The 71,831-nt window shown below is 45.7% G+C and overlaps 1 protein-coding gene across 2 annotated transcripts; it reads right to left on the bottom strand.

Moving 5' to 3' along the window:
* Positions 1-1,303: 1,303 nt before the first annotated feature.
* Tmc3 (transmembrane channel like 3) lies at positions 1,304-35,306 on the bottom strand. Of its 2 annotated transcripts, XM_057756539.1 has the most exons (23): positions 35,218-35,306; positions 33,981-34,127; positions 30,500-30,575; positions 28,183-28,264; positions 27,322-27,428; positions 26,626-26,724; positions 26,383-26,525; positions 24,932-25,079; positions 23,909-23,952; positions 21,389-21,536; positions 20,011-20,120; positions 17,276-17,354; positions 15,865-16,113; positions 15,213-15,341; positions 14,508-14,575; positions 12,560-12,688; positions 9,688-9,798; positions 8,338-8,463; positions 7,419-7,497; positions 5,681-5,723; positions 5,236-5,307; positions 3,900-4,155; positions 1,304-2,147 (listed from the first exon to the last, which is right to left on the bottom strand). In XM_057756539.1, exons 1-23 carry the CDS (start codon positions 35,304-35,306, stop codon positions 1,304-1,306), a joined length of 3,378 nt encoding a protein of 1,125 aa, XP_057612522.1. The 2 variants fall into 2 exon arrangements, with proteins under 2 accessions (XP_057612522.1, XP_057612524.1); XM_057756541.1 differs by lacking the exon at positions 5,236-5,307.
* Between the last annotated feature and the right edge of the window lie 36,525 nt (positions 35,307-71,831).

Here is a 71,831-nt window from a genome sequence, read left to right on the forward strand (position 1 = left end):
CCTCTGACCTTGGGCTAGTGCCGCCCTTGTTGTTGATCTTAGTGACGTGGAGAGGTGCCTGAAACAGCTTAGGTAAGCTTCATTTGCTTGTGAAACCTTTGCTCCTGACTGTGTCTGTGCTCACGGTTTACAGTGCTATGGGGTTATCAATGCGATGCTCTCTGTTTTCAGAGAAATTCAATCTGTGGAGAGTTCCCCTTGTTAATCTGATAGAAAGCAGTGCTAGAAAACATGCGTGGTTTCTATCGTGTGCCAGTGACTGGGAATGTCGAACCATGGTGCCATTTTTGTTCCAAAGCTACTCAGAGTATAGTAGAGGAGACAGGAATGTTAGAAGTCGGAGTGCCTAAAAGGAGATATGGGAATAGGAGTCCAGGCACCCAGTTGGCTATTATGGGATGGAGCACACACAGCTCCAAAGCCCTGCACAAGGTCAGTCAGAGGATCCGGGGAACAACTCCTTGAGGGCAGACCCCTCAGGAAGTAGATAACATCAGCTGGGCTCTTTCCCTTGGGCTTGTTGGGTGAAGGCTAGAAGCTTGGCATCTCCGTGGCTATGAATTCTTCACCTCCTACCAGAAGGAAGTCTGTTGGCAGTGGGGGAAAACAAGGTCAGAAAACACAGAGAGTCAAGAGGTGAGAAGTCAGGCGTTCTCAGGGATGTTGGAGCCCTACTTCTAGCTGCGCACATTGAGTCTCCATCCCCATCCTTCTCAGTGAAGTGAACCAGGGAGCCCCAGGTGTAAATCTGGACTCCTGTCTGATCTATATCCCGATTAGCTAAATGCAGAGTTAAAGACTGCACTGGCTACCATTAAACTGATTGTCCTCATAAACTAAATGCCGTGAACACGTCAAGGGTGGCCGCTTGAGGTTGCTCACTATAGAGTGTCGATACTTGTATGTTGGAAGAGCCCAGGGCCAAAGAAAACACTCACTCATGTCACGGAAGATAAACAGAATGTCACGGTTGGTTTTCGCAGTCCTGGTGAGATGTCTAGCTTGCTGGTGAGCATGGTCAGCCACTCTGAATGGAATCAAAGGCCTGATGTTTCCTTGAAGGGACAGCCCAATGTGGTGATGTGTGCTAGCCATAAGGAAGCGCCAGGAGTGGCCACTCACACAACATTGAATAGGAAGTGTCAGCCCCAGGGTCTCAGACAGTAGCGGCACCTAAAGAAGCTCCACAGATCTCTAACGTCCCCAGAGAGGTTCTCTCTTCCAGAAAGGGTATGAGTGTGACTGTGTGCTCCCAATACTTTTCAAAGAGACCCAATCTTTAGGAAGGGACATTAAAAGAAGCCTAGACATTCGAACAAATTAGGTCATTTAGATCCGTGGGCAGTGCCTGCCTGGACTTGGCCTTCCTCCTGCCCAGCTGGCTGGCAGACCTTGGGAATCTGCTTTGGCTGGACATGACCTGCAGGTACTGGTCATTGTTGCTGTTCTGCTGGTCACTGCTGGATGCCGCTGACACGGAATCAGATTCTGTTAAGGATGGTTCGAACTTGGCTTTGACTCTGGGCGTCAGAGGATGCTGTGGGTAATGGACATTCCTGAGTCGTGGCTTTTTGTGTACAAGTGTGGGCCCCTCAAGCTGCCCCTCAAAACTAGTATCCCCATATCGGTAGTACATCCTTCGCTGGTACTCGGGGTCTCTGGCCCCACTTTCTGGTCTGTCGCCAGTGTAAAAACGAGAAGCCTGAGGAAGGTCTGTCAGGGAGCCGTGGGGGATCGACCATTGGACCAAATCTGCCCTCAGCATCTCCTCCTCTTCTTCACTCAGCTGTGGTGAGCAAGGCTGGTGGGGGGCCCAGGACATGTACTGCTGCACGTTCCTGGGGTGCAGCTCCACAATGTCACCTAAGGCATCTATCTTGAAATGCCTTTCTGGCCAGAAAGTTGGGTGGGTCTTTCTGTGACAGTCACGTTCATTTACAACATAGTATCTGGGAGTACGGGGTCTGTGGCCATGTGTCATCAAGGCAGAGACTCCAGGCCCACAGAAACGAGGTCTGATTGGCTGAAAGTCTTTCCGGGAAAGAGGCTCTGAACGGACATCCTTGAGGGGCTGTGTCTGTATCACGGATGTGTAGGATCTGTTCTTGTGGAGGTTGCCTGTGCTGGCACATGGCCCATGTGGGTACCTGTAAGACAGAAGTGGTTAAGTAGCTATGGCCTCCCTCTCCCTCCTTCCAAAGCATCTGCTGGTGATACACTCATGGACCACACTGGACATCTCAGAGCCCTTATACACCAAGGGATGCCAGTTGCCATGGAGATGCATGGCACGTACGTGCCTGTGATATCCTATCACAGAGCACTGGTTCTGTTAGGAGCATTTCATGGGACCAAAGTTTGTGGAGTGCATTTTAGGAATACTGCTCTAGCGGCCAAATTGCCCTCCAGGTTCTCAGCCACTCCCTTAAATGTTCACATGGGGAAGATATACTTGTTCCAAGGACTAGTGACTGGTTTGACACCCCGGGCCCCCCATGACTCCCCCAAGAAGGACTTAGGTCCCTTGCTACTTGCCTAGGTACTACAAGATATGAAGAAACTTGCTTAAGACAAAAATCTTGGTTTCTATGATAACTTGCAGAAAGGAAAAAAATGTATTTATCTCTATGATATCTGCTGTTCTACAAATGATGAATATAACTGCTATGACTTTGGGCCAACATAACTCTGTCCCCTCACTCATCTGGGTGCTGTACAAATACTCGAGGCAGCTGGGTTCTCCTACTTTCTGAAAGAGGAGTCTGAAACAGTTGAATCATATAATAATGCGTTGAAGATTTTCCCAATAACTCGGTCAGTCTCATCCAAAGCAGAGAGCGTTTACCATTAATACAGCCATTCTAAGAATGAAGATGTAATGAGGTTGGATAGAAAGATGGGGAAGCTATGGGACTTGGGGAGAAAGGAAGGAGCTCAGGACCCCAGGGTGTAATTGGAGTCTCTCACCAGCCGAGAAGCAGGAACCCAGCACACTCGACACTGGCTGTGAGGGTTGGGACATGGGGTTCATATCCCTCTCCTACACAGATACTTTATGTGTTGTAAGGAGCCAGGATTAAGACCTGAATGTCTATGACTTGGGAAGAGCCATTCCTTTCCCCCCTTTCCCCAGGGAACCTCAAACAAGACTGCTCACTGGTTTCCAGTGACCATATTTTGACTTCCTGTGTCCCCGAGAACGGTATATTTTCATCTTATAAATTGCAATCCTGCCAGGTGTTCCGAAGGAATCTCCTCTAAATTTCCTAATAGCCCTCTGCATATAATAACTTCAACCCCTATCGCAACAAACACAGCAACAAAGCAAAAACAAAGGAGTCCACGCCTTTGCTCTCCAGTACTTCCTACTTTCCCTTCATGCACCTCTCTGTCACTTCGCCCTCCTGCTTCAGCCTGTATCGAAATGACTTTTCTAACCTCAGCTCCACTTCATAAACTGGCTAGTCCTGAAATTCTTCCCAAGGGGGAAGCCGCAGATCACAGTTTGGCCTGCATCAGGTCCTTAAAACTCTTGGGGGAACTCCTGAGGCTACTGAGGGCGATGGTGCGGAGCTGTGACTTCTGTTTCTGCACCCACAAATCCTGTCTGGAGACACGAACTGTTAAAAAGCCATCTTAATTTCATAGGCTACAGAAATATGTATACGGGGTGGCAAGAAAGATTTTCTTACAGATTCTGGGGTAATGTAAGGTTTGAAAAATCTGGACCTCCCCTCTCACTTCCCACATCCTCAGGGTCCCAGCGGTCCCTGCCTTCTGACTCCTTCTGTTAGATCTGGAGTTCAAGGCCCCCCAGCCTCTTGATGGCTTGTCTGGTCCTGCCACCGGTATCGCATTTAAGAAGTCGACTTTCTTTCTGTGTCAGAGGTCACCCTCACCTGCTGGAGTCCTGCTCTGGCTTTGATCTGGATCCACCTGGAAGAGGAGAGCAGGGGCCCCTGGACCCTTGCCCAGGACTCTGGGGCAGGGACCTTGTGACCGTCTCCATCCTGAGGCTCTTGCTACTCAGAGAGTCAAAGTTGACCATGGTGCCATTGTTTTGGGGCATTGCCAAGTATGCTGAGGACAGCTGGCTGATGAGGTCACCTTCCTTTAGAAGCCTCTTGGTGCTTTCTTCATGAGTCTGGATTCGAGCTGCGGGCAAAGGCAGGAGCAGATGACATGCCCAGCTTTACTATGCTTTGACCCTTAAGTCCCTCACAAGGCCCGTATGCTAAGACCTGGTTCCTAAGCTGGTACTCTTGGGGCAGGGGAAGGTGTCACCTTTAAGACTAGGGCCTGGTGGTGAGTACTCTGGTCGTAGGGGTCATATGCTCTGAGGGGATTGTGAGAACCTGTTCTGCTTCAGACTGTGGGGTGAACAGACTTGCTTGGCACACACTGGCAGTGCTGTGTACTCCCTTCCTGAACAATGGGGCCAATGGAGCAGATTGGCACCTGGAACTGTGAGCCAAGATACACGTTACTGTTTCTATAAGAAAGTGATGCCAGGTGTTTGTTATCCCGACAGAAAGCTGGCTGACACAAAGCTGATTCAGCTGCAGGACTTCCATAACAACGCAGTCTATAGGTGTCAGCAGCACCCACAAACACAGTGAACCCATAAGGTATCCAGGGAGCTTAAGTGAGAACTCGAGGAACCCAGGGCACCCCAAGACTACAGGATATAATCTCCTACTCCTAAAGCAAGGCAGGATGATTGAGAAAGTTTCTGTGGATCCTGCTTTGGGGGAGGCTCTGCCTAGATTAAACAATGATTCTTGATTGGCGAGTGATCTCTAACAGATACAGTGGGTTTTAAAGCACAAGCCAGTCACCTTGGGGTGTGATGCTTAGGCCTGAGTCTCCTAGAGGAGATGAGCTCTCTTCCAGATAGCTCACCTTAAAACAGTCACAGGGACTGGCTCATGACAACTTTTGAGCCCCATTCTCTTTCACGCCGTGGCAGGTAGTGTGAGCTGTGCGCCAGCCTGGTGGTACCAACTGAGCATCCTGGTGCTCAGTGCACTCTACTGGTGGCCTTAAGAAGCAGAGTCACTGCCTCTGTTTTGAGCTGTACCTGCCCACCTCCCAACGCTTGAATCTGGCCTTCTAGCTACATCAGATCTTGCTCCCCACACTTTTCCTCTTCTCTGGGCCTTAGTTTTCTCTTCATGATGGGTTTGAGTTTAGAGAACTGGAGGAAAGATGGTATGGCCTTGGAGAATCTATGACTTTGGAGCTTTTCTCTGGAATCTGCTTCAGCAGCCAGGCCTGCCTGCCAGGCATCACTAGGTGAAGGTAGTATGTACGGAGAAGACCCGGGTAGAGGCCTGGGATGTGGGCTCATGTGGGAAGAGATGGGTGCCTGAGAGGACACATACCACGTGACCATCCATGCAGATTCTTGAGCATTTTCCATCCTACCACACTGAGTTTTCGCTCCTGTTTCAAAGCCCCTTTCTGATGACAGAGGTCCAGGGCTTAGTTACAGGCCTGGGCATGATTAAGCCAAGGGCCCAGAGCTGTGGATGGCCCTGGTTTTTCTTTAGTGTGCCCACTGACTTGTGAAAACCCCGCAGTGGTTATGAGGCATTTTCACAAGTGGTAGGCCTTCTGCCCTTTCTCAAAATGCCCATCAACTTAGAGAGTAGACATTTGTATTTGAAGATTCACTTACCCTCTACCATCTGGGCAACTTTTTTCTTGTCTTCAGATCTTGCCTGAAATATGAACAACAATCAGTTTGCTTGAGGCTTGAGAGGAGGCAGTTAACATTTTACTTTGGGGAGAGAGAAGACTTAGGTGCTATCATTCCGACCTTGGGCATGATAGCACCAATGAGAACAGAATGCTCAGGTCATAGAGACGGTGATGTGGGAATTCCCTCTGTATGCTGTGTTTACCGTTGATAAATAAAGAAACTGCTTTGGACCTATAGCAGGGCAGAACTTAGTTTGGTGGGGAAAACTAAGCTGAATGCTGGGAGAAAAGGGCGGAGTCAGGGAGAAGCCATGGAACAGACGTGCTGAAACTTTTCTGGTCAGCCACGACCTCGTGGTGATGCACAGATTAATGGAGGTGGGTTAAATTAAGATGTAAGAGTTAGCCAAAAAGAAGCTAGAGCTAATGGGCCAAGCAGTGATTTAATTAATACAGTTTCTGTGTGGTTATTTTGGTTCTGGGCAGCCAGGACAAACAAGCGGCCTCCTCCAAGACTGGACCTGCTACTTGAGTGAATCAGTACCAAGATGGGAGAGCCAAGGCTTCGCACCTGATGGGTTTCCTGTAAGGACAACTAATTCATGACTGTGTGACATTCTGCCAAGTCAGGCAGAATATCCTGTATCTGAAGGAGTTGGGACCTGTAGTTTTCATATTCATATTCTGGTTATCTTAGCGCTTTCTCTTCACCTGTACTGATTACATGCGGCCTGGAGACGATTTTATAGAATACTACTTTTGATAATTTTGGGCACAAAACATTTTCATGGTGTAGAATTTTCCACTCGTGGCCTCATGGTGACAGCCAGAGACTTTCAGGTCTTGAAGCACTTCAGATCTTTAGATTTGGGAGGCTCAGCCTGATGTGACTTCAGTCTCAAAGAAAATACAGATCAGCCACTAGGGAAATATCCACGGGCAAAATGCTCTGCAGCTGGAAGGGGATTTCTAACTTGACATTTCACAAAGCTAGCTTGTTAGCCCTTTACAGAAATTTGAATTTATAGGAGCATTTGTTTTTCTTTCCTTAATGAAAAGAGTGCAGGGAGCTGATCTTCAATGATGGTAAAGACAAAGAAGGTGACCAGGATGCCACACTTAAGGAAGTATGATTCTCAGTGTTAGGAAAGGCAGGGTAGACCGGACCCAGAGAAAGTCTCCTTGAATTTGGTACCCTGGATGCTTCCCTGTCCTTCTCCAGATCCTAAGGGAGGGGATACAGAGGAGTAGTTGTGGAAGGGCTGGAAGTATCTGCCGCAATCTGGTTACTTTAGGAGAGGATGTGAACCGCAGGTAGAAAGGAGTTCACACTGGCCATATCTAAAGGATAAGAAAGAGGACAAGGGGAGGGAGCTTAGGGTGCAAACAGACCTAGGGGCTCAAGGGTTAAAGTCGACCCAGGTTAGGTTAGCGTGGCTCCTCACCAGTCTATTAAAGTCTGCAGAGGTACCTGGCACCTTGAGACTACTCAAGTGAGCAGGCTTGCTCCCAGGAAATGTCAGCAACCCACGGGGTATTCTTAGAAATCACTTGAGGGGACTTCATGGGTAGCCACTTTGTACCATAGTACGTGGCCAAGTAATGCTAGAACCTGAGGGTCTGTGTTCCTTTGCACTCTCCTGCTGGAGAGGGTACAGGCATATGACCAGGGTTGACGTCGTCAGGGATGAGAGCAGAGTTCAGATGATGCTTACGTTTTGGATCTGCATCCTGAGCTGCTGGCTGCTGAGTTTCAGGGACCTGGCGATGCTCTGAAGGTAGTAGATGAGCATGCTGGAAGGGACATGGAACAGTGAGTGGGCTGGAAGGGACATGGAACAGTGAGAGGGCTTCAGGTGGCTCCTTAGCGTTCAAGTCCTACTCAGGCGGCAGAGGAAGTGAGCACTCCCTGGTCAGATATGGGCTGCCCACTGACTCCTGAACCCCGGACAAATATGTATCTGCCTTCCCTCCTTCCCTTCCATTGCCTTCAATTTCTGCACCCTGACAGTAAAAATGAGGTACCAAGATCAGCAGGCTCTTTGCAGCCAATCCAGCAGGAGGTAGGAGTAGGTGCTTCTTTTACTTCTCCCTGAAAGTACTCCTAAACATAAGCGACTCAGCAGAATGATGACATTTCAAACTTATCTACATTGCTGCAGAGTACAATACTGGTACTAATAGTATCCCGTCCCATTATAGTGGCCACAGTAATCCACCAGATGCTGTGGTTGAATCAGTAGCTATGCAGATGTCTCTCTGTAGCATGGTGGCTTGTGCCACTCTAAAGTGTGGCTCGGATCATCAACTCCTGTAAGTGATGTCTGGATGGATTAATGTCATTTCATTATTGGACAGCAGTGTGATCATGTGGTCACACACACACACACACATACACACACACACACACACACACAGCTGTCCTTGAAGGGTGACGGGTTTGGCATCCTCTGGAGACTGAGAGGGGCTGATGTCCCTTCAAGGTTGAGAGTTATGACAGAGTGTGGAGGCTGGGAGATGTGGTATCCCCTGGAGGCCGGGAGGTATGATGGCCTCTGGAGACTGGGAAGTGTAGTGCCCCCTGGAGGTTGGGAGGAGTGATGCCCCCTGGAGGCTGGAAGGTGTAGCACTCACAATAGAAGCAGTACTGCCGGGAGTATCACCACGGGGCTGCTGATGTGTCCCACCACAATGTGAAACCATGCAGGGAAGTCATTCTCTATCGTCTCTGACACGATGTCATAGATCTTCTCTTGCCCACTGTGAGAAAGGAAAAGATAATTCCGGATGTGACTGCTTTTGGCTATGGAATGATTCAAGACCTATCAAAAAACGTTTGGGTGTCTAGAGGTGGAGCTCCCAAACCAGCTACAAAAGCTGGAGGCAAATCTCCAGATGGCAAAAATGCCTAACATTTCCAGAAGTTCTGTGAAGTAGTCATTTAGTTACCCAGTAGAACTGGAGGTGGGCAATTGATCACAGTGCAAGTACACTGACTTTTTAATGAGCAAATGAAGATACCTCCAAGGGTTTGGGTGTCAAAATTAAGTTGGCTTTAGGCATCAATGAAGACCGCAGTTGAGATTTCTGTACAGTGAGATACTATAGACATCAGCCATATAGATTTGTATATAGCCAGCTGTTCCTTTCCTTTTTTCCTTCCTTCCTTCCTTTTTCTTTTTTCTTTTAAGATTATAGTATAATTACATCATTTTATCCTTTTATTTTTTCCCACCAAACCCATTATAGATCCCTTCCTTGCTCTCTTTAAAACACATGGTGTCTTATTGTATTAATTGTTATCATATGCATATATGTATATACATATATTCCTAAATACATAAATACAACCTGCCTGGTCTGTATATTTTTTGTAAGAACATTTTCAGTTTTGAGGCAGAGTCTTACTCTGTGTAATGGTCTGTCCTGTCCCTTTAAGAGACAAGCTACCCCCTTTGTCATACCCCCCCCCCCCCCCCCGTCCACTGAGGCAGGCAGATCCTCCTTCCTGCGGCAGCCCTAGTCTCTTCTTTCTCTCTCTCTCTAGGGCAGCTTCTGCCTTGCTCCCTTCTCCCCATTTCTCCCCTTCCCCCTTCTTTCTCTCTGCCTCTCTCCATGCTCTTCCCCCTTCTCCCCTTTTCCCTTCTCTTCCATAACCCACTAAATAAATATCCAACCTCATTCTGCATGGCGTGTGCCTATCCATGCCTCTGTCTCTCACCCACAGTGTGGATCCCTGCCTGGGACTTACTGCCCGCCATGACCCGTGGGCCCCTTGGGGAATGGCGCCGTTTTATTTTTACCATAACACTCAGGATGTCAGGCTGGCCTTAAACTATTGACAATCCTCCTGCCTCAGTCTCCCAAATATTAGGATTTAGAGGTGTGATGAACCATGCTAGGCTTCATTTTTCCCTCTTACTTAAAAATATTATATTATATTCATTGATCTATTTACTTATTTTCTTTTCCTGTGCGTGTTACCTGAAGGGGCCACAGTTGAGAGACGGTTTGTAGTGGACAATGGCAAAGATAGTTGGCAGCATGCAGAGGAAGAGCATGAACAGGAGCATGGCCAGGTAGAAGTTGTTGGATCTGCAGAAAGACCAGTTTCATACAGCATTCACTCTGGAGCCTGGGTGAACACATCCTATTAACCCATCCAGAGGCAGGCAGCACCTCTGGAGATGGAACCGGTCCCTAATCAGGGGCCAGGATGGCTCAGTTGGCAAAGTGCTTGCTGTACAAGCAAGAGGACCTGAGTGAGTTTAATCTGTAATAATTCTAGAAATTCCAGCACTCAAGAGGCAGAGACAGGAGAGTCCCTGGGGCTCACTGTCCAGTCAGGCTGGCCAGACTGGCAAACCATAAGGTGGAGAGTAACTGAGAAAAATCAAACTCTGCCTTGCATACATACATAAACCAATATGTGCTTGAGTGAGGATGTGCATGCTTGAGCGCTCACGCACGCGCACACAGCAGCGTAGAAACCTGGAAATCAGCTTTCAGCAAAAGGCTTCCAGCCCAGCAAATTCACTTCACAAACAGTGACTGGGCACTTGTAAGTTGTAAGCTAAGAAGGCGGTGGCAGTGGCCCCACCTCTGTGTGCCCGGCTTCTACCCAGTTAGTGCTACAGGCGGCAATCTTAGAACTGCTGCCCACACACCTGGGGCCCTACCTAATTGTCGTGGAATATTAACAGGGCCATTGCACCTGGCATTTCCTCTGGAGGGATGGCCACTTAGGCCTTGGAATTATCTCTTGTAAATATCAGTGATTGTTATCTGAGATTTATGGGGTCGCTCTATCTTGGAGATTTCAGAATCTCAGTTATGAGACCTTCCGGGCACACCTGGACTTCTTATAATGACTGTGTTTGCTTAGGTAATGGTTCTGTAGGACAACCCCGAGTTCAGATAAGAGAATCAGATAAGTGAATTTGGGAATCCACTCATTAAATGATCTTTCGTGTATCAATAAAAAGATCTCTTACAGAACTCCTGGTCAGTCAGTCCACAAGACTGGCTCCCTTGCTGCTTTTGCTGAGCCTGAATTCATTTTGCACTTGCTCTCTATCTTTGACCGACCAGTGTAACTTAGAACACTGATGTCTGGTGCCTTCCTTTCCTGCTGCTGCCTGGAACTTGCCTCTTGGGTCTCAGGAAGAGACCCTCAACCATCTGCCTTGGATGACATTTTTCTCTCTGCCCCTTACTGCTCAGAGTAAATAGTCCCAGGCTGGTATCAGGGCCTTCAAGGGCCTGGCTTCCCCAACAGTGACTCAGACCAATTTGATATATGAGGCCCTGTGTATAGTTTATTGGTCTAGTGATGTTCAACTACCCTGTCTGTTGGTTTCCCCATCTTCCCCATTCTCTGACAAAAAGGGCTTAACCAGAAGTCCTGCATGGAATGCGTTAAGTAGGTGCTAATGTTTGTACCCTCTGCAGTCCATGCTGATGCGTGGTTGCCTTTGTGGGGTCTTTGGGAGGTGTAGATTAAATTAACTACATGTAAATATATAAAACCACATATATCTAAACATAAGCATAAATGTATACTGGTCACCAGGTAAAATATAAATAGATTGCTTTCCAGGTCATGTTAAAACATTTGATAGCCACTGACAGAGCTAAAGATAATTAATTATTGTGATAATTAATTTGTCAGATAGTTATGTGACAAAACACTGTAACTGAGGTCTAATCAGGAGACTCAAAATGTGTTATGAATTCAGTCACTTGGCTGAGATGAATGCGGGAAAGAGTAAGCAGCGTCAGGATTGCAGAACAATTGAAACTTTTCACCAGCTGTGAAAACTAATGTGTCCGGCCCTAACCCTCAGCCTGCCACCCTGTGGTATGCGCCTGACAAAGGAACACGGTCAAGGGTGTTGGGCGTTACGGTCAGCAGCTGGGAGCAGCCACAGTACAGATAAAGAAATGTGATGGCCAGTTTTGTGTGTTTCCTCAGCAACACGAGGAAGAAAAACCAAACGTTGAGTGAAGAAAAAACAAACAGCCCTGAACACAAAGGAACACATTCTGTGTGTGTCACGTTTAACACAAACAGCAACACCAGGCAAACCCAGCTAGTTCTGGAGAAATCAGGGTGACAGGAAGAAGAAGTGATGTGTTCTGGGAATCACTCACGTTCTGGCTCATATGTGGATGCTGGTTGTACCTTTGTGTTTAGCCTGTGAACGTCCAAGCCTGGTAATTTCTAACCTGTGCTCTTTTTCCAAGTCGTCCCTGGACGTTAGTAAAAACTTAAGAACAGACGTGCCAAGAGCTTTAAAGGGATGTGTTAGCATTCAGGCATTCTGCTGGCCTGCGTACCCTCACTTGTCAGGATGTGCTTGTCAGTGCTCAGGCAAATACATAGCCGCTCTCAATCTGCTTGCGTGTGCTGCGTGGCTGCTGTACGCATGCGCCAAGGCCCCTTTAAAAACAACCTCCACAGGTTTCCCTCCACTAATTCCCGCTGCTCCTCCTCCAAAGAGGCAGGCAGGACTTTCTGCACCCCCACACCCAATAAACTCTCAACAGGAACTCTGTAACACCTCTCTCTCTCTCTCTCTCTCTCTCTCTCTCTCTCTCTCTCTCTCTCTCTCTCTCTCTCTCTCTCTCTCTCTCCGACTGTCTCTATCTCTCCTCCCCGCCATTTTTTAAAAAATTGTAACGGGATTATGACTGATTCCGAGGGGGAGGCATAGGCAGTGACTTCCCAGTGGTAACTGAGTAGAAAAACAGCAGGGTTTTGATAGGCACTGTGCTAGGAGCCCCCTTGTCGGAAGAGACATGCTCAGAGGATATATATGGTCTCAGCCGAAGGCAGACACTACCGCTAACCAACCTGGAGGCTCGAAACACTTGCTGGTGGGGGACATTGCAGGTCAGCACTGCCCAGCTCCTCAGGTACATCAGCCCGATGAGCTTGAGGACATTGAAGGCTGGTAGACACGGAGAGAAGAAGGCCCCCATCCTGCAATGGCAGAAGGTCAAGTCAGCCTGTGTGTGTCCACATTCAGGGCTGCATTCCAGAGCCCATGGCAGAGCAAGGGCCCGAGACATGATATTTACAGAAACCTCTGGAGAGCTGAGACACGGTCTCCACATCCCAGAGGTACGACTGGTCCCTGCAAGTGGGCAAATGGGTAATGTGTTTGTCCCTCTCCTAGTTTAGCAAAGGGAAAGGCCTTCTCTGGAGAGTAGCAGACACTGGAGAACTAGATCCTGGTCTAAACTTTAGACTTTGCAGTTCTGGGGCAAGAATTAAGTGAATAAGTTACTGAGTTTCAGACTGAATCAATACAGGTTAAACACCACACACAACTTTTGTTGTCTGTTGTTCTCAGCAACCTTGTACATGTTAGCTTATTTATGCTTCTGAAATTGTGAAAAGGAGAGATCAGAGGGCAAATCTAGGAAAATTCATCAATTTGATCGAAGACATGATGCCAATAAAGTGACCCTAGGTCTAGATGTGGACTCTTTTAAGAGCAAAGAAAGTGAGCGGAGAGTCACTGCTCAGCCACTCCAGGGACACTGGGGCGTCGAGCCAAGGTGCAAATGTCAAACACAAAACAAAACCCAGGGCCTCTGCTTTGGTTCAAAATCAATTTGTATTGGATTTGCAATTGAACTGATCCCTGTGGAATTCAGAGTTAGTGGCCGGAAAATTAAGTGTTTAATAAGTAAGAATGTTTTAAGAACAAATGTTTGCTTTCTTCGGGCAGGCATGCCTCCTCGTGCCTCTGCCGCCTCCTTTCTCACTGCATTCCAGGACTGCAGTGACTTGATGGGGTTGCAGTAAAGATTAACTCAGTGTGCCGGGGACCTAGCACACATTAAATAAATAGTGCGAATGACTTCAAACACCAGATTTACACTATGGGGTTCCCTGTGTGTTATGTGATTGACGGAGGAGGTTATATTTTCTGAATGTAAGGAATATCCAAGCTTCCTCTTTTTGTTTGACTGATGGTACTTGAGTGTCATTTGTGGTCCCATAGGTAGAGCTGGAGCTCTCTCTCTCTCTCTCTCTCTCTCTCTCTCTCTCTCTCTCTCTCCCTCTTCCTCTCTCTCTCTCTCTCTCTCTCTCTCTCTCTCTCCCTCTCTCTTTCTCCCTCTCTCTCTCTCTTTCTCCCTCTCTCTCTCCCTCTCCATACTGACTTCCCAGGTCTGTGCACACCCCTCTAATAAACTCCTAAGCAGGTTTGTGGAGTGTTCTGTTTCCTTCTCACTCACACACTACTGAGAAGAGAATGACAAGAAGACCCTTGCTAGCGCCCTGATGCCCCTAGGAACGGAATCTACTTGGTTGGAGGTGCCCCAGGCAAAGAGGTTTGCCAGGGCCTTGGTCACCTGCTAGGATGTGCCAGCTATCCAGAAAAATAGCCCTCCATCTGGCCCCCATGTCTACATGAAAGAAATGATGGGAAATGCCCAACATGGGACTTGGCTCTGAGTGTCCCACACAGTCCCTGACACCTTCCTGGCAAAAAGTCCCTCTTCCTGGGTTACTCCCCTCCCAGCTGAGGTACTCCACCACTTCCTATGCAGACATTTTGGGGGGCTGCAACCAGAAATGGTTTAAAAAGGAACCACCCTCTCTGCCATTCTTTCCTGTAAACCCTCAGAAAGTCACTGATAAAATGACGGCACCTGAGAAATAGTCCCCTTCTCAATATTCTTTCCTGATGGTGATTGTGGCTGTGTGGGTTCACAGGTCCACCTGGGCTCATTGAAACCTTAGCCCAGATAATGGACATAAGTGAAGCTGAAGCAGCTTTGAGACCTACCAAATCATGCCTTGATTGTAGACTAGGTGCAGCACATTCTCCGCGATCTTGAATTCCCCATATTCAGGCTGGTAGAGAAAAACAGTGGCATTAAAAACAAAGCTATTAAGTCCTCTGTACACAGCGGCTCTATGTGGCCACTTGGACAGACTTCTTTGCAATTATAGATACTTAGAGCAAATGGTGAAATGTAAAGCAGGGGCAAGAGCTAGCCTTGCATGGTCACTCCTCTTCCCTCGTGACTCCCTTTGAGGTAACTCTGCCCACTGGGGCCATGCTCGTATGTAGCAGTTTCCTTCCTGGAAGGAGGAAGGTCAGGGGACTTAGGAAAGCCAAGACTTCGAGGCTCAGGAAATGTCCGTGGCTCAGGAGGCCCTCCTGTAGCTTATACAAGCAGTTACCAAGGAGACCAAAGACTGTCATCACCCGTGCTGGCATGGGAATTTTGGTGAAGTAGCTGCCTGAATCACCCATGGGCCTCTAAGTAACCCTTCACCCACGCCCTTGCAAGTAACCCCAAGAAGCTCATAGGTTCACTAAGCTAGACTTGAATGGACTCCCTTCTAGTGTCTATTTGAGATGAACAGAAGCAGACTCCCCAGAAAACATCATGCAACACAAGCCTGACTAATTCTTAAGCAGGCCAACAGCCAGAAGGCAGATTCAGTTCTAGAACTGTCCCCAAGCACACAGTATTCCACTTACAAACTTGCTTTCCAGGTCCCAACACCAATAGTCGCTTAGGTAGCGCACGAAAAGTCCTCGGAAGAAGTCTATGAGGAGGATGCTGGCCACCGTAAAGAGCATGTCAATGACCGACAGCTTCAGCATCTCCTGCAACACAGTGGGTCCTGCTGCTACCATGCCCCGCCCCCCATAGTCCTCCCCGTATCTGTCTTCTCCACAATCCCCCCTGGTCCACCCTGTCTCTGTCCCTTCCCTGGAGCAGAGCCAGAGGCCATCTGATTTATTCCCTTCGTATCATTATACAGCACAGGGGCACATCTGTTAGGAGGGTATCTGTTACTTTGACTTTGGGTCACAAGGCAAAGCCCGTACTATCCACACAAAACTTGGGAAGACCCTGAGGTCTGAGGTTTGAAACACAAGTTCTTAACCATGTGTGCCTCAGTTTCCCCATCTGTGCCTATGAGGCTGAGGTCAGCATCTTACAAGGACTTTGCTTAGTTACTACTCCCCAGCAACTTTGCTCTGATTATTATGATTAATTTTGAGACTTGGAACCCAAGACAATAAAACTTCACCGGATGGTTTTCTATGAAAAAGGAACAGTGATGTGCCCGAGAGTTGTCAGGTGAGGTGTCGAAGGGACTTCCCGAGGGGCAGAGGCAAACACCTGGCCAACGTATGTCTCCCAGCACTGTCCTTGGGGGCTCTGCACGTAGGGCACCGTCTTGTTGGCCTTTGTGTGGGGCATGATGGTAGTCAGAATGCTTGTCTCTTCCAAGACCCACGTGCTGGCGTTTCTTCTGAGCTCTACTCCTTCCCCAGGTGTGGGCCACTGTGCTTCTTCAGGCACCGTTCTGGTGGCATAAAAGGTGGAAGGATCTGCCCAATGGCTTGTGATGTTTTTGGTAGCCGCTTCCTGTTGAGAGGGGAAGGAGAGAAGGAAGGAAGGAATAAAGGATGTTTTCACGTTTGTAAGCAAGAATTCATCTTGGAGTGACTATTCTCTTTTCCTCCATCTCTCCTTCTCCTTCTTCCCCCATCTCTTTCTCCACCTCTAGTCTCTTTTTCTCTCACCCCTTGTTCCTCTCTTCTTTCTTTCCTTCCCTTTTACTATTTGACTGGAAGTGACCACAGCTACAAGACACCAGCTGAAACAGACAGTGTCCACTGTTCCCTAATGAGTATCAGAAATGGTTCTAGGTGATACATTCCTCCCTTCTTCACCTCAAGGGGATTTTAGATCAAGTCTATAAGGATTCAGGGAGACTAATGGTCCAGACAGAATGCTAATAAGTGGCAGGTAAGGACCAAGGTCTATGTGACTTCAAATCCCTGGCTCTCCGTAGTCTCTTTGGTCCATATTTCCTGAAATTTATGATGTATTTTGTGTGAATGACCCTAGGAAACTTCTCCCTGTCTCTCCTCCCATTTCCCTCCTGCTCAGGGTGTTGTGGAAGGCTGAGCGGGTTGAAATAAACAGTAAAGCCGCTCTGTGTGGCTGGACCTGGAGCATACTCTGAGCTGTTTGCTGTGGCGTCCACTTTCCATGTGCCTGTGGCCTGCATATCTTCCTGGGGGTATCTGAAAGAGCTGCTGACAGTCTTTCCTGATGGAGGCATAAAAATAAGATAGCACAGCCCAGGGAAACATGGTGTCAACAGCCCAGGCTCTCATAACAGCACTGATAATTTTTTTTTAATCTGGAAAGTGGGTCTTAAATTTTTCTCCACGTCTTAAAAGGACCACAGTGGCATGGTTTGAAATATGCCATACGAGACACAAATGTAAGCCGTAAAGAGGACAAAGATGACGAAGATGCTGACATGGGGTGCTGAGGGGGAGAGATGACAAGAGGCTGTCCAGTGTAGACAGTGATGGGTGGGGGACCCTTCAGTCTAGGCCTTGATGGTGGGTGAACATTCAGTGTAGGCCATGGTAGCAGGTGACTGTGTAGTCTGGGCAGCAGGGGGAGGAGGCTATGCAGTCTGAGCAGTGATGGCAGGTACTGTACAGTCTAGGCAGCTATGGCAGGTCCCACCCAGAAGTGACAGTAGGCGTTGTCCCATCCGGACCCTCACCTCAATGTTCATGCTGTTCACTTTGTCCAGAAGGGCTATGATCAAGCTGTAGAGATTGCCTAGATACAGAACCAGGACCCTGAAAAATCACAAGACATCTTAGAACCAAGATGATCGCACACAGGACCAGCAGTCTGGGGCTTCCAGAGAGTTCCAAGTCATCACGTGCATGATAATACAGCAGTGGTTGCGGCATGTGGCTTTCCTTCAGTTATCTGGGTGTCATTGAAAAACCACAGATTATAGGGCAGGCGTGATTGCTCAGTGGGTACAGGCTCTTGTGGCCATGCCTGACCTCTGACTTTGGTCTCCGAGAGCCACACAGTATAAAGAGAAGACTGACTCTCACGAGTTGTCCTCTGGGATCCACACACATTACTTGAATCACACACGCACACACGCTCACACGTGTACACACACCCTCACATGATAATGTAAAAAACAAAACAAATCACAGACTACAAAAATCACCCAGCTTCAGCAGGTGTGGATGGGGTTTGGAGTCTGCATCCTCCCCAGGTGATCCCACAGTAGCCATCCTTGGACCAGCCCGTTAGAAACCCTAGTGAGGCAGAAAGAACGCGGGTTCTGTGGGGGGTGATAGAACATCTGGCCCATGCTTTTTGGTCTGTAGGTTTATTGCCTGGCGTCATTCCACACAAGTCTGTGTTCCACTCTCCAGAAAGGTGGATCACAGAGAGTTGTTTCAGCCTCCATGAGGCTGGAAGGGCCAGCCTGGCACGTGTAGATCTCAGCACCCACCCTTGGACAGATAGGTGGGGCTTCACGGCAGCAGGAAGGGGCAGTATTCCAGTCACACCACGCAAGCAGCTGCCAGAGAGTGGAATCTGCTTGGTGAAGTCTATACCAATCATATCGACACGATGTCTGTTCTCCCAGAGTGGACTATTTGGAAAACACATCTTGGAATTGCCCACAATGGAACCTTGGGGCTTATGGGAAGTCTGTCTAAAGAACTAAGATGGACAAGGAAAGCAGCCTCTGCAGATCCTTCGCTGGGTCAGTGATGTATAAACGTGGAAGCGAATCCAGTGACAGGGAAACAGCTTTATCTGAAGGAGATTATTTCCACATGGAAGCAATGACCCACACATCCGCACCGCCTCTTTCATCCGTATGGGGTTCAGGTGACGCCATGTGTAGGTAGACAGCTTCTCGAGGAGACACCCTTGCTGTTGCTTTTCCTCGGAAGCTATGAAGGGACTCCCTTATACATCACCCCAGGATGACCTCAGCATTTACCTTGGCCTGTGTGGGATACAGCCCCGCCCACGGCACATGAGTGCGGATGGAAAAAGAGCCTGCTGACTTTTTGGCAGAGCTGGGGCTTTTGCTAGGGCTCTCACTGCATCTTGGATGAAAGGTATCATGGTCTTCGGTGAGTTAATGGGACTGAAATAATATATCTTGCTTTTATTACCAAAACGATGTCTCGTTTGTCCGGGGTTATGTCTCTCTGTGGCTCTGTTTCTCTGGTTTTGAGTATGAATAACGAGGCCAATCTGTGTAATAGGATTGCTGTTACACCAAATGCAATAATGGAATTGATTGTCCCCAGTGCCCGTGGGCAAGGAAGGAACTGAGGAAGGTACTTCTTATCCAGGCTGGAGAGGTACAGAGTGGAACAGAACACGGGAGGGTGAGGGGGCCCGAAGCTTTGATCTATTCTGTGCTGTGGGTTTTTGGTCAACTCCTTGACTTTCTGGTGACGGCATTCTGTCTTTATGGCAGTAGGATTTCAGGAGTTGGGGAACTGGAGGCTTCAAGCCAAAAAATACTTTCACCTATTTTAGTAAATAAAGTGCTGTCAGACAGCTGAGCCCTTGGTTTGCCCTATCAGCCGTGGTCATTTTCATGCTTCTTTCTCCCTTAGTACTTGTAGTTGGGATGGAGATGGATGCATAGATGGCAGAGTCTAAAATATTGGCTGCTATGTCTTTTTCAGAAGGTATTTACTGACTCCTGAATGGAAGCAGTCCTTCTCAGGGTTTTCTGAGGTTTGGGGGAGTGTCACGAATTGTTGCAGGAGATGGCATGGGGAAGCCAGCGTGGATAGGGATCTCCTATACCATATTCTCTGCTTACCAATACATCACTCAAGTGGAGGAGAAAGAACTCCAGGGAAGAAAAGCAGATTTTTTTTTTCAGAAAGCCAGCCCTTGCTAGACACAGATGTGGCTCTAACTCTCGAGGAGGCAGTCTTGGAATTTTTGCGTGCACACCCAGTCTGCTGCAGCTCAAACAACATCTGCTTTCAACATCTGCCTAGCGGCCACTGGCTATCTTGGTACCGTGCATCGCATTGTACAACTTTTTGCTTGGGTAGTGAATAGCAGGGCACGTCTGGCAAACAGTGAGGGTCTATTCTGCCACCCAGAGTCCAACCACAGAGGGAATTCAATAATGAGGAAACCCAGACACACATTCCATCATCTTGCTGCTCTTTTGTGTCTGCTTTTCCTGCCATGTCCCCCCTCTTCCCCTCTGTCCCTCCTCTTCTCTCTCAGCTTCCTTTTCTTCATTACCCATATTTCCAGCTGCGTTACCCACATCATTCTGTTCGCTCCTTCTCTGACTCCTTTTCTTTCATTCCCATTGTCCCCCTGCTAAGTGCACAAGAAAAGAAGCATGCCGTAACTCTGCAGGAATCCAGTTCCTTTGGGGGTTGATGATGGCTGAGCCACCTTGGGGCTCTTCTGGCCAGGATGCTATACCTTGCTAACTGGAAACGCAGCGTCGTCCGGGGGTGGTACATCTCCAAGGCAGCAATAAGGTCAAAGGCAGATGGTGCTATCATGGTGACAAGGGAGACCACCACACTCACCTGTAGAGAGAGCATATGTTTCTCAAGCCCCACTTCCCGCAACCACAGCTGGTTTTCTATGGGGCCACCTACAGCTGGTTTTCTATGGGACACCGAGCTCCTGTTTAGAAACCTCCCCAAGTCGGAGTTTGTTCCTTTCTGGAACGCTCCTTTAAGGTCATGAGGATGCTTCCGCATGCTGCCTGGACTTCGGTAGCATTTCTGTCACAAGTACCAATCACTAATTCACTGTATTTATACCTCCCTGACCTTGGATGGAGGATGGAAATAATTGCGACCATTATGATCAGAAAGGGGAAGGCAGAGACGTAATTGAATATCCCTCTGTACACGGGGGATTAATTATCTGGAGAACCATGCCTGGCTCTTGTTTGTCTGGGCTGATGGCAAAAGAAAGGCGAATTTAAGCTGGTTCACAAGACGTTTGAGCTAACTTAAGAAGTAATTTCTGAACGGATGTTTTAAAATTTGCCACTTTATAAATGTGCAAATAGGTACAAATTTACTTAATCCATATAACTGGTATAAAACACAAGGAGGCATGGGAAAGGCTACCTGGTGTAATCTCAGGTTCCAAGAAATGATTGCACACGGGTGAACACACACAGAACACACACAGGACAGATGTATGCCATCTAACTGCTTTTAGAGTGGATGCTAGTTATTATTATTATTATTTTTTATCAGAGTAACCAAAATATAGTTTGAAGTTATTTTTGTTTTTCAAATCTTGGTGGTAAATTGGGCCAAATGTTCCAGACAACAGTCACAACAAATACTAGAAATTCTGAAATTCTCCCTAACCTCCTGCTTGGTAGTTGTTTTCTTATGGAGATATTCACACAATTGGGGGTGGGTTGCTCAATGCCCAAAAACAGTTTGTGTGGCTGGTTCTGGAAACTACTCAAGTGTCAAATGAGACAGCTAGAGGGATTTGAGGCACACACTGCGTGTCAGTGTGGACCAGAGCCCACGCCTAGAGTGTGGACGCACAGGAATAAAAGTGAGCAGGGCAAAGCCGAACCATGGGGGTCAGTATGAGTACCCGGGGGAGTTCCTAAATGAAGATCTTCCTAGTTATTCAACTAGGACTTGACGCTGCTGGAGCTGAAGGCCCTGGTCCGAACTCTAGAACTAGCAGGCTACCGTCATTTCTAGAGATATTTCTGTCTGATTCACTAATGAAGCAGAGAGGAGGAGGAATTTTGTCATACCCTCCCTCCCCCTTGAAGTGCAACCTGCTAATAAAATTGCTGGTCACTGGGTACCTCGTTCTTTTCCCAAAGTGTCAGCTCCTTCTTCGACTGTTCCAGCTTCTGGGACCGGTCCACCACAAAGTAGATGAGATAGATGCTCCCAGCCAGCGAGAGGAGCACCAGGATGTTGGCAATGATCCTCAGGCAGACAGTCACTGCCCTGAAGGGAAAAGGAGGCAGATGGTAGGACTTTAGGATGGGAGTCTTTCCCCCTGCTTCCCCAAGCTGCTTCTCTGCTTCCTCTACCTCCGGTTTTCTGCGAGATCAACAGAGCTATGGCAAGCTTTTGGAACTTTTAAGAAACCATCAAACATTTGTTTTAGGATCCGAGTATGTGGGTTTTGGTTTGAGGTTTGTCACTTATAATAGGGTCCTTCAGGGATGGGGAGGTGACTCCGCTATAAAGTGCCCAGCAGGCAAGCATGAGGACCTGAGTTCAGATTCTGAGAGTCAGGCAGATCCCGGAAGCTCATTGGTCAGCAAGCCTGTGCAAATGAGCTTCCGGCCTCAAACATAAAGGTAGATTGGACTGAGGAAAGACACATGCTACGTGCTTCTGGCATTCACGCATACACATGTGTATTCATACCTGCTCTAGCCTATATATACACACACACCCCACTCACATAACACATTAGAGTTCTGCGTTACAGACAGGAGAGGAATGGCAGTGGGGGGAGAGACTGGCCTCCTGTCTTTCAGATGATGGTTGGTGGACCTGCCCGTCATCCCACACCATGAGTCTGGCATCTGCCATATATTTACTTGGTGACTAGTTATCTTTCCCCCGAGTTGTGTTAGAGCTCAGAATCTTGTATCTTTTTCATCCCTGTGTCCACAGCTCTCAGAATAGCCCCCAATCCCAGCTCATCTAAGAACTTCAGCCATATTTGTCAGACGAACCGGCAACTCTGTCACCACGAGATGGGATTTGGTAACATCTCCTCTCTTGTTTGGTGGCATTTCCTCTGATTGTGTGAGAACATTGATAAATCATTAGTGATTCTGTAATTTACATAGAAGAGCCCCTCCTTTGTAAGTTCTGGGCAACCGACTGGTCAGTCTTTTCCCAAAGCATTTTCTTCTGCCCATTTTGGGGTCGGTCTTAGCCTGGTTTCCCTGAAATGAGAGCTCCAGGCAGGGGCTTGTCTGCAAGGAGTTGACTTGGGAAATAACTCCAGCAAGCAGGAGTGAGGCTGGGGAAGTAGAGGTGAGATGAGCCATCACCATGAGGCTGAGTGGTAGAGGCTGCCACACCTGGAGGCTCGCTCAGGACAATGGGATGCTCCCAGCGTACCCAGCATACGAGAGAGAAGCGTTCATTCCGTTTTCTATGGCGTTGCCAGCGTCATACTATACACTGGGCACTAGCTAGGAGGAACGTGACGGGGATACAATGACTGGCTCCCCGTGGCCACGCTCCTGGTGCCCTTCCTGGCGATCCCACCAGTCAAGGCATTGCTGAGCCTGGAGCCCAGTGGATAAATGGTAATGCCCTCTTTCTCTGCTTCTGTCCTGGTCCCCAAGTACCTACTGCATCTCTGCCTTCCCCTGAACAAACGGATGAGGACCAGGGCTTGAGAAAGCTGGTCCCTCCGTGGCTCCCCAGGAGTGAATTGTTGAGTAAGAACTCTTGGACCTAGAATGAACTTAAAGGTGGATGTCATTTTCAAATCCAGGGGTCATTTAAACCACTGGATTGGATGTAATGAAGACATAGACCCCACATCCCATTGACAGGGATGCTAATCCAAACTGAGGTCTACTCTTTCAGAGACTGTAGGTTACTCTGGTGGGCTTGTTCTCTGGCCTCTGAGAGGCCTGATTGGGGATCATCCTGCTGTTTTACTGGAGAGGAAGCGTAGGTTCCAAAGGTTGTGGGTCAGCCTCTGGGTCACTGGAGTTTATGCCAGGAAGGGCTAGAAGTCACCTTTCCCAGCTCCTTCTGGCACCCCTGTTCCCATCATTCTCAGTAGCCAGCAGCTACACATGTACCCGAACAGAAGGACTATGCAATCAGTGAGGACACGAGGCAGGTGCTCACATCTGTCCTAATGAGGACAGGGCCATCACCCCTTCACGGCAGCACCCTTCTGTTCCGCTGGGTCTTGGGACAAACCTGGCCTCCAGGAGGCCATCTTGGAATGCTATGGTTGTGAACGGGCTGCTCCTTGTATCTTAGGAACTCAGAAAATTGTTTCTAAATAAAATTAATCCTAACAGTATTCACGTGTCTTTCTTCATTTGGCAGACTAGAAACTGTCACTAAAAATAACCGTTTTGTTATGTGAGTGAAAGAACAGGAAACTGATCAGTGTCAGACTCCATCCAGGCACAGCGGGTGTAGAAGGAGAAGCACTCTTAAAGACTACTATGAGAAAGGAAGGAGCTTCCCACAGGTCCCGTTACTAAGGAGACTGATGATAAGAGGAAGGAGGAGCCTAACAATTATGAAAATAAGATACCAATAACTTGATAACTTTTTGAACCAAATGAGGCAAAAAATTAATGAATGGGTTTATTAATACTTACATGTTTTTGTGTTTTTTCTTTTCTTGTTCTTCCAATATGGCCTCCTGGAAGGAAAAACATACACGGCATTGGAAACTTAGCCTCATAACCAATTACAACCACTAGAAATAATGTATCTAACTGGGCACACCCTGTAATCCCAGTCCATAGGAGGATCCACTTCAGGTGCCTGGCCACACGGTAATGTGAAGCCAGCCTGGGTCCAAAAGCAAAAAGAAAAACGAAAACCACATCAACAAAACCAACTCACCCCCAAACACTGATCTATTATCTTAATTCTTATTTTCAATGTCTAAGACTTTGGTCTATAAGTTTCTATTGACAGCAACGAATTAAATATCAATTATCTAATAATCAATAAACCAAAAAAGGAGATTAGGAAGGAAGAATGGAGAGAAAAGGCTGTGATACGTTGGATTATGGAAATATTTTCCACTCAGAACGAGGTTTCCTTTGGTTGTCTATGACATTCAGCCGACCCAAATCTCTGACTGATTCCAATCACACTGACTTCTAAATTAAAGATAAAATCTTACATACATAATGTAGACGTATTTATTCATTTATAGAATCCATCGTGTAAGCTGGGCCGTGGTGGCACACACCTTTAATCTTAGCACTTGGGAGGCAGAGGCAGGCGGATCTCTGTGGGTTTGAGGCCAGCCTGGTCTATAGGAGCTAGTTTCAAGACAGGCTCCAAAACTATAGTAAAACCCTGTCTTGAAAGAAGAAGAAGAAGAAGAAGAAGAAGAAGAAGAAGAAGAAGAAGAAGAAGAAGAAGAAGAAGAAGAAGCCATCATGTAAAATTATAAAAAATACACAAATCAAAATTTTAAGACAAAACATTATATATAGAAATATTAAGAGTCATTTTGAGCTTTCCTTCTTACATCCTATAGGTGCTTGTGGTGCATTTCCAGGTCATGTTGACCTCCCTGGATCTGCTGCCCTGGGCTGGGAGGAAAGGGAGCAGCTGGTTTGGCCAGCAGGGGGCGCAGACTGTCTTGCAGTCTTTCCACTCACCCTAATGCTGTTCACAATGGCGGCTGTTTTGCTCTCTGCAGCCTCTGGGTTCCCAATGAGGTAATCCCAGGCACAAAATACCCTCCAGCAGAAGGTGTAGTTTTCATTGGAAGCACTGGCCAGGCTTGTGCGTGAGTTCTTAGCCATTCTGCAAGAGAGGCCCCAGTCAGTCACAGGAGTGGGTCTCACACACTCTCTCCAGGGTGCCACAACCCGACATGGGGCAAAACGGTCCTCTGACACAGGTCCTCAATCCCTGCTTGATGAGCAGAGCACTGGCTGCATTTTAACCACACTTGGGCCCTCAGCCCATCCTTTCCCCAGTATGAAATAGCATGGGTAACTATCCGATAGGCTGTCCCACCGGCACAGTGGTGGCCAGCAGCCACTGATGTACACTTGTCCCTGGACTCCTCATGTCTGCAGCTGTGATGGTAAAGTTGTCATCATCCCTCTGAGATCAAGCCGTGTTCCTGTGGCTTCTGCTTATGGTAACTCCTCCCCGTGGGATCCCTAAGAACTGCTGAGTCCCTCCTGCCCAGGGCATTCCTTAGATATCGAAGACAGGAGGCCCCTTTGCCTTTTAGGCCATTTCTCTAGTAATAAGCATTGGCTTCCTTCCCTAGCTACTTTCTTGCTCTCACATCATTTCTGAGTTGCCTTTAATGAGTAATACCTAGTAAAGGATTGAAATTGTTCTGGTGAGAGCTTCAGGCCACCAGGAGATAAATTGAGAACCTTCAGTCCTTTGAAATGCCCTTGCATATCTCTCTGTCTCTGTCTCTCTCTCTGTCTCTGTCTGTCTCTCTCTGTCTCTCTGTCTCTCTGTCTCTCTGTCTCTCTCTCTCTCTCAGCTCTACACAGGATGCTAACCTGGAAGGGAGCCTGGTAACCTGGTACTTTTCCGAGCCAATGCATGCAAAGAGGAAAACTGAGTTGCCACAGGGCTCTGGGTGAAGCTGGTGGAGCTCACGGTGGGCACTGCAGGAGTCTTAACTCTAGCCAGTTTGTTAGAGGTCCCTTTATATGGTGACCTCCTCTCAATGATGACTAGGAGGCACCAATGGCATGATCCATCACCTGGTCACAGGTAAACATACAATCAAAGAGAGCTATTTGCTTTCTGTCGCCTCTAGCCACCTGGATGTCATTGATCATATCTTTAGCCTCCTGGATGTCATTGATTGCATCTTATTAGCACAGCTACGGCATTTTCTAAAATCACACATAGCACATAAATTGCTAAGCTAAACCTTTCACAGAGCCTTGAAAAAAGTAGTCAGTGTACAATAAGTGCTGGTTAAAATTAGAACAACTCTCAAGCCTTGCTCTCTTCCTCTATAAAATGGCTAGGGACTCATAACTTTAATAGGGTTATTGACAGGATGGAGTGAGATCACACATTCTCTAGCCGGACTCCAGACATGGTTTTGAGAAATCGACAGTCATACTTTTTTAAGAGGATGATGAAGCTGTAGGCAAACACTGCCATCCCCACCAGGAAATATGCCAAGGGCAGGCGGTAGCCGGCTCTCCCGATCCTCCTCTCTCTTCCATAGTACCCGTAGAACAGGACGGAGTACTGAAGGTAGCCCTGCAAAGAGAGCCAAGAGTTGTCTCTGATTCCCAGATCCCAGAACTGTGACCCTTTCAGCTCTCCTGCAAGGCCTGGGTATAGCCAACGTTAGCCTTACCCCCAGGGACCAGACAGTGTCCAAATCCTGTGCAGACATGACCTGCTCCTGGGGGATGGTCTTGCTGGCTGTGCTTCCAAAGGGCTGGCCTGCGATTAACTGGTAAAAGAGGAAGAGTTCAGATGCTCCTCTGGGCTAGGGGACTAGAAGAAAGAATTGGCGCATCCCCATGTGTCTGTGCAGATGCCATGATTAGGGTTTGCTGTGTTGTTATTATGTAAACCCATATGAAAGAACTAGAAGTGGCTTCTGTGGCTAGATCGTTGAGGACCCCAGACCTCTTATGCCCCGAGGAAACCAACTGTTCTATATATAAAGAAGGAGTTTAGATGGAATACCAGGCAGGCAAACCAGCATCCAGGCCAACTATAGTCCATCACCTCTTCTTGTATGATCAGAAAGATATGGCTATGAATGGTTTTTTACAACATTAAGTGGTTGGGGAAAATAATCAAAAGGAAAACAACATGATATGAAATTCAGATTTCAGCCACCCTCCTTGGTCTCTGCTACGCTCTTTTGTGATACATGGTAGATATAAAGGGCAGTGACAAAGTCCAATGAATTCACCATGTTCTCTGGCAGAAAGCTTGCCATGTCCTTCCTAGGCTTCTATGATGACAGCAAGGGCAGCAGGCTGGAGCACCTGCCTCTCTTTCACGCCTTGCACCTCCCAGCTCCCGGGACAACTCTTACCTCGGGAATGACAACGAAAGCACCTGTCATCACTGTGAGCACTATGTTAATTCCAAATAACCACCTCAGGAAGATGAAGTAGGAGGCCACACCAGATCCGAAGTGACCTGTGGGAAGGCAACATGAGAGTGGCTCTGTTCAACCCTCCCAGCACAGAAAGCCTGCGTCCAGCATCTTCCTTCACTTTCACCGGCAGCAGCACACACAGCAAGAGTGGGGTTACATTGCATTTTATGACCATGTGATCAAGATGCTGAGCAACACAACAAGCAGATTTGTGGAATTGCATTAGACTTGGGAACTGGTTTTTGGGAATGTCTACAACTTTAAATGAATGCTCCCTTGTCTCTTCAAAAGAATATCATCAGCTTGGCTCCAGCTTCATGCTCATCGTCACTTTGGGACATTTTAAAGTTTGTTGATTCCTCTAGGCATGTGGGCCAGGAGGAGAAGGAGATGATGAAGGAGGAGATTGGGGTATGATTTATTTATTTTTAGCATGGATTTCCTAGACGCTTACAGTATTCTATAAAAACATGTATTTTCATGTTTCTATCTGGGAGTTACCATCTTCTCTCAGAGTTTTTCACTGATCCTTCAGAGTTTGCTGTCTAACTGAACAAACTAGGAATGAACATGCGGCCATGCCTGAGCGTGGAAACGTAGCCTGTGTCCTTTTCCATCCTGGGAGGTGGTGAAGGTACCCGGTCTCCAACTCTGAGTCTCACTTGAGCTGGGCCTCTAACTGTTCAAGTGCCCTGGTTAACTCTACGCCATAAGGGCCAAGACCCACCAGATGTCTTGGGCTGTGTGCTGGCCACAGCTGCACATCCCCCCTCCACGCCTCCAGCAGATACTCACTCTCAATTTTCTTTATCCTCATTTCCCAGGGGATGAAGATGACCACAAAGTTGCAGGCCAAACGGGCGAATTTCCGCCAGAGCTACACAGGAGAGGCCATGATTAGGAATCTTCTCATTCTTTACCTTGGTAATGGGGTTTGGGTAGAGGAGAGGATCCCATACATACCCACAAAAACCTTAATTATGGCTTCTCAGGTCATTAGCATCTCCAAGACCAAAGTGGCCCTTTATTTTCCCTGTGTCCTGACCAGACAGTATATAACAGTTTGCCCTCTGTGCTATGGGTTCTGCATTCCTTTTTGGAGACAGACTCTCATGAATCCCAGGTTGGCTTCAAATTCACAATACACCTAAGTATAATCTTGAACTTTGATCCTTCTGTCTCTACCTCACGTGTGAGGCCCTCACCACATCTAGTTAGTGTAATGCTAATTGAGATCAGGGCTTTTCACAGGCTAGGCAGCCACGCTATTAACTGAGCTACACCCCAGCCCTATGATCTATACTCTTTTGGGTCAAAGTCTGCCTTATTCGTGGGTTGAGGATGAGGAAAGGGGAAATCATGTGAAGAATGTAATCTCAAGATATCCATTTGACCCAGCTGTAGACCCCTAGGAGCTCTGGGAGTGGAGCCTATAAATCTGTTTGATTCCAGCTCCCCAGATGATTCTATCTGTACTCTGGCTAAATACCAAAAGTCTAGAATCTTCCCTGAAAATGAGCTCCACCCCAGATTCATTTTGCATCCTACAAGCTAGTTTCTGGCCTTTGTCCTGGCCAAAGCTGCCAAGAACAAGCTTGGGAATTTTGTCTTGTGGACTTATACAATTGCCAAGAGTATGAAATCATTACGTTCTCAAAAGAGAACAAAGAAGAATGTGGCCTATGCCGGCTCTGCTCTCCAGCAAAATTGACAGGTTGTGCATTCTAACACACAAACAGTCCGGGCTTGTGTTGGAAGCAAATGATATCATTGCACAAGGAAGAGCCACAAATGTAATTACTGCATTCCCAACTGTAAGACAGCACACGGTCCTAACACAGACTCACAGGATAATGTCATTCTGGATGCATCTGCTAAGGCCAGACAACTGCGTGTACATGGAAATCTGAGTTTTATCAGAAGTTGGAATTGTCTTTAGCTCACGATTTGAGAGCCAAGTCAAAGACAGACACTGCTCCCACGAGTGGTCACACAGGCTGCATGTGAGGAAGGGGTAGCCCTGTCTCTGGATTTTGCTTATTAGGGTCACTGGTCTTGCAATTTTCTTATGTCTGCCTGACATCATCTGCGTTTTGCATACCTGCCTCATATCCAGAGCCCAGAAATACACCAAACTTTCTCACCCCTCCTGCCCCTATGGTCTCCAGAGGCAGGGCTGCTCAACCATCCTTCAGCCAAGGCCTGGACTTATTAAACATCCGGTATCTGCACTGGTTTAAAGTCCTAACGCCAAAGAAGCACAGGGCAGGAGCCAGAGGTCTGGCTCTAGTTCTCATTGTACATCAGTCTTGCCATGAGCTCCGGGAAGTTCCTTTCTTTCCTTGGGCAGCCATTGGCTCATCTGTACTGGGAGCAGTAGAGGTCAGTGAGTGGCACCCAGTCCTTTTCCTTTATAACTGTCTGAAGATTTCAATTATATAAGGTATAGCAAATACAGAGAAGAAGCAAGAGTGACTTACATGTATGGAGTTGAGTCAGGTAGGGTCATAGATAGTTCTTACAAAAACAAACCAGGCTTACCCATATTATACAACTGATAACTGGTGGTACCCAAGGCTAAGATCCAGGCTTGGCAGAATTCACACTTGCAGCCTTGTCCTCTATTCTGCAGTTATTAATGCTGGGTGCTCCTAGCCTATGTGTGATGACTGGGACAACAGTGCTTCTTGCTGTGGGATAATGCTTTTGTATACTGTAAAGATTTGTCACTCATATTAGCTCAATTAAATGCTGATTGGCCAGTAGCCAGGCAGGAAGTATAGGTGGGGCAACCAGACCAGGAGAATTCTGGGAAGAGGAAAGACAGAGAATCAGTCACAAGCAAGGTGCAGAGGAAGCAAGATGAGAATGCCTTACTGAGAAAAAGTACCAAGCAATGTGGCTAAACTTAGACATGACTTATGGGTTAATTTAAGTTGTAGGAGCTAGTTAATAATAAGCCTGAGCTAATAGGCCAAACAGTTTGGAATTAATATAAGTCTGTGTGTGTTTCTTTGGGACTGAACAGCTGCAGAACCAGGTGGGACAGAAACTTCTGGGTTCTAGAGACAGTAGCAAATGAGGCCAGCTGTGCCTCATGTGGGCTCTTTACCTCTGCCCCGGCTGCTTGGTAGCCTCGCGTCCTAGTCAACCTCCCTTCAAACTTCAGCACAATCTCTTTTGCTCGTCTGGGAGAAGAAAAACATAAAAGTTACTGCACCTTTCCCACGTTCACCAGTTTTCAAAATATGTGAAGGCAGAGCAGGAAAAAAAAAACCCCACCAACTGATACAGGAGTGGAATTAAAATATTTCATTTCCTGACTTTTGCTAACAAGAAAATGCCTTTTAAACTATTTTAAGGGTTTGGAGAAGTTCGGAGAAGCTTATTGCTCTTTCTAAAGACCTGAGTTCTGTTCCCAGCACTTACATGGTGGTTTACAGCCACTTACCATTCCGGTTCCAGGGGTTTTGGATGCCCTTTTTAACTTCCAGATGCCTGTACACACATCATGGTATACATAAAATCATGCAGGTATGCTTGAACACACACTTGTGCATGCACACACACACAAATCTCACAACTGTCATAACATTTTTGTGGATGAACTAATTAGAAATAGTGAATTCACACCAGTTAGTTATGACTGAATTTCTCCAAGTGTTTCTCAGCCAGTAGCTGACTGGGCATCATAGACTTTGGGTATCCTGAGAGTACCCAATATACCTCAACTCTTCCACTTGACAGCTTGACTCTTCCAGGCATTTCTTTTTTTTTTTAATTAATTAATTAATTTATTTCTTAAAGATTTCTGTCTCTTCCTCGCCACCGCCTCCCATTTCCCTCCCCCTCCCCCAATCAAGCCCAAAGAGCAATCAGGGTTCCCTGCCCTGTGGGAGGTCCAAGGACCACCCACCTCCATCCAGGTCTAGTAAAGTGAGCATCCAAACTACCTAGACTCCCACAAAGCCAGTACGTGCAATGGGATCAAAAACCCATTGCCATTGTTCTTGAGTTCTCAGTAGTCCTCATTGTCTGCTATGTTCAGCGAGTCCGGTTTTGTCCCATGCTTTTTCAGACCCCGGCCAGCTGGCCTTGGTGAGTTCCCGATAGAACATCCCCATTGTCCCAGTGTGTGGGTGCACCCCGAAGAAAGTATGGAATATATACATATTAGAGTACTACTCAGCAGTAAAAAACAATGACTTCTTGAATTTTGCATACAAATGGACGGAAATTGAAAACACTACCTGAGTGAGTTAAGCCAGACCCAAAAAGAGGAACATGGGATGTACTCACTCATATTTGGTTTTTAGCCATAAATAAAGGACATTGAGACTATAATTCGTGATCCTAGAGAAGCTAAATAAGGTGAACCCAAAGAAAAACATATAAGCATCCTCCTGAATATTAACCTTCATCAGGCGATGAAAGAAGACAGAGACAGAGACCCACATTGGAGCACCGGACTGAAGTCTCACGATCCAAAGGAGGAGCAGAAGGAGAGAGAGCACGAGCAAGGAACTCAGGACCGCGAGGGGTGCACCCAGACATTTCTTTTTATTACGTTTCTTGAGGTTTTATTTTTATGTATATGAGTGTTTTTCTGCATGTATGTTTGTGTTCCCCATGAGTGCAGTGCCAGTGGAGGTCAGGGAGCTAGAATCTCTGGAACTGGAGTTATAGGCCATTGCAAGCTGCTATTGTATGTCCTGGGAACTGCCCCCAATTTTCTGTAGGACCACCTCCTCTCCAGTCGCTTTTAGTCACTTTTTTAGTAGTGAAAATCATACTTTTTTTTCTTCAAGGAGCCTGCTTCAAGAAAGGGACATTGTCAAGTTTTTACCTGACCCTGAAATGTTCCCACTTTCCAGTAGTCTCTTTCAGGGCTCCCCCTCTCCTCCATTGCCCCACCCCAACCTGGTCTGCTCAACTTCCTGTCCCCATCCACCCTTAGTACTCTCAGGGACTCTCTTCTATTTTGCCCAAAGGGTCTAGTTTAAAGCTGATCTCAACACTAAAGGCGGGGATGGGGGTGGGGTGGGGTGGGGTTGGGGGGTGGGGGGAGTGTGGGAGGGAGTTGGGAGTATGGGGGTGGGGGAGGGAGGAGGGCTAGGGAAGTGTGTGTGTATTTGCTTAGGCTGCTTTCTCAATCACTCTTAATTAGTCTTTCTCATCTAACACCTGGGCACACTGCTGCTTGCCCTCAAAGGATGAAGACTATGAGATCCAGAACCAGACATTCGGGGAAGTGGGTAGAGGAGAACCCAGGCTAGCCTTCCGAGATGGAAGTGTGGATGTCTTTAACCAGAGAGGCACATTGATCAGACTTGGGGTCAAGTCCCAGGAAAGGATGATTCCATAGGAAGATGCCCCAGCCTGATAGATGGGAGGTGTGAAGGGAAAGGAATGAGCCCCGGCATCTAGCAAACCAGCCCAAAGAGCACGATGTGACCGTGGTTCTGGGGACACAGGAGGTGCTGAACAGTGGGCCTAGGGACTGATGCACAGGAAATTTATCCTCTAAACATAACGTTCACCGTCACAGCTCAGTAACATCAGTCATGAAGACCATGCCGCCAACTCCTCTTATGGGGTCTGTGACAATCGCCCCCTTCTTAGGCATGCATATTACATATTACATACACATTACATGCACATTGAACACATAACTAACACCCACAGTGCTTAGAGCATCTCATGTTCAATAAGCTCAAACCTCAGGAGTTCAAACTTGAGTGGACAAAAGGATGAAGCTGAATGAATATTAAAACTGCTTGGGGCCTGGGATGTCATTCAGTGGTCAAGTATGGACTATTAGGTGTGAAGTCTTGGATCCCATCCCTAGGGTTACAGAGATGAGAGGAGAGAGAGAGGGTAGGGGAGACTGAGTTCATCTCCCATAGTGTCTGGCTCTGCTTCTGCGGGGTGCCACAGGTGGTGTTTTTGACAGCACTCTGAGGGCTTGACTGTGGCCATTTTCAGTAATACTGTTACAGGAGATAGGAGTCATAGCCTATGTCACTTCAGCTTTAAAGAGAGGACCCTGTACCTAGAGAAATTAAGAAACTTGTCCAGTGTCAAACAGCTAGAGGTGGAAAGGGGTAGTGTTTGAATTCAAGGAGGGAATCTGTCTTAAAAGTCTAAGCACTTAACTATGAGGGAGACAGATTATCTAATAGACTGAAAATATATCCTAATAACCTGGTCGGCCACTGAAGAGACTTCCTTCACAGGAGAGACAAAAGCGGGAGGTGAAGGAGATGTCTCTTTGATTCTGGTTTTCACCCTGTCTCCTGAGAGTTGGGAGACAATGTGAAAATCTAGTGTTTAGAAAAGAGATTAGAAACTTCAAACTGTCTACCAACACACACACACACACACACACACACGCACGCACATACACACGCACACAGGCACTGTAGCAGCTATGTGATTAGATGGTCCCTTCCAGCATTGTTGGGACTTCTCTGAGTCAGATGAAAGATGGTCATGGTTCCAGCATCTCTCTTCCCCCAGGCTCCACGGCAGGATGGGGTTGTTTATCATAAAGTATATTTACACTTATTAATAATTGCCTTGGAGGCCCTTACCTCAGCGCCCGTAGCTTCTGTCCCATGGTCCAGGGTCTGCAACGGATGTTGGCCATGAGATCTTTCTGGAACTGTATATTCTGGAAGATTTGCTCCGGATCATTGCTGTCCCCCGTTTCATCAGCATTAAAGCTGTCATCCGAGTTACTGAATGGAAACGGGGCATTGTGAAGGAAATCTGATTATAGAAATGCTTCCAGTAAAGAGCATCTTTCCTGGGTATTTTCTGCATCTGACTGTCCTGGGGTCAGCTGTATGGTTTGTGTGTGTATGTGTGTGTGTGTAGACTGAGACTCAGGAGCCCATAAAAACTCATTTGTGGGACTCTATTACTTCAGTGCTCAGCGAAAAATAATGATTTCCAAGGCAAGAGGCACCAAAGGAGAGAGGAGAGGAGGGTTTCCCACATTTGAGCCCATGCTAGAGGAGCAACTGTTTTGATAGGGGACACAGTCTCATTTGTAGGCTCATCCAGATGACCAGCATGGTTTGGAGGCAGACTGACTCCTTCTCCCACAGACATGTATCACCCAGAGATGCCTCTCTGTTCACCTGTGTTCATTTTAAAGCCAAGACAAGGGAGTTAAGTGAGTGGTTTTTGCAAAGAAAGAATGAGTTAAGTGACGCACGAGGCAGACTCCTCGGGGGCATAGCTACTGCACAGAAGAACACTTTTTCAATAATAACAGGGCCTTTCCCCCTAGTAATATTTAATATGTAACTCAATACATTTTTAAGTGGAGATGAATAACCTATGGCTTTAGAAAGAGAAAACATTTCCTTTAGCTCTAATTGAGATGTCTTTTATCTGCTTGAAACAAAAATTTCTCCAGAGCTAGCAGAGGTTTCAGTATTTAACAACAACAACAACAACAACAAAATTTCTAATAAAAAACGAACACATTCAGTTCCCACCCTCGCCCCCTTCTAAGTTATCAGAGACCTTTTCCAGGGACACCTGATTTATCTGAGGTGACAGGTGTCTTGTCTGCTCTCTTCAGACATTAGCACTGAGGAAACAGGGACAAGCCGGAAGAAGCCCATGTTTGGGCTTTTGGTGTGTGTGCCCCATTGGCTGGCAACAAAGTGAGGGCCGAATACAGCTCCAGTCAAGAAACAGCAGCTTGCTGCTTCTCCCTCTGGGGGAGCATTGCTGAGCTCGACACCCCAGCTCCCATGTTACCCCAGAGAAGTAAGTTTAGGCATTCATTTCGGAGAAACCCAGCAGGGCCCTTACCCAAGCAGCAGGGAGTCCTGGTAGAGGTAGCACTGACTGGCGTTTCTCCGGATGCTTCTGTAGCGCTGGGATGCCTTTGAAGTTTTCATGAGGCCTGGTCTGCGGCCAGTGGTCCCTGAGGATAGTGAAGGAGCTGGGAGGCTGGGAGCCTGCAGGCAGGGGTCTGTTTCAAATGAGCTTTCAGAAAGGGGCCTGTAGAGCTAATGTGCTCTCCTCCCTCAGAAGCAGGAGCAATTGCCTGCCTGCATCTGGTGCGGGGACAGAAAAGAAGCCAGAAGGCCAGTCAGGGTCATACATATGTAACAAGGAGGTGGGCGTGCCCACATTGATTGGCTGGGATCTGGACAGTAGGAGGCGTGGCCCAGTGGCCTGGGGTTGACTTGGTTCATCCCAAGGTCTAGCTACAATCTCCTGAACCCAGACTGGACTCAAAGACTTGCAAACTCCCCTGCATCTTACCATGACCGACAGTCAAGGAACCCTTAGATGTCGCTCCAGAAGAGGCTTAGAGACCGCAAGCACACTCCTGCCCGGGCACAGACCATAGCGCTCTATTCTTCTCCCCCCTCCCCTTTTTGTTTAGGTACCGTGAAAGATGTCAAGCTTACAGACAGGTGATGCCACCGTGCCATAAACATCTGGCTACTTCCGATGTAGATTTGTCACTTACATTTTGCCACAGTGCTACCCATGTTTTCCTTGCCACCGACCATTTGCAAGTGAACTCTAGAAATAATGACAATTCAGCCGTAAAGACTTCCGTGTTCTGGTAATAAGAACCAAATTACTTTAGTGATAGATTTACATGGATTAAGTGTGGACTATAATATGTACAAGAACCCCATAAAATCGAGTTTCAGAAAAATTAAGGTTTCTTTTCTAAGGGCTGGAAAGATGGCCCAGCAGTTAAGAATGTGCTGCTCTTCCAGAGGACCTGAGCTCAGCTCACTAACCACCTGTAACTCCAGCTCAGGGACCTGATGACCTATTCTAACCTTTGTGGACACCTGCAGGTTCCTCTCTCTCTCTCCCTCCCTCCCTCCCTCCCTCCTTCCCTCCCTCCCTCCCTCCCTCCCTCCCTCTCTCTCTCTCTCTCTCTCTCCCCCCAAAAAAATCCTTAGAAAACAGGACTCTGGAGATCCATGCATGTTGGAGATCAAAAAATAGCCTCAGAAAATTGGGGATCTTGCCCATACTAGGCCTTGGACAAAGGCCTGAAACTTCCCCTGTCCTAGGCCAAATGGGTCCCGTTCCCTTGCCTCCTGCATGTTTCTCTTGGTAGCTGTACACTGACTTCTCACCAAACAGCTCATCCCAACCCTAGGGCCTTCCTGCATTTGTGAACTCCATACACGTTTGCTAGTGAACACCCAGGGCACTTTGCTGCTTGCAGTGAGTCAACTAACCTGTGTATTGCTGAACAGGATAACGCAGTGCTGGAAGCATGACTAGGTTTGGCTGACCAGTCTATGACTCCACATGCCAGTGAGTAGAGTTGAGGGCAGACAACCCAGCAGGAAGGCAGGCATTGGTAACTGCAAGTGTGGAAAAGGGAGATGGTCTCATTCATTTGTTCCTTTGTTTCTCCCTTGACTCCCTAGCAAGTAACTCTCTTGCTCTAAGATACTGGCCACAAACCAAAACTCTAGTAAAAGGCAAGAGAGGACTCTTATCAAATAAATAATTCTCTTCTGTGCAATTGTTTGGATTTAATGCGTTCTTGTGGAGATTGATAAAATTAATTTAAAAATAACTGCTAACTTTAAATTATTTTAATTAACATATGTTTGGACATATTTAAGGCATATTGTGTATTATATTTATATACAATAAGCTGTAAATAGAGTCAAATCAGGATGGTGAGCAAACCCATGGTCTGGAATGGTTACCATTTCGCTGTGCTGGGAGCATTCAAAATCCATTTTTTTTTCTGGCTATTTTGGAGTACACAATCAATTTAAATAAAAGTTTTCCACATGACGATATTTGTGATACTACTGAAAAGCCCCCGAAAACTTACAAGTCAAACATTCTTCTTAAAAGGAGCACAAACAGGATCAAAATGGCTTATGACTATTATAATAATTTTACACACTGTACATACTTATAGGGTCCACATGGTGGGAGAAGGAAGGTAACGAAGGGAGAGGAGGAACGAAGACAGGACATTTTGTTATGGCGTGTGTGTTCATCATTTCCAAAAAGAAAACAGACTGCAATTTAGTTAGAAACCCCAGAAGATCTGAATCGAAATAACCAGGTGGCTTATCTTCCAGGAACAAAAAAATGTTCATTTCCTACATTGCCGATTAGGCTTCTTTATCCTGCTAAGTGGATTCTATTCTGAGGCCCAAATATCCCGGAGAGCATCTTGACCTGTAGACATTAGTCTGTTGCCTCCATCTGCCGAGCGCCTGCTTCTCAGGTAACAGTTTCTAGCCTGGCAGTTTCATAAGAGGGCGGGCTTTCCTCCTCTTGGGATTTAGCTGAATGCCAGTTGCATTGTTTTAGCAACTCTGAAAGCTTTGGTCTGCAGTTGAGAAATGTTTAGGGTTTGTAATTTAGGGAAGGCGGTCAAAACAATATTCAGTCATCTGAGCCACAGCTGAAGTGGTTGAGACACAAGAACAGGGTCCGGCTGTTTTCAGCTACGAATCTTCTAGACACCCAGAATTCATGCTGATGTCCCCTGGGGACTGTGAAACTCTTGCTCACTTAGAGCAGTGACAGGGACAACGGTGGGCTAGGGAGGGGCTGGCCTTTACCGCAGTTGTTCCTCAAAACAAGCAAGGACAGGCTGTCAGCACCACACAACCCTTTCAAAGGAAATGCCATAAGATGAATGTGGGGGTCCATGCCAGAAATCCCAGAACCTGGGGAGGCAAGGCAAGAGAACTACCGCGGGGTGGTGGTGGGGAAATGGGATAAAATTCCTCGCCACATAATAATCAAAACACTAAACCTACATAATAAATAATATTAAGAGTTGGAAAGGAAAAGGGCCAAGTAACACATAAAGGCAGACCTATCAGAATTACACCTGACAATGAAAGCCAGAAGGTCCTGGTCAAGCATTTAGGCAGACATTAAGAGACCAAGGATGTCAGCCCAGTCTACTATAACCAGCAAAATTTTCAGTCACCATAGAAGGACAAAACAAGAAGGAAGCCTGAGATGAGATGTTCGAGAACTGAGCCAGCTCTATAGAGAACCTAGAAGGAAAGCACTGTGAATACATTTATTACAAAACTGCCACCTTTGCTCCTTGAGCCACACGCAGAGATGCTAGAACCCTAGAGATGCTTCTGTCTTCTGCCAAGCGCACATTATTCATCTGTAGCTTCGTTTAAGGCACCTTGGCTCTGTTCTCCTTCTTCTGACCATATTGCCTCTTCACTCAGCTAACACAGCTCACTGGGGCTGCTGCTTACCTCAGTCTCTTCTGCACCCCACAAGCTACAACAGCAAACACACACACACACATACACACACACACACACACACACCATCCATTGACGGCAAATTACACTTTTCTTTGCAGCAGTTGTCTCTTCTAGGTGTTAAACACACACACACACATACACACCACACACTCCTTGATAGTGTTTCCTTTATGGCATAACACCTTCACATAACAGTAAAACACAAAAAACAAAAACTCAGATTATGCCAATTTCCCCATTCCATCTTTATTTTTTAAAAAAGAAGACTTTATTTGGGTGAATCACAAGCAACTGAGTCTGTGACATATTTGGTTTCTCTTAAAAAAATCTAATTTTCAACCAAAACCAATCTGCTTGATGTGTGACTATGAACATGACCTTTGGGTCAACACTTTAATCCTTCAACCTGTGCTTGCCTGGGGCCAGCAGTGATGTCTCTGAGGCTCTTCCTTGCATGCAATGTAGATATCATCCCGCAGGGTTGTCACATTGAAACCAGGTAAGTGGATAGCTGTTAACAATACAGTGTGTCATAGGCCCAGCACGATGCCTAGGCATGGCAGAGTCCCCGAATTGGCGGCCATGTTTTGCTACATCTGTGATAACAGCATTATTTATTACTTAAACCTCACTATGAAGCTCTGGCCAGGATGCTTTGAGTTTACTAATTCCGTATGAATTGTTGTTATAGCAATGATTATCACGACTCTTAAAGTTATTTTAACACCGACACAGAAGTTTAGCTAGAGAGCTTGGGATTAGTTGTGATTTTGAAAACCAACCCTATTTCATGTAGGGAATTTACAAAGAAAATGCTGCATGTGTGTTCCTGAACTACACCCTGGCTTCACTTCTGGGTGAACACACTCCACTGGGTGCTCTTTTGGCCTGCTCCACAGACAAGCAGAATGCTGAAACTACCTTCCTCCTCGGGAGAAGCCAGCCCAAACACTATCCAAGTCTGTGGGAAGCTGTTAACTCAGGTCTGGGCTTATAGCATCTGGTCATGGACTAAGGAAGTAACTCGCAAAACTGGGGACACAGAGACCTCTTTCCAGAGCTGGTGGAGGCCCGCTGGCTGGGCAGTGAGGCTGGGCTGGGGAACGGAGCATGTGATCCCAAATCAACTGCAAGAAAGAGGAAGTTTATGAAGTAGGGTGTAGCCATCCTGGCCGGAGTTCACCTATTCTGTGTCCGTCTCTTTGGTTCTCAGAATACTGACACAATGGTCCCTAAGGAACTGAGCTGCCCCCAGGAGTCTCAAGCTGGGAGAAGGAAAAGACTGAAGCCTGGTGCCAGCCAGAGGAGGGGCTCGTCTCTGGAAAGAGATTCCACACTGTTCCTACCTTCAGGAGAGACTGCAGCTGAGATGGTGGTTCAGAGATGGGTGGGATCACACCTCAACCAGGACTGCTTAGCTCTACATCCTCCTCCTTCTTAAACCTAAACCTCCTGTTAGGACCCTGAATTTGGACCCGGGTAGTGGGTTCGCCAGACCTCTTTGTTTCTCTTTCCACCGTAGCCACATTGATTTTAATTCTCTTTTCTGCTCTTTGCTGTTGCATGTTTCTATCACTGACCTATTGGGGAAAGATGGGCCAGCCCAGCTTGTTAGAGCAGCCAGGGCCCAGGATCTGACCTCAACAACTCTGGTAACTGTGTCTTTGATGAAGTTAAAAAGGGATATTATTACATCCCTACTTTGCTAATTTGGAAACTGATAATTTGGACTTGGCATGCATAACAGAGGGTAAAAATGAAGAGTTAAGTGCTATCATTTGGAAATTTTGCATTATGCTGCGCAGTTAGATGGAGGCCTTGCATTCATTTAATTATCGCATCTCAATTCCATGCGCCTATTTATCACTCTGAGGTGCCATCTGCCTCAGTGTGGCCTGGGTTCTCTTCCAGCGCTGAGAGAGAGGGACGGCGCCATCAGAGCAGTTGGGTGGTAGATGAAGAGGGTTCGCGAGGGCTGATTTTCTAGACCCCTCTTGGGGAAGCATCAGGGATGGACTTTGAAAAAAATGCTGACGTGCTGAACACATAAGCCCTGTTCAGAATGAGCAGAAGGCTGAGTCACTGTAACTGGGAGCAGGGTCATAGTGAAGATCTGAACTAGTGTCAAGAAACAGGACTGGAGGCTACTGTTCCTTGCGGTGCACCACGCCCGTCTGTGCTCTATGTGCAGTTCGTGAACTGGGCAAGGGGCTGGAGATTGAAACACACAAACACACAGAAGGACGGACAGAAACACAGGCCATCCTTGATGCCAGAATGCCCCAAGAATGCCCCCTTTCTTGTATCCAGGGGCAGCTTATATAGGGATAGCCATGCCCCAGCCAAACGCACCAGAAACCACTCTCCTGCCATCAGGAACGCCTGAGGGCCTTGTTCTCAGAGCAGCTGTAGGCACTCAGATCAGGGGAAAACAAGTTGTTTACAAGAAATTCAGGATCTGGGGGCTCACAGCTCCCAACAGTTCCTAACAGTTAGGACTCACTGACTTTCACTAGGACCCTGCACACATGCCCTGTGTATTGACCTCAGGAGTTGCAGCAGGACTGATGGGGAGGTCTGTCCTGTTTTTGTTGTTTTCTCTATGATATACAACCCTGTAAACTAATTTCCCTTGGAGCTTTTGAAAGCATCCTAACTGCATTATCATTTTCTGTGTAAAGGAAACTTAGCAAGAAAACAATTATGGGATGGACTCCGAATGATCCCCAAATGGCCATGAAACAGAGATGGCGGTCACAGAGGAAAACCGACGAGGTTCCGTTTGCTCAAACCCATGATTCCGCAAACTGTGTAGCTGAGCTCTTCTCTATGCCTGGTTCTAGAATTTTCACCTCTCTCCTTCTGTCTATGACCTCTCTGCTCAGTGTCTTACAAAACCACTCCATCCTAAGGTTAAAGTACAATTCTTTAGCATGGTTTATTCTACGGGGAGATGGCATGTCCTGGGCGAGGAGAATGAGAAGATCTGTCTGTATAATACAAAGTGAATTAGAATATTCGCTCATCAATCCTCCCACAGGCTGATGTGGAGTGACGTCCTCCAGGCATGATGCGGCTACTGCACTTTTGAACTCAGCAGCTGGGATTACCCTAAGGAGACCTGCAGAAGATTAGGCTTCCTGTTATGAAGGCTGGGAGGGGTTTGCAAGCCCCACTTCTCCCCAAAGATATTTAAGAAGCTGAGCAAGGGAATGGGGAGAATGGCAAGATGGCTCAGTGGTGGAGAGCTCTTGTGGCTCTTTCGGAGGACCCAGGTTCAATTCCCAGCCTTTACACAGTGGCTCACAATCATCTGTAACTCCATTTCCAAGAGATCTGACACCTTCTTCTGACCCTTTTCAACAACCACTAATGAGATGAACAAGCATACATGCAGGCAAAACATTCACACACTTACTTTTAAAGAAACTAACAGGGGAGAGACTTATGAGACCTTTAGCCCCAAGATTTACCTATTAGCTGCTAACTATTGGTGGGGAAGAGTTATTTTTTTCATCCAGTTGTATCGTTGCCTTTGCTTCTGTGGGCAACCCCTCATGTATACCCCTGCAACTCAGAATAAATTCAACTATTCGCCAAAATATACCTGGAAGGAATCCCTTCCCTTTTCCCCCTTGATTCCCTATCTAGGTGAATTGGTGTCCATCTACTGAAAAGCGTTCGTACTTGCACAAGATTTAGTGGCCTGGATCTGACTCAGGACACTTCCTTAGGAAATGAGATGGAAATATGAAACTCCTCCCTGCCTCCCTTCCCCTGGGAGCAGCTGGGCGTTTTGTTTCCTTGCATGACAGACAGACAAGACAAAGACCAAGCAAAGTGAGGTAACGGCTGTGCTGGCCGGATGCTTGGGACTGAGGAAGAGAATAGGAAGGGAGGGGCAGACAGTTGCCTCGCTTCAGTTTGGAGGGGTAAGTTCATGTTCTGAAAGTATATTGGCAGGTGGGTAAGGACATAGGCTGGGCAGATCAAGAAAAATCTACAATTGCCGGGCGGTGGTGGCGCACGCCTTTAATCCCAGCACTCGGGAGGCAGAGGCAGGCGGATCTCTGTGAGTTCGAGACCAGCCTGGTCTACAAGCGCTAGTTCCAGGACAGGCTCCAAAACCACAGAGAAACCCTGTCTCAAAAAGAAAAAAAAACCAAAAAAATCCAAAAAAAAAAAAAAAAGAAAAATCTACAATGGCTGTGGGGGCAGATGAGATTTGCTATACTTCTTCAATTGTTAAGACCACACTTCAGAATCTAGACAGCATACTTATTCATTTCCAGGCCGTGTTTACAGGGCAGAGTACCCTAAGATACACCAGAGGTCACAGGGTCTGGACCCTTGAAGATCAGAGAAGATGCAGATCAAAGAATCCAGAATCCCCAGTTTAGTGTATGGGCGTCCAGGAAACCTGGACTGTGGGAGCTTATGGCTTAGCAGGTCCTTAAGACTTGGTTGATGCCAAATGAGGATTTATAGAAGGTCTGGAGTGTACCTCCTCATTCATTAAGTGCAATCTCATTCATTCAGTAATTTATTGAACAATCACTTGGTTATCTAGGCTCTGGGGACATCATCCCAGGTGATGATGAACATTCTCCTGTTTGGGGCTGCTATAACGGGCTACCTCAGACAGGGTGACTCATAAGGAGCGTAGATTTATTTCTCACAGTTCTAGAAGCTGGGAAGTCCAAGACCACCCTGTGGCTGATAGACCTTCTGGGGGTGTTTGCGCCTTGGGATGGCTAACCCGTTGACTTTGTGAACTCCTGAAGTGAATGGCGACTCTTGAAGGAGATTGGAAGCATTTTTTCCTACAGAGGCCTCCTTTTGGTAGATCATAAAAATCATTTTTAGCTTTCCTGCGATATTTTTCTACCTGGTGTCTGGATTCTGTTTATGGGTTACCCTGGTCTAGGAGTGGGGAGGACCTGGAGAGGTCTATGTACTCCTATTCAGAATGACAGAGATGTCCCAAGGCCTACTGGTTATTTCTGGTTAATTGGAGTTCAGCCAGAACCACTAATTTTTCTCTTTTTACCTTCACTGGAGCCCGAAGGCCCTCTCTCTGGTGATGCTGGGATCCAAGAACATGGACAGGATTCCAGTGTCTAGGCTGTGAAACAACTGAGGAACCATAAGGGTGTTCCATGACAAGCTGGGGGCTTGGAGATGTCCAGTGTGGGTTCAGAGCCAAGAACTCAGAGAGGTCAAGCCTCTAATGGGGTCCCAGCATATGGGTTCTGCAGAAAGGCTATAGAGAGGGCTCCTACTTGTTAAAAGAATTTCTCTTGGTCAGACTGGTAGACCTCTAAATGATTCCAATTGTTGGTGTTTCCTACTGCCATTCGGCTCCATGTTTTCTGTTGCGGTTTCAGCTCACTGTCTTGTCTTATGTCTATACCTGCATTTCTGAGTCTGGGCAACTGAATGGATGAATGACAGAAATGGCAGAGCTTTGGGGACATGGAGTTTGGTGGTGCAGGCTCAGGGATCAATGGACAGCTTTGGAGTAAAGCTCAGGGCCCCATGCAGAAGCTGGCAAGTGGGCAGGTCCCACTGGAGTTCTAAGGCTGGAGCTCTAACTCCAGCATCACAACCTTTAGTTGCCTGTTGTGGCGGCTCATGAGATTGCCCAGTTATACTCTTACAACCTCAAGCTATATCAGAAGGCTCCATTGCCCTGCCCCACCCCTTCAGAATGACAACACTGGAGGAGGTAGGTAGGGAAAGTCTTACCTGTTTTGAATGTACAAATGTATAGTGGCCACCACAAATCTCTGACTTGTCTTGAATGTGTGAGCTTACTGTGTTTGTTTCTCCCGTCACTTGCCACTAGGGCTCAGAATTAATCTCTGTGCTTTTTGGCCTTTGGATTTAATGTAATAGGATTCAAATATCATTTGTATATGGAAATTATTAAAGTTGTTTTATGATGTTCTACTTAATTTAAAAGCTGCTCTGGAATTGGGTTATGGCTCCCTCTTTTTTTTCAGACCCAGGGATGCTTTTAAAATCTTTATGTCTGGGTCAGGAACTATGACAAGAGGGAAAAAAAGAGCAAAGCAGAACATTTAAAAGGATTGATTATTGGCTTTTAAGTTTATTGAGCATGTGGTTAAAACTATGTAATATCTATAACAAAAAGCTAACTTAAAATTCTTAATATGTGGTTGGTAATTGGAAATCTATGCATAGGTAATCTCAAAAGAACCAGGTAGCATTATTCCACTTGGGGATATAGCAACATGTGACCTGTTGCCATCCTTAGGCAACCATGTGGCTGGCAGCCACCTTGATAGGATTGGAGAAGATGTTCTGTGATCAAGGGAAACCCCATGGTGTGGGACAACCCAGGAGACAACAACAGATCTCCAGATACTTTGAACTAGGGATTTTGAACTAGGGATGAATTTTTTTGTATAATACCTCCTGTTCTGTTTTGGAAAATTAGGCTTATGAAAGATAGGATTTAAGAATAATGCTTGTTTAATGAGATATTAAAACTGTACCTCCATGTGTTCATATACAAGAATGCACATTTCTGGAAGCCAAACTTCCTAATAAGAGTCACCTTGGTGGCAATGGTTTGAGAGACATGAAGGGATCATGGGGAGTAGCTGAGGCTTGCCAATGTGAGGCAGGGGATAATAGTAGTTTTAGAGATGCCAATGTTATAGTCTTCAGCTGCCAAGTGTGGGACCAGCAGATAACCTAAGTCCCTGGAAGAAGCCCCGGGAGAATCCCAGTACGGTTTGCATGGCTGGCATTTGGTTTTGCCTTGTGCAGATTATGGTTGTACTCCATATTCTCACTTTTCACATTGAAAAGGTACTTTATTTTCATATTGCAGGAGCTCGCAGTTGAGAAACCCCTTAAACTTCTTTAAGGGGAAATTTTGAAGTTTTATTGAAAATTTAAATAAAAAAATGTCTGATAAGTATTTAAAAAATCCCTGGTCATGGGTTTTTCCACTAATGCAATAAGTCAAATCCAGTTGAAATAATAAATCCTGGTTTAATAAACAGAACAAAGCGAAGCTCAGCAAAGCAACTCCCAGATGACTCTTGGGAAGGCAGGAGAGAGAGCATGTGGCAGGGCTAGTGACTGGGTCTTAAATACCCTGTAGGCGTGGTCTGGAGCAGCTGGGGGGGGGCGGGAGAGGAGCTGGCCTGTGGTGAACTTTCTGAGGGGTGGGTTCTGGAATGGGAGGAGTAGGGCTGGGTTCCCAGCAAAACATGTGGGTGGGGTTTGGAATGGGGGAGACTTAGGCTGGAGTTGGGCTTCCAATTAAACACTGAGTATATTTTTAAGAGATTTTTAAATTATTTAAATTTAAAAGTCTATGGGACATTTTATAAGATATTTTATTTTAATGTCTTTATTAATATGTAATCTTGATAAATAGACAAATAAAAGGCTAAAGAATCTGGGCCACAGCTATGAATACCAAACATTAAACATTACTTACTGGGGTACTCCTATCTTATGAATCAGTAAGACTATGACCTAAGCAGTCTGGTAAAGGGTCTCTCCTTGCCTAAGGTCTATTCAGGCTGATTTAATAATGTATGCCTAATCTCATTGCTTTTGCTAACACTATTAGGCTGTAGCTATTTTGGTAAACTGAGTCATACAAGTAACTGTAACAGTCTATAATAGTGTACTATATGAGGACCAGGAAGAAAATCATGATTTAAAATTTTTCTTTTGGTATTAAAAGAGCTTCAATTTAGAAGTTGGATGCTCATTCAGAACTACCCTCAAAATTTTAAATTTTAAATTTTCTTTGGTTGTCTTCTAAATCTAGACTTAAAGGTGTTTTTCATTCGGCTAAAAACATCTAAGGTGGACTCTCCCAGTGCCGCGGTCCAGAGTGCTTTCCTGGCTTCATGTCAAAAAAGGAGAATGACAGTGTCTTAGCTAGGGTTACTATTGCTGTGATAAAACACCTCGACCAAGGCAACTGAAAAAGAAAGCATTTAATTGTGCTTACAGTTTTAGAGGATGAAGAATCCTTAATGGTGCGGGGAAGGCATGGTGGAAGGAACTGCTGAGCTCACACCTCGATCCACAAGTATGAAGTAGAGAGAATGCTAACGCAAAATGGTCTTTTGAAACCTGAAAGGGTTAACCCCAGTGACATGCTTCCTCCAGCAAGGCCACCAACCGGAGAGACCAAGTATTCAAACTTATGAGCCTATGGGAGAGGGGAGCGTTCTTATTCTAACTACCACAGACAACGTGTTTGGAAAGTCTGTAGACACAGAACACTTGAAGCTACCTGTAGATCTGTGGCCCCACCTGCCGAGGCTATAACCTGGAATTTGATTGAGTGGTTTCCTTTGTGAACACTGAAATTGGGAATCCGGATCTGACTGACACGGCAAAACCCGGAGCTGGGTGAGATCCCTGGAAGCCATCCTTGCCAATGGTCCTTCTGCGGCATTAATTTCAGACCTCACACACAGGACCAGAAAAGCCTTGCTTTTCCTGTTTGAGTTTTGACAAAGTCTGGCTCATTGGCAAACACGTTAAACATGTATATTCTTTGCAGTTAAAATGGAGTTCTGATTTTTCTCAGTATTGAAGCAAGTCATTTCCGTTCCACTAAATCTTGAGAGTCTTCCTATGTCATGACTCAAATAGGTCGATTTTGGAATGGTTCTGTGGCCGAAAAAGTGATACACTCCAAACAGTCCAGATGTTTGTAGTTAGAGGATGGGGAGCCAGGTGATGGAGATGCAGGATGATGGTACTGACCTCAGTCTGGGTCCCGGAGTGGAGCAAAGCTCTCCTGACATTCGCACAGGCAACAAGTGAGGAAAATGGTTTTGTAGGCTACTCATCATTTGGAGTCAGCTGCTGCCGCTGCGTAACTGACCTAACATACCTTCCGCTCTCTCAATTTCTGCTTCCTTTCCTGGCTGCATAATTTGCTCAAGCCATCTGTCTGCTTACGGATCCATTTGCCTTCTTTCTGGTTTATAAAATTTTATGTGTCATGCATGGTCTACTTCATGTTATGTTTTGCCCAAGGATCATCTCTGCCTCCACTTGGCAACGTTTCCCAAATGCCTCTCTGGTGATAGAAAGAATAGAGCACCCCATTTATGCCTCACTTGCTTGTCAATATCTTTCCCTTAACTCAGAGGCCCTTGCCCATGCCTGATTCATTCAAAAACTTGAGAGCCTAGCTCGGCAGTCAGTAGAAGCTATAGGACGACATTGGTTTGTCTGGATCAAGTCTTCTCTTTGTCTCATGAGGATACCAATTCATAGGCCAGTGTAGGTGGCGCTGAGAAAGAATCTTGCCCCCTGTTTTATGTATAGCAGTGGGAGGAGGCGGAAAGTAGAAAATAACAAAATAGCAAATTTTTATATGAAGAATTGAGATTTTCAGAGTATAAGAGCAGTAAGCACTTGTGACCAAAGAAAATTGCAGAGGGAAGAACAATGCATCCGAACCCGAGTGAGAATTAGCAGACATGGTGCTAGATCAGACCCCTTAAAAACCGATCCTGTGGCCCCCAGGTTCTCTTCCCTGTGGGTGGGGTCAGGAGTCTGGACGAGGGATTAACTGAGGCGGTTAGCACACAGAAATTCACGGAGCTGGGCTGTTCCCAGTGCTACACTGGACAAAGTCTCCATCTTGTGGCCACATTCAGATCTGCAGTCACTCTTACACTGGTTGTCAGCAGCCGGGAAGTCCACGCAGGGGTCAAGGACGTCTGTGAGAAACAGAATCACAGCTCTAGTTTAAATACAGGAAGATGGGTTTCATCCACCGCAACTGGACAGGGATTCCCACTTTCACAACGGTGTGAAGCAAGTTATTCACTCTTTCACTCCGGAGATGCGCTTCCCCATCTTTCCAGTTTCGAAAGTGGAATGGCTCCCCTGTATCCACCACCTCACACCCCCGAGCTTGCATCCCTTCTCCTGTCTCCAAAGCCAGTGAGGTAGCAACTTGCTTAGGTCTCCATTTGCCTCCTTACTCCCCCTTTACTGATGTAACTCCATCCAGACCACCCAACCAAATTTCCCCATCACAGCGTCCTTCATGTAATCATATCTAGAAAGCCTCTACTTGATTTTTTTTTTTTAAAAAAAAAAACTTGTCTTTGTGTTGAGCTGAGGAGATAGCCTCATTGGTGAAGTCTTGGCCAAGAGAGCATGAGGATTTGAGGGGGAGCCCCCGAACCTATGTTTAAAAGGCCAGACATGGATGTGGCATGCTCTTGTAAGCCCCGCACTGGAGGTAGAGATGAGAGTGGTCTGGCAAGACAGCTAGCCAACCTGCTCTAGGTGAGTGGCAGGGTCATGAGAGGTAGGCAGTGAATGAAGCATCTGAGATTCATCTCTGGCCTCGAGGTACACATATACGCACCCACACAAACAGGCACATACACAATAGCCATGCTTGTATTACATGGGAGTTTTTCTTTAAATTGAAGTTGAAAAATACCATATGATTTAAAAGGCAGAACTAGCAAAAGTAGTGCCATATCAGGGTACTGAGATAATTGTTCAGAAAGTTTTGTGTTTTCTTCTTCCTCTTCTTCCTTCTCCTCCTCCTCTTTCTTCTCTTGAAGTATTTTGGCTCCAAGGAGAATTTTCCCACTGGGTTATCTAAAGATCACTGCTATGGTTGTCCTCCATCCTTTCTGTCCAGATGAGGACTCTCATCAGGCCTCACGTGTGGCAAATAGCAAACTCTTCACGATGCTGAGTCGACCAATTCTCTTTCTTTTTTGAAGGATCCCCCCTGTTAGGGAGTTCCTGTAATTATTTGTGACATATTCATTGTGGGTCATTTCCTGGCACTAATAATAGATGTGAAATGGCTTCTATTCAGTTCAGATGAGAATGGGCACACCCTTTTTGAACATGTTATTCAGGAGTGGCCACGACTCCCCGGGCTGGAAGCCAGGTCCTGCTGCAGGGAAGGAGCACACAACAACAGCTAACTCACATCTGCTGGGGAGTGTTTCCTCCCCTTTGAACTTGGCGCTGGGTGATCCAAAGGAGGTTCCTCTGTCTTCCTTGGTATCTTGAGGAAAAATTGCTTCTCTTTCTCGCTTTTCCTTCTGTTATCCCTTTCATTCTGGCATGGTAGAATTGAGGGGACGGTGCAGTATCTGCGTGTGAACTTTTGTCCTTTCCAGCTATGCTAGTGACTGGGGCAGGGGATGCTCACAGCCGGGCAAAGATTCTTCAGTGTCTCATCCATGGCGGGAGCACCTGTTAGACACCCTTCGACCTTCATAATGCATCACAAAAAGTCATTCCAGTTTCAGGGAAGCCAGGACTGAAATCCCCAATTTAAAGAGGTCTTTAAAAGCACCTTAGGGCTGGAGCTAGAGAGGGGGCTCAGCAGTCAAGAGCAGCTGTTGTTCCTGTAGCATCGCTGCGTCTGGTTCCCAGTAACCACACGGTGGTCCGCAGCCACTTATAAACTCCAGTTCCAGGGGACCCGATGCATCTTTTGACCTCTGTGGACACCAGGCACACATGTTAGGCACACACACACACACACACACACACACACACACACACACACACGGCTAACCCACTTGCATAAACAAAATGATGAAATTCTAATAATTTATTTAAGAAGTCAAATTAATAAGAAAGCCTTAGATTCTGCTTTTCAGGGTGAGGGTAGTGATGACTTGTATTAGAACCATTTTGTTGTGCTCTTAGGATTCGGCTCTTTAGGCTGACGTGGATAACATTTGCACACGTGCCTGGAAGAGGATGCTTAACTACGCTGCAGCCCTGAGAGCCACCGTACTCAACTGACGGCCGTGTCCTGTCCTCACGCTGCCTCAACACACAGTGGTGGGTGTTATGTCTTCTCTCAGGAAGACAACATACATGGGACCTACACTGTTGGTGACTCTCAGGCCACACATAGCACTGCATATTTAATGCCATTGACTGTGGAAAGCTGAGAGTCTCCTAGACTCTTGTGCAACAAAAAGACCTCATGGCTTGTCAGTTGTCCATGCCTGGTTTGAACAGGACTAGAAAGCAATATGTAAGTAATCCTCTCATGTGTGTTTTTAAAGCTGTGTCTGTAAAACAGCATTGTAGTCTAGGTGGTTAGGTCATCAGTGTGACAGAACTTGTCCCAGAGGTCAGCTTACACCAGCTGTCACTCAACTAAAAAGGTTTTGCATTTCCCCACACCACCCTTTATTCATTCATTCATTCATTCATTCATTCATTCATTCATTCATTCATTTGGTATTCTTACATCTTGTAGCTTGCATTGAAAGCAATAGTGTCTGTGGACATGCAGGTGTGTATGTTGGTACATGTGCCAGAGAGTGTGCACGCGCCTGTGAAGGCTGGATGACATCATGTGCCTCCCTGTGTCGCTCTGCACTTTACTTTTTGAGGCAGAGTCCCACACTGAGCCTAGAGTTTTGCAGATTGGGCTAGACCAGCTGGCCAAGGCCCGGGTACCTTTCCAGTGTTGACATGACAGGGATGCACTACTGTGCCTGGCTTCTTACGTTGATGCTGGCAATCTAGAGTTAGGTCCTTATGCTTACACAGCAATACTTTACAGACTGAGCCATCTCCCAGGGCCCGTGACTTGCTGCCTCTTCCTGCCTTCCTTCCCCTCCTCTTCTTCTAAAACTTATTTATTTTATGTGTAACGGTGGTTTGTCTGCTTGTATGTCCATGCACCACATGCATGCAGTACCCACAGAAATCAGAGGAAGGCATCAGATTCCTTGCTACAGACAATTGTCAGCCACCATGTGGGTGCTGGAAATAGAACCTGCATCTCCTGGGAGAGCAGTCAGTGCTCTTAACCACAGAGCCATCTCTCCAGCCCGTGATTTACATTCATAATTATTGCGCTGAAACCAATCTATGGTGACAGTGAAAAGACCCATGCTTAATAGCAAAGAGGTCCATGGTACCGGGGCATCCTAGGGATGAAGGGATTGTCCTTAATTTTGACTGTGGAAGTAGTTGCATGTTTGTGAACATTGACAAAAATTTTCAAATTATACACTTAAAATGAGTACATGTTGCCATGCGTAGATAGTATCTTAGTAGATGATCTTGAAACGACAACATTTTGATTTATATAGTAATTTAAAACAAGTTTTGCAAAATTATTTTAAAATGATTAAAAATAAAAACACTAAAATTCTGAAATTGTAATAGATATAACAAAAACACCCACGAAAACAGAGAAGGAAAATCTTCATCACATGACGGGAGAAGGGAGGCTCAAGAGTCCTGACTTCATCCCAGTGGAAGAAGAGAATGAATGACTAGAATGAATGCATGGGAACTGGACTCACCTAATTCATTTGCTAGCCTCATTGTGTTCTGCTGTAGCTTTTTAAAGTGATAATATTTAAACCGCTTGTGAATATATTATAAATTTTCTTTAATTGGAAAAGTAAGATTTTTTGAATGAGCATAATATTTTTTCAGTTTACAATTGAATTATTTCGTCATAAAACCATGAAGCAGTAGTCATGTGCGAGGGATGTGGGGACCAGAACTCTCACTATTGTGAGTTAAGGAGCAGAGAAAAGATACCAGAAAAATGTCTGAGCAATTGGATTGGAGATATCGGTATGAACTCATGTTTAGCTTATAGATATTACACACACACACACACGCACGTACACATGCACACACACACGTACACACCAGTTAGCATACACGTAGATATGTGACTATGTACTTTTGGGATTTACAACCGTGACTTTAGATAACTGAAAAATAAAAAAAATGAAAACCTCATGCTTATTCTGAATATGTACAGGCCTTTTTCTCAGTTTGCTCCAACAATAGAGAAACCACTTGCATAGCATTTACATTGTATTTAGAGATGACTGACAGAATAAAGGTGGAAGAGCATAGCACACAAACAGTATGCTATTCTACGGAAGGGATCTGAGGACAGGAGGCTTTTGTATCCTCAAGGCTCTGTAACCAACCAACCCTCCACAGAAATTGGTGGACAATGACTTCTTGGCATTGTCAAGTAGAAAGAACTGGAAATAATAACAGGGAGCTACAAGTACCATTTAGTACTCAGATTTTGGATTTAAAAAATATTTAATTTTTAGATGGGCGGTGGTGGTGCATGCCTTTAATTTGAGCACTTAGGAGGCAGAAGCAGGTGAATCTCTAAGTTCCAGGCCAGCCTGGTATAAGGAACAAGTTTCAGGACAGCCAAGGCTACATACACAGAGAAATTCTGTCTTAAAGAAATCAACACACACACACACACACACACACACTCACACACACGCATCCTATAATACAATACATAGCTATAACTATTTATGTAATTTTTATGTATGTATGTGTGTGTGTGTGCATGCCACCTGTCCATGAGAGGACAGAAGAGGATGTCAGATCCCCTGTAGCTGACATTATAGGCAGTTGTGAGCCTCCTGCATGGGTGCTGAAATTCTAACTCGGGTCCTCTGAAAGAGCTGCCAAAAGCTCTTATTGCTGAGCCATCTCTCTAACCCCAAATCCCAGTTTTTCATTACATCACTCTCCAAGAGAAGACCGAGGCTCCTCGACGAAATGAGTGAATCAGGGGCTACAGGAAGATAAGATATATACAAAATCATCCTGGAGAATACCATTAAGAATTGACAAGTAGAATTGCATGAAATTAAAAACGTCTCACTTACATGAACACACACACAAATGCACACACCACAGACACAACAAAGAAGGAAGTGGAGGAGACTGAACTAAGTGAGGCACTTTTTAAGTTCTAGCCCTCGTCCACTATATAGGACCCTGCACACAAGCAAGGGTTAATATTGTGCCTAGGAAAATAAGTAGTCATTTCATTTGCAGAGAAATTATTCTAGTGGGTACCATGGGACAACACTGACGCACACTGTATTAAGGCAAGCACTGCCATTTAAGGTTACTTGAACTGTAGGCATGAAGAAAATGGTAATTGCTTGTTCTTTCATTGTTCCAGCCTGGGCAGTGTCTAACAGGCCCTGTAAAGACTATTGGGTTTTCTAGCGGTGGATTATTTAGTTTACTGTTTTCTATAGATCAAGGCCAAGGATCAGGAATTATACACTAACTTATTTGTCTGTGCAAAACATGAGCTAGTCCCATTTGTAAAACAAGAAATTAATTTTAGTATTTGTTTCCTAACAGATGACAGGATTCCCTTATCTCTAATTTTCATTCACGTTTTTCTGTGAATGATGCTGTTTTCCTTGCCCATAGTTGAATGGCTCAAGGGCACATTGTCCTTCTTTATATTTGCATGAGGGTAGCATTTTAAACTTTTTGGATGGCCCCCCTTCAACACTGTCATGGTTTTTTTCAGCTGTTGTTTTGTACAGTGACTATACCATCAGCTAACCACAGAAACTTGATTGCACGCGACACCACACATGTGTGAGAAAGTTTCCCATTTCTATTTATCAGAGTTCTCTGAGGATTCTATTTTATTGACTGATTGACGTATTTTGGATAGTGGATCACGGTAGCTCAGGCTGTTCCTGAATTCACCATCCTTTGTCTCAGCCTCTTGGGAAGATTGCAGGCATGTGCTGGCATGCTGTCAACTCTGTCGTAAACCAAACCTCGGAGGTGTCAAGAACGTAATCAGTTGTTCTCAACAGCAATGTGTACCTGGATGCACATCCCTTCACTGTTTTCTTCCTAAAAAGCTGCACGTCACGGAAATAGAACACCCAACCTTCATTTAATGTTTACAAAATTTGAAGAAAGAAAGTTGAAGTCTAATCGAATCGTGCCTAGAGAGAATACATATTTTTAGCAAATTTCACCAAGAAATTGGCAGCAAGGGTATGGTTCTGCTTTTTCCTGTGGGGCCTTGCTGGCTGCCAAGGGAAAAGGTTCCAGGGACAAAGGAAGAATCTCAAAAACGATTTTAAGACAGCAACAACACCACCGTGACAACAGGGTTTCCGGACTCTTTCTGTCCTCTGGCAATTTTAGGATGTGGCTCCTGAACTGAAGACAGGAAGTGTCCAGTGGTGGAACATTCCAAAAAGATTGGTTCAGGAGCTCTCAAGAGATGGATGCCCTTACAGAAATGCATCAGCTTCCTGTGTGCCTCAGTGTGTTTAAGAGCAAGAGGTTGTTGGCTGCCTGCTCAGGATGGTTGAGCTCAGCTGTCAACTGGGGGAGGGGGTCGGGGGCTGTTGGGGTTGTCTTGATTAGGTTAATTGAGGTAGGAAGATGCACCAAGTGTGGGTAACCCCAATACTGGGATGGGATTCTAGACCATACAAAAAAAAAAAAAAAAAAAGAGAGAGAGAGAGCGAGAGAGAAAAGAATTAGCATTCATTTTCCTTCCTCCTGACTGTGGATGTGATGGGATCAGCCGCCTCAAGTTCCAGGCCCCTGACTTCCTTGCCACGGATAGGCCGTGCTTCAAATCTTGAGCCAGAAGTCGCTGCTGTCAAAGCATTGTATCCCAGCAGCAAGCACAGCAGCTTAGCCAGGGCTTTGGAGTTGAGATTGAGGACATTCTCTGTGTCTGTCTCCATCTCTCTCCTTTCCAGGGCTGGGGAGGAGCACAAGGCCTTGCGCGTGCTAGGCGGTTGCTCTGCCACAGAGATCCATTCAGGCAGGGCATGGTGTCTTAGTCTCCACTAGTTCCCAGACAGTATGGGAAGTGCCCTATAAGCCACTCACTGAGATGCTGATGCTCCCTGCCTTTGAAGAGGAAGAGCGTGCCATCTCAGGCCCTGGAGCACATCTGCAGGAACCTGCATGGCTTCTCTTTGCTCTGTGTAAACACTGAAGAAGGCAGGGAGAGGAGCAGGATGGAGAGGAGGAGGGCGGCAGTGGGCAGATTACTTGCTTTTCAACACTTGATACCAAGGGAAAGAGCTTGGTGGGGTTTGTTTGCTTGGTGGGAATGGGGGAGAAGGGCACAGCCTGGAAGAGCCATACTCACCGCACTCAAGGTGACCAGAGTCCCCTCTAGGTGTTCATAAGTGACAGAGCTGGTATTTGAGCCAAACAAAAGCTTTAGTTATTTTTCATTGTCCTTCCAACATTTGAACTTGGTTTAATGTGTAGTCTATGTAAATGAAGCTGCCAACGGTGTCTTCTCAATGTGGCTAGCACATGCTCATTCTTCCCTACCTCTCACACAGGGGACCAGCAATGCTATTGGTATTGAATTAGAATGGATATTTGATCAAATACCTAATACATTGTCAAAGTTTGGTGTTTCGCTTCGCTTCTGCGCACAGGGCTAAGACTTGTGAATTAAATGCAGGGTCTTGTACCATACACAGTCATTTACACAGAATTAAAGCTTAGGTGCAAAGTAACATCAGACCTCCAGATGGCACCAGAGAGCCGAGAAAGAAAAACCAGAATGGCATTTTCAATGAGCCTTTGTCTTGTTTCTAAGAGGTGGGCAGGCTGAGGGAAATAGCCCCCTGTCACACAGTCATTCTTCAAGGAAGGGGACTGTCTGACTTTGCAAATGTCCAGCTGTTAGAGACACACAATTGGGGAACTTTGTGAAGCAAACGCAAGCCTTGCGTTTCTGCAAGACGCCTTGAGAGTCAAGAGGGTGGTCCTGTAGGCTGTCTCGGGAACAAAGTGCTGAAAGATAGATGTGTTGCTGCAGAACCCATCGCTAAAGCTTTTGTTGCGGTACAATCAGATACACAGAGATACCTGCAGAAAAACGGGGAAGCGAAGAGGCCACCATCTCCAGCGTTCTCACTTACAATAGCAATTCCTCTTAGGGCTTCTTACTAAGCCCAAAGAAACAAACAATGAACCGCTCTGAAAACTGATAGTGGTCTTCCAACTGCCTGCAAAGAGTTGGGGAGATGGGTCCCCAAATACAAGGTGAGAGTCATTCCATCGTAATACAATCAGAGATGTAAGTAATAGCTTCAAAGCAAATGAATGAGAAGCACTGGTCCAGCTGGCAGGGTGGATAAGGCTGTAACTGACAGCCAGTCCCCGGCTTACGTCCTCCAGCCGGTGATTAGTCCATCTTTTCGACCCAAGATAAAGAAGCCTCTTACCAGAGCATTGTTAGTAAGTCTCAGCACAGCCTGGGGCTGAGCCCCCCTCCCCCCGCGCCCCCAAGAGCAACCCCGCTAACCCAGAAATCATGGCTTAGCTCTGGAACAGAGACACGGGGGGGCGGGGCAGAGTCCAGGGTGCAGGTAGGAACCCCAAATGCTGTTTTCCTGGATAATCTCATATCTTTTCTCCATGCAACTTTGATCGCGATGCCACCTTCTGCCCCGCCCCCTGCCTCCGTGCCCTGCGCCCCCTCCCCCCGCCGTCGCCCCGACCCCCCGAGCGAGATCTCTCCCACCCTCCTCTCTAAAATGATTCCTCCTGGTACATTCTCACATCTCCCATTTTTTCCATTTAGCACTTGTCAAAATGAATTCTCTCTTGATTTTACTACCCTCCTTTGTCTGTCTCTCCTGCCTGCAGCTATTGTTGAAGCAGGCAGGACCTCTTCTGCCAGCCTCCTCCTGTACCTACCTCCAGCTTGGGGTAGAGCCTGTGGCACATTGTAAAAGGCTTGGCAACACAGGACAAATGACTGAATGGACGACAGATAGGTAGGCCCATCTCTCTATTTCCTTCTGGTTATGAAATCTGATTCAAAATATAAAATTTAGTATCAAAGCTATTACGGGAGAATATTAAACCCGTATAAATAACCAAAATGAGCCCTGAGAAGAAAAAAAAACAAGAAAAGATTATAGAGGACGGAAAAGATAATCATCTCGACAGGGTTTAAAAGCAGATGATGAAAATGAGAACCCAGAAGCATGCGAGCCCTGATTCTGGGGGAACAGGCGACCGGGGTGAACGAGGAGCAGCTGGGTGTGCCTGCTGTTCCATCAGGAGGCGTGCAACTGCATGTACAGCTCACTAGTTCACAAGGAGTCTCTTTATCCTGGTGAGTGTAGTACAAGTGATCGCTAGTGAACGTCCGCGGGTGCTGGGAAAGGCTGTCTGTCCCTCTGAAAGCTTTCTCAAGAGCCGACTCAGACCAGCTTGAGTTCCGCTTACTCCAACAGACCACACTGGCTACTGAGTGGCAAATAGCAAGCGGGGTTACCTAACCTCTTCCTCATCCTTCAGAATGCAAACATTTTAAAGGCCAAGGCTGTCGGCTCCCATCCACTGCTGTCTTCTCAAGTAGGGCCGATGAGAAGAAAAAGCAGTTGGCTAAATAGCTGTTCAAACAAATGAACAGATACATCAAGGACTTAGACTCCAAGAACGGTCACCCATGTGCATCTTTTTCCTGTTTCATCCTGCATGACCTTGTCTTGTCCACACTAGGTTTTGCTCCCCTTTCCAAACGAAAGTTCGAGGCTTTACAGAAGCACAGCTACAGGGAGGGGTCTGGCACCCTCTTCTGGCTTCCCAAGAGCCAGTGCAAGAGGTGTGCACATGCGTGCACACAGACACACATACACACACACACACTGAATCTTAAAAAAATGACACAGTTCTATCATTAAGCAAGGATTAAGCATTAATATTTGTACTTTTTTTGGTTTTTTTTCGAGACAGGGTTTCTCTGTGGCTTTGGAGCCTGTCCTGGAACTAGCTCTGTAGACCAGGCTGGTCTCGAACTCACAGAGATCCGCCTGCCTCTGCTTCCCAAGTGCTGGGATTAAAAGCATGCGCCACCATCGCCTGGCAATATTTGCACTTTTAATATAGTCACTTTTATCACCACTATGGCAAAATAGTCGATAACTGCAACTTAAGAAAGGGAGAATTTATCTAGGCTCAGAGTTCGCAGCTCCAGTCTGTGGCAGAAGTCTGTAACATTTCATCTGCAGTCAGGAAACAGAGGTGAAAGCAACTCATTTTCTCCTTTACTTTGGGATGCCGACCTACGGGATGGTACTGCCCACCTTCTGAATGGGTCTTCCCTTGCCAGTTCAATCCCATAGACATAACCAGAGCTAGGCATTCCAAATGTAGTCAGACCGATGTGAAGATACAATATATATAAACTCCTAAAAGAACAAAGAGTGTATACTTATTCCAACAGTGAACAAGGGTGGTAGGAGGAGAGTGTATATTCCATTAACTACACGAATGAAGAAAACGAGAGAGAAAGGGAAAGAGCACAAGCTAATTAAGGTAAATAAAAGCCAAAGAAATAATAACATGAGAAGGTGAAAAACTGAGCCACTCCTATACAAGTCACAAGTCCTGCTGCGAGATGAAAGAGAAGCCCCCTTTGTCTATATGCTAGTAGAGCAAAGACGCAGAACAATATCAACATTCAGAATAAAAAAAAAAAAACACAGCGAGTGGCAACCAGGCAGACACTAACTAAAAAACTCTAGGATCTCCAGATTAATATCAAGTAAAAGAGTTCTTGATATGAAAATATCAGACTATAGAAAATCGCTAAATAACAATAAGTCTTGAACTTCATGAAAGAGAGACAGTTTTAAACAAAATCACTTAGGATTGTATCAAGATTTATAAAAAGAAAGCCAGCAAGATGCAAGAAAATATGATGAAACTATCATATTTTAGAAAACGTCACCAGCCTTAGCAGTAATTATAGGCAAAGTGGATCTACCCCTCCCCAGCCTTTATCAGAGACTGGAAAATTTGATAAGACAGTTGATATTTAGTGGCCCTTTATGTAACCAACACCTAATAACTAAGGAATATATTTTTTCTCAAACCACAGGGATGGTTGTAAATTTCGGGAAAGTATAAGCCACAGAGAAAGTTTAACTCCTTTAAAATAAAATAATTATTTTAATCCAGGCATCCCATCCCACTGTAGTGCAATTAAAGCCTGAACGCTACCACATAAGGAAAGGGGAAAACGCAGCATGTGCTGAGGCATTTAGAAACTCCTGAATCAAGTACACAGAGATGGCAAAGTCTAAAAACCAGCACTAAATGGTCATACACACACGACACATTACAATATGACTTTCCCCCTCCCACAATATTGTGAAGAAAATAATGAACAGATTGGGCATGAGTTGGGCATTTCTTATAGACACGTTCTTAAGGTCTTGATGCCATCCACGGAGCGTATTTTATTATGAATTAATGCACACCAGGTCTTATTTTGATTACAACACTGATCTCTAATTTTGGCATCTCCAGTTTTAAATCATGGTCTCAATCTCGTTCCCTTAAATACACATGCTGAAGTCCTATTGTGGTTTGAATGTGAAATGTCCTAGCTGCTGACCCTGATTGAGAAGGCTGTGGACTTTCACTGGAGGAAGTAGGTCACTGGGGGTGGGTCTTCTTGCCTGGCCTCACTCCTTATTCTCTGCTCCTTGATGGCTGATGCACCGTAGTCATCTGACCTCCTGCTCCTTCCCTGCCTTCTCTGCCAGAACCCAGGTCCTTCCTGCTGGGACAGAACAATCTCCGTCAACTACAAGCCAGAGCAAACCATTTGTCCCCTACATTGCTTTAGTCAGGGATTTTTGTCACAGCAATGAGAACATCTAAAGCAAGCCCTGGTGACCAGTGACCGAAGGTGAAGTGTGAAGACGGGGGCCTTTAAAGTGTCCCAAAGACAAGATGAGATTCTTATTAAAGAACCCAACCTAATAACCCCTTTCCTCGGAAAAATGGGAGCACAAGGAGCACAGCAGAAGGCAGAAGGGTGGCCTCATGGGAGGGGGTGGCCGCCACAAGTGCTGTGTGGCTGTTCCTTCTGAATCGGGGTTCATGAGCCCCAGAATGAGAAGAAAACCTTCAAGACTCTGGAACTCACAACAACTTAAGAAGCTGAAAAGTTTGGAGAATCCACAGGCTTTTCCTCGAGGTCATAAATGCAGCAAACTATGGCTGGGGATGGCTGGGGATGGCTGGGGATGGCTGGGGATGGCTGGGGAGTGGAGACTCTTCAGCGGACTTGATTGCAGGTTGTGTGGTCGGCTTCAGGGATACAGGTTTTGTGACTCAGGCCAGGAGGGCTCTTCAGCATGTCGCTGCTATTGGGTGACCTAGGCTGATGCCAGGACTTCAGTAAAGTCACCGTCACCAAGCTAACAGGTGGAATTCCTTCTTTGGCCTGTTATTGATGTTCTATCTGGGGTGAATAGACATTTGTTCAAGCCGCCATAGGAAAAAAAAAATCACAAAACAAGTCTAGTGTATTGGCTACTTTTATATTGCCGTGACTATCATTCTGTGACAGAGGGTCTCAGTCAATCATGTCGGACAGGACCCAATGGAGTAGCTGAGATCATGTTGGCAGAGTAAGTGGCAGAAGCTTTTCATATCACAGTGGGCCAGGAAGCAGAGAGCATGTCGGGAAATTGGCAGGGATAGCATACTCCCAATAACCTGCACCCCGTGACTTATTCCCTCTAGGTAGGCCCATCTTCCAAAGGCTTTAGGAACTACCTAAAATAATACCGTCAGAGGGCATGCCCTCAAAACAGGAGGCTGTGACAGACACTTCACATTCAAACCATTACACCAGGGAACAAAGCTTCCAAAGAAACCAACCAACCTACTGGAACACCACATTTATACTTTAGACTACAAGCCTGCCAAAAATAAATCTATGTTGCTTAATATACTCAATCTGTGGTATTTTATTATGGCAGCCAGAACAAACCAAACTACTTCATGTTCAAACAAATTCACGGTGATTAGGCAGTGACTTGTACCTATGCCCTCCCCCGATCGGTATGCTGAAGCCCTGTGCCCATCTTACTTAGAGGACCTTTAACAGAGTTAATTAAGGTTAAATGAGGTTCTGAGGGTGATGCCTTAATGCAATCCGGCAAGGGAAACTGAGGTTACTGCTTCTTTCTTCTCCCTCTCTCCTCTCCTCTTCTGCCTTTTCTTCCCCCCTTCTTTCTTCTCTTCTTCCCTTCCTCCTTCCCTCTCTCTCTCTCTTTCTCTACAGAGAAAGGACCAGGTGAGAACAGTGTTAGATGTGCATATGAGCCAGGAATGGAGATCTAGAGAGACTCCTACCCTGCAGGCTGCTGGGCGCTTTATTATGAATTGGCATCCCTAACCGAGAAAGCGCACTGTGCCTTAGTCTGCAGGGTCCCTAGTCTGTCTTACACCAGACCTGGCAGAGCAATGTGCTTCCCAAGCTCATACTCATTCTAGGCTCCCAGGTGGTTTCCATATGTACCTCACAGAAAACGGACCCTTTCAAAGACCACATTCTAACGAAGGCTGCTGATAGATCCTGTTTACTTCAAGTGGGTCGTGTATTCATCTCTCCTTGGATGTAATTTCAAAAATAGCCACGCTATAGCCTCTGCTGAGGCAGAGTCTGGGAAAGGCAAGACAAGGGTTCTGCTAATTCTTCTGCTTGGCGTTAGGATTTAAGCTGTAACTGGAGACTCTGAAATCCCCGAGGCCCTTAACCTCTCCTTACTCTTCCCTCCCTTAGTGTGATCTCAGAGGGGCAGCCCCTTGCTTTTCCTTTCATGTGGCCGAGAATGTGGCCAAGACCAAGAAACTAAAATGACAACTTCTAATGCTGGAGGCTCTGACTTCAGACAGTTTGCCCTGGTCACAAGGAACGGAGGCAGGGTTGTATTTCCTGCATCTGTTCCAAGACCTCTCTCTGCCACTAGCTTTGCATAGAGCATCTCACACTCAAGCATACTAATGCCACAGTGCTTGGGAGGTCAGGGGATGCTGAGAGTCTGTCACTTTGCTGATACCATGGTTACCAAAACCAAAGAAAGCTATGACTCTTCAACTGCTTTCTTAACCTTAAACCCGTGCAGGTCGATTAAGAAGGAGAAGGGTAATTCCACCTTCCTAGTAGAAAGCAAAAATACAAAAACCAATGCAATCTTTTAACCTGGCATAATAATTCATAGACACTCAGTAAAATATGTGACCTATTTTGATGGATAAAATAGAAGCATCAAGTTAAGACATTTGAAAATCATAGAATAGCTGACAGTAATACTATCCCCACCCCAGGCTAACCTGGAGCGCATTATATAGCCCAGGTTGGCCTCAGACTCATGGCAATCCATCTGCCTGAGCTTTCCAGAAGCTGGCATTAAGGCATGAGCCACCACACCCAGCATAAATAAGGCAATGCTCCAAGTAGCATCAATTTTTTTCTCCAGCAGAGCTAGGAGTTGAAGCCAAACTTTCCCAAATGTTGGATGACCTCTCTAACTACTGAGTCACGTCCCCACACAACTTCCTTTGTGTCCGTTCACAAACGACAGTTGCTCCTTTTCTAAGGAACTCCTATAGGCATGGAACAGCGAAAGTGTTTAGCAATAAATGCCTGCAGAAAGTTTGCAAAGCTTTTCTCTGTGGAAGTCTACAGACTTGTGCCCATATCAACAATCTGTTTCTGTGATCTGTACTTTAGAGCAGTTTCTGTCCAAGCAGCAGAGAGCTATGATGTATTGGATTTTGGTAATAAGTGAAATTCATAATTGTATCATAAAGCCATCCTGTGTCACTACACCATGCAATACTATTATGCCTGTCACCCGAATACATCTTTACATAGGACTTCTGTTGAAATATCATTTTCCTGATAAAATTTAAGCAAATGCAATCAAAAGCATATGTCAGATTCCACAAGAGTCACTCACTCAATTATAACATGTTGTGCCACTTTTTTGGTTGTTTTGTGATATTGACCTGAACCCCTTGTAATAGCAGCATCTATGTACTGAGCCGTTAACTCAGTTATCAGTCGGTCTTAGTGGGCAAGCTTGTGAGTAATGGCTAGACTAAGGCATTGGATAGGACACACCAGAATCAAACTTGCCATTGTGTGTGACTGGAATTCCATACGAGAGCAAAGAATTCATGATGAGCAATGTGTTCCTGTCGTCACAGGCTCACGGTCTTCCGACTCTACCTACGCTGACCCTAGCATTAGCTTCAGTGTGAGACTGGATTCCTTTATGATTTCAAATGGTTCCAGTGGCTCAGGCAACATATTTTGGCTTAGATAATGTCCAGAACCAGCAAAGACTTTTCTCTTTGTATAGAAATCATCAGCAGGACCTCTTGGCAGACAGACTTCTGCTGCTGTTTCCTTGACAATCACTTTGTCACTCCTGAGCTGGTGAGGGCATCGTTGGGACTTTGATCACTTCAACTCTCTTGGGACATGAAGGCTGAGGCCTGTTTCCTAGTCTCCCGAAGGGAAGAATGGGAACTTGAACAGATGTAGCTCTGAGAGAGAGAGACTGACGACAGTCCCTTCACCGGGTCTGCTGTGGGCCTGCTGAGTCTGGGGAACACAGAAGCTGCAGTGAAAAATCCTCTTCTGAAACTCAAGGATGGTATAGAAAATCATAAACAAAAATAAAACATAATGACTTAACAGAGGCCGGGCGGTGGTGGCGCACGCCTTTAATCCCAGCACTCGGGAGGCAGAAGCAGGCGGATCTCTGGGAGTTCGAGGCCAGCCTGGTCTACAAGAGCTAGTTCCGGGACGGGCACCAAAGCTACAGAGAAACCCTGTCTCGAAAAACCAAAAAAAAAAAAAAAAAAAAAAAAAAAGACTTAACAGAGTTGATCATTTGTGGCTAGTGAATGTTGCATTGGATCAGAAGGGAAATCACCTGTAGGTAGAAGCTCCTGGGAAAAATTGACATAAAAAGGGAATGAGCGGAATGAAACCATATCTGCTTGGCCCTTTCCTTGGGCTCTGGGTGTGCTGGCTTCTCCTAATATACACTGTAGGGATGGATGCTGGCCATGCATCCTTGGAATGCCTCAGATCTGCCTCTGCTTCAACCTGTCCCTCATGTCTTCAGCTTTGGTCCTTTGGAGCATGCCTCTCTCTAGTGTTTGTAGTAGAGACAGCCCAGGGTTTCTCTATCAGCATCGACTGCTAACCTTCTAAGGACCATTAATCTCCCTCCTGAGACAGCAGCACCTTACTACCCTGCCTCAGTCCTTTCCCTTTCCCTTCTAGCTTCAGCCCAAACCCAAGGACTCTCCTACGCCAGGATATAAGGCTGAAGTCCTTCCATCCTGACCTGTGGTGCAGAGTTAACTCATACTGTTTGCTATCCACCCCACAACTGACAGTGAGTACATTGTCCTAACTACGTTATGGGTCATCATGAGAACTAGAGTACATTGTCCTAACTACATTATGGTTCATCATGAGAACTAGTGTACATTGTCCAACTATGCTATGGTCATCATGAGAACTTGAGTACATTGTCTAACTATGCTATGGTCATCATGAGAACTTGAGTACATTGTCCTAACTATGCTATGGTCATGGTGAGAACTAGTGAGCTAAACTTACAAGAATTATTTAGAAAATCATATGGAAAAGAAATACCAGTAAAATTTAGCTGCTACAAAAATTTTGGCTTTTTTTTTTTTTTTTTTTTTTTTTTTTGGTTTTTCGAGACAGGGTTTCTCTGTGGTTTTGGAGCCTGTCCTGGAACTAGCTCTTGTAGACCAGGCTGGTCTCGAACTCACAGAGATCCGCCTGCCTCTGCCTCCCAAGTGCTGGGATTAAAGGCGTGCGCCACCACCGCCCGGCTTGGCTTTTTTTTTTTTTTAAGTGAATTTTATGTGTATGTCTGAAGGCTTGCTTGTGTGTATGTGTCCTGCACCCATCCGATCCCCTAGATCTGGAGTCACAGGCAGTTACGAACCACTGATGTGGGTGTTGGGAACCAAACCCAGGTCCTTTACAGGACCAGCATGTACTCTTAACCCCTGAGCCATCTCTCTAATTCCTAGTGTTGCTGTTTCTGTTTCCTTACTATTCTAAAGGACTTGAGTTTGATTGCAAAAGTAATTATGAATAACAGTAGAAGTGATAATTGACCTGTTAAATAACCAGACAGTGAAAGATTGGAGAGAGGGGGAGTAAAGAGAAGATATAATAATTCAGGCAAATTAAGAAAAGGAAGAAAAGGGCTTACCTGGGCATAGTGGTGCAGGGCTGTAATTCCGGCACTGTAATTCAGACAGGAAGACTGTGAGATCCGGGCTAGCCGGGCTCCCTAGATTTGGTAGTGGGCAGGTTTGGGGAAATGTGTAAAGCATCTCGAGCAAACAACCCGAGGGTCTAGAAGCCTCTTCTTACTACTGGACTCAGGGAGAAGGTGTGAGCATTCTGACTAGTAGAAGTGAGTATTTGGAATTTTATTGTTCCTATTGGATGAATTTTCTAGTTTAACCTTGTATTACTTTTCCTAAGAAGTTTGATCCAGTCACTTTACATCAAATCTTTTCCTTAATCTGTGATTAAGTAAGCTCCCTGTGGTCTCTGGGTCCTAGGCTGGCACTGGGTGCCTTGCTGCCAGGAAAGGAAGGCGGCTGTAGTTGTATCCCGAGACATCGTCCTTGGTGTGAAATTACAAGCGCACCGAATTTCGGCAAATGTAATTAGGCCTGGAAATCCAATTAAAATATGGAAGACACTCTTTCTGCCCGAAGACTTTCCCCTCCGTGTAAATCAGACAGAAAACACGTGTAATTTCTGAGAACGCCGAACGAATTACCCCCGCAGCAACTGCCTTTCACGGTATTGTCTTTCCTCCAAAGCCGGAGAACTGGAGAAGTACGGATTGCGCAAGAATAACTTCCCTTTAAAGACTTCAATCAAATCAAATTCGATTAAACCCGAGAATCAACACTATGACAACAGGCATCAGTAGCCATGATCATCTTTGGACAACAGGACTTTATATACTCCGTCCTAAAACAGACGGTGTTCCCAACGGGTTGAACCCAATGGGTTCACTGGCGACGATGCTACTATGGCTGGGACCGTGCAGGAGTGGACAGCGCACGTTTGGTCTCATTCATGTCCCAGCTGTGCACACATCTCTGCCTGCCTTCTTCAGGGGCAAATGGAGCCACCTCTGATTGTCATACGATTTTCCTTGTTTAATGAGACAAAAGCTAGGTGGGGGGAGACAAGATCCAGGCTCCCCCTGCCCTCCCCAGTGACACCCTGAAGTTCCCATGATTCCCAGTCATCACACAGCCTTCTTCCTGCCACTGTGACAGGGAATTTGGTAGATCGGAGAGCCCCAGGGTCCAATAAAAGTGGCCAGAACTCAGTGAATTGTCTCTGCCTTTCTCACCTCCACTCAGATCCTGAAAGTCCACGATGCTGATGAGGTGGGTTTTTTTTTTTTTTTTTTTTTTTTTTTTTTTGCCAGCAGAAGGAAGGCCTGTAGGGGTTAAATACGTGGACCACCTTTAAGAAAGTCCCTCATAGTTTTGTTCACTTAAGGACCAGCCGAGAGGCAAGGCCAACTAGGCTGTTTGCAGGACTGGATGCTCAGGTCCCCCCCTCTTCTCCTCCCTTCCCAGTGACAGCTATGGAGAAGTCTTAACACTCCCAGCATTGGTGTGATGATGGGCCGTCTGGGAGGTGCTTAGGACACAAGAGATGGCAGAATCCTCCCAATGGTGACAGAGTGCACACACTGGACCATAGAATCTTGGTCTCAGACTCTGCAGCTTCTAGATCTGTGGGAAATGCTGCTGTCTAGGCCCCCCAGTCCACAGCAGTTTGGTCTTGATTGGTTGGGTTGGTTGGTTTTAAACAATACAACCTACTTTAGTCCTCCGAGATTTCCAGGATACAGAAGACACGCCCAGTGCTTTCTCAGAGCAGCTGAGAGAGCGTGGTGTTGGAACAATCCCACATCTGGAAATTCCTCCACAGATGACCCCGTGATCTTTTGACGTTACATGGGAACATTACTTTATGATCCTTCCCCTAAGGATTCATTCCCTGTTTCTGATTCTGACTTCGCTGCCATTTGACGTGAACTCCCATATTTTAAAGCTACATTTTCCAATTTTTAAATTTATGCCTACTAAAAAGATAGATAACCCCAACAGGTACTGCTTCATCCCACCAGACCCAAGTGGAACTCCGCTTACTCTCAGACTACTCCCCAATATTTCTAAACTTACTTGTTCCAGCTATGTTTATTCCTTGATTTTTTAAAAATCATTTTCAGTGTCCTACTCGTCCCTTGTTAACTGATGGCATGAATAAACACACCTGACAGATGTCCCGTCTCTTTTTTACGAGAGGCATGTTTTTAATTTTTTGCATGTTGACAGCACGGGTGACGTGTGTACTGGTTTTAAGAATCAGTTGTAAAGTAGAGGCTGCTGGACAATAACAGGCCACTGGGCATGCTGTGCTCAGGGAGCGGAAGTCAATTCTGTTAAGGGCTCTCATCGGGGTCCTACTCAGCTGTATAGATAGCCAAGAGAAAGGACCAAAGCCAACTCTGATATAAGCCTGGGCTTGCTGAGAGGCCACAGTGAAGCTGCCTGAGAAGAAGGTGGGACTGAGTTTTCAGGGACAAAGGTCAATTTACAAATTCCCAAGGACAGACTCAGAACTCAAAAGGGCTTGGAAAGCCGAATCATTTGGTTCAAATAAGCCCCTTGGAAAGTATAATAAAAAAATACTATATTTGAACTCCATCAAAAAAAATCTCAGATTCCTGGCTCATCATCCACACATTTATAAATCCATCTGAAGTTAATAAAAATTATAGAAGGAAATCTTTTTCACAAAAAAATGTTAGTAATGATGTTGTTGAGAATGATGAACAAATGTCAGCAGTCCAGGAATGACTGAATGAATCGTGGTTCATCTAACTCATGGATTTTTCACTAGCAAATGTTTCACTAGCAAATGAATATTTATTGTGACATATAGCATACAACCAAGACGCACATTGCATGCCTGTGAAACTTTTTGAGTTACTATAAAGTGAACAATGGTTGTGCCATCATTCACACTGAAACAGGAACCAATGCCAGAACCCCATCCGTCTATCCCCTTTCTTACCATTACTTCAATCTGAAACATGATTCTTCACTTCTCCCCCTCAAGGGGTAATTATCTGACTTTCATAATAGTTGCTTAAAAAATTGTTTTTGTTATGGTTTTCCCACCTGAATATGTGTCCCTGAACACAACAGCTTTGCCTTTGGGCCTGATGCAGATAAAACTCAGTGTGTGGCTTGTTATCCTTACAGAGTTTTTTTTTTCATGTTAATTTAGACATACTATAGAAAGCTCTCCCCATTAAGACACAGAACAGATGAGGTTTTAGAATGTCTCTACTTACCAGGCAGTGTCTAGGTAGGTTGTTTGCTCCTTTATTAGAAACAGCAATGCTCAGACTATTTGTGTGTGAATTTTGTGTGCCTGTATGTTTATATTCCTTCAAATATCTGTTTGGATTGCTAGGTCACATGGTAGCTCTCTATTTAGCCTCTTGAAAGCCTGTAAAATATTTTTCAAATTAATCGCAATATTCTATATTCTCAGCATCAATGTGGGATGGCGCCAATGTTTTTACTCAAGCTACCGTTCGTCTTTGTAATTAGAAAAACATCAGTGGATATGAAAAACGTCATTGTGGTTTTTGCTTTGCATTTCCCTAATGACTAATGATTGAATATGCACATCTGCAGGCTTCATTTTTATTTCCTGTCACACTTTAAGTAAATGTGTTATCTTTCTGTTTTTAGTTTTACATAGCTTTGTTTTTTTTGTTTCTTTTCTGTTTTTATAATGAGAAATTGGTTGTTAGGATTTTTGTTTGGTTTTGTTTTGAGCCAATGTCTCACTCAACTTCAAACTAGCCTGGAATTCACTGCGTACAGGCCAGCCTTGAAGTGGCCATGATCCTTCTGCCACAGCCCTCTCTGTGCTAGGATTAAGTGTCATAAAACCTGCCTTGAAGCCAGGCAGTGGTGGCGCGCGCCTTTAATCCCAGCACTTGGGAGGCAGAGGCAGGCGGATCTCTGTGAGTTCGAGACCAGCCTGGTCTGCAAGAGCTAGTTCCAGGACAGGCTCCAAAACCACAGAGAAACCCTGTCTCGAAAAACCAAAAAAAAAAAAAAAAACCTGCCTTGACGGCTAATCTCACAGAGGATGGCTCTCATACACATGCATTCTCTTGCAGCTTTCAGGAATATCATTGTCTCTCAGCTCAGGTGGGATGGAGTTAGAACAGGAAGTGTGTGGAGGACATGATGACACTTGGTTGATACAATGTTTATTTAACTTGTAAAGTCCTGGGTTTGATCCACAGCATCACAGAAACAAGGCATGGTTGCTCATACTTTTTTTTAATTGTTTTGATTACACCGTACACTTTTCTTCACTCTCCTTTTTTTCTCCCCTTTCACCCTTTCCCATGACACCCACGCTCTCAATTACTCAGGAGATCTTGTCTTTTTCTGCTTCCTATTTAGATCAATGTATGTCTCTCTTAGGGTCCTATTTGTTGTCTAGGTTCTCTGGGGTTGTGAATTGTAGACTGTTTTTTCTTTGTTTAATGTCTAAAAGCCACTTATGAGTGAGTACATATGATATTCGTCTTTCTGGGTCTGGGTTACCTCACTCAATATGTGTTTTCTAGCTTCATCCATTTGCCTGAAAATTTCTAGATGTCGTTTTTTTTTTTGTTTTGTTTTGTTTCCCCCCCCACTGTGCAGTACTTTATTGTGTAAATATATCACATTTTCCTTATCCATTCTTCAGTCAAGGGGCATTTAGGTTGTTTCCAGGTTCTGGCTATGACAAATAATGCTGCTATGAACATAGTTGAGCACGTGTCCTTGTGTTATGACTGAGCATCCTTTGGGTATATACCCAAATGTGGTATTGCTAGGTCTTGAGGTAAATTATTTTCTAATTATCTGAGAAATCGCCATACTGATATTCAAAGAGGCTGTACCAGTTGGCACTCCTGCCAGCACTGAGGAGTGTTTCCCTTTCTCCACATCATTTCCAGCATAAGTTGTCATCACTGTTTTGGTCATTCTGACAGGTGTAAGATGGAATCTCAGAGTTGTTTTGATTTGCATTTCTCTGATGGTTAAGAATGCTGAGCATTTACTTAAGTGTCTTTCAACCATTTGAGATTCATCTGTTGAGAGAGAGTTCTCTGTTTAGGTCTGTACCACATTTTTTTTTTTATTGTATTATTTTTTCTTTTGATGTCAACTTTCTTGAGTTTTTGTACATTTTGGTGACCAGTCCTCTGTCTGATGTGTGTGTGGGCTTGAAGATCTTTTCCCATTCTGTAGACTACCGTTTTGTCTTGTTGACTATGTCCTTTGCTTTACAGAAGCTTCTCAGTTTCAGGAGGTCTTATTTATTAATTGTTGCTCTCAGTGTCTGTGCTACTGGGGTTATAGTTAGGAAGTGGTCTCCCGTGTCAATGCATTTAAGTGTACTTCCCACTTTCTCTTCTATGAGGTTCAGTATAGTTGTTTTTATGTTGAGGTTTTAATCCATTTGGATTTGAGCTTTTTGCATGGTGATAGATATTGATTTATTTACATTCTTCTACATGTTACCATCTAGTTATACCAGCACCATTTGTTGTGCTTTCTTTCTTCCATTTTTTATTTTTAGCTTCTTTGTCAAAAATTGTAGGAGTGTGTTTGTAGGTGTGTGGATTGATATCTAGGTCTTCGATTCAATTCTACTGGTCCACCTGTCTGTTTTTATACCAATACCAGGACGTTTTTATTACCGTAGTTCTATAATAGAATTTGAAATCAGGGATGGTGATGCCTCCAGAAGTTCCTTTATTGTACAGGATTGTTTTGATTATTCTGGGTTTTTTGTTTTTCCATATGAAGTTGAATATTGCTCTTTCGAAGTCTGTGAAGAATTTTGCTGAAATTTTGATGGGCATTGCATTGAATCTATAGATTGCTTTTGGTAAGATTGTCATTTTTACTATGTTAATTCTACCTAACCAAGAGAATGGGAGATCTTTTCATTTTCTGGCGTCTTCTTCAATTTCTTTCTTCAAAGATTTAAAGTTCTTGTCAAACACATCTTCCACTTGTTTGGTTAGAGTCACCCCAAGATATTTTAGGTTATTTGTGGTTATTGTGAAGAGTGATGTTTCTCTGATTTTTTTCTCAGCTCATTTATCATCTGTATAAAGGAGGGCTACTGATTTTTTGCATTAACCTTCATCCTGCTACATTACTAAAGGTGTTTATGAGTTGTAGGAGTTCTGTGGTATAATTTTTTGGGCACTTATGTATACTGTCATATCATCAGGAAATAGTGAGAGTTTGACTTCTTTTCTGATTTGTATTCCCTTGATCTCCTTTTGGTGTCTTACTGCTCTAGCTAGAATATCA

Source organism: Chionomys nivalis, chromosome 23, assembly GCF_950005125.1.
Source record: "Chionomys nivalis chromosome 23, mChiNiv1.1, whole genome shotgun sequence".
NCBI lineage: Eukaryota > Metazoa > Chordata > Mammalia > Rodentia > Cricetidae > Chionomys > Chionomys nivalis.

Bases quoted from the DNA above. Each gene is read 5' to 3' on its own strand.
- Tmc3 (XM_057756539.1), bottom strand. From the start codon at position 35,306: ATGAAAACTTCAAAGGCATCCCAGCGCTACAGAAGCATCCGGAGAAAC. The intron at 27,429-28,182 runs GTGAGTATCTGC...GCCTTCCCACAG, and splicing joins GAGGATAAAGAAAATTGAGA to GTCACTTCGGATCTGGTGTG. The intron at 7,498-8,337 runs GTGAGTGCTACA...TGTCCCTTCCAG, and splicing joins CCGGCAGTACTGCTTCTATT to CATGCTCATCTACTACCTTC.